This window comes from Syzygium oleosum, unplaced genomic scaffold (genome assembly GCF_021117445.2).
Source record: "Syzygium oleosum isolate NSW1041296 unplaced genomic scaffold, Sole_v2.1 Sole_v2.18, whole genome shotgun sequence".
Lineage (NCBI taxonomy): Eukaryota > Viridiplantae > Streptophyta > Magnoliopsida > Myrtales > Myrtaceae > Syzygium > Syzygium oleosum.
Window position 1 is genome coordinate 4,792,064 of NW_026607502.1, and position 72,089 is coordinate 4,864,152.

Here is a 72,089-nt window from a genome sequence, read left to right on the forward strand (position 1 = left end):
TAGACAACATCCTTTGTTGTCCCAATTTTTTTTCAACTTTAAATCGAACCCTCGCAATCGAACCCTAGTTTCAACCGAGGCTACTTCAATGGCGATTTGACAATGGCAGCTTTAGCAACATTTACAGTGTCAATCAAAGGAGGGCTAAGTAGTTGAAACCCTAGATTGCGATGGCCGTTTTAGAAACCCTAGGCAGGCAAGTCGCATGGCAATGTTAACTCGATTGCGACGAATGGAGGCTCAACCGAGATGGCCAACCAGGCTGGCCGACGATGGACGAGGCCAAATTGAGGCTCGGCAAAGATGGAAGAGTAGTCACAGGCCTATAATGAGATGGAGGAGCCGGTGAAAGCGAGTAAGTCATGACAATCATAGACTAGAGTTCCATCGACGGCAGCAGTTGCTCCAATTATCTCGAGGGGTTAGGGTTTTTCTATAGGTTATGATACCATGCTTAAGGAGATAATGATTTCTATTATTCTAAACAAAGAGATTACAAGAATATATATATATGAGCAAACCCTCTAAACATAAAATGAATATTCTACTCTCGCTAACCTATTTCCTAACATGTTGCCTCCAACCCACGCAACTGATTCAGGTTCATTTATCACAGTCGGTCCAATGTAAATGCAATTAATGAACTTATCTACATATTATGAATGCTCCTAAACTTATATGCTATGCAATTATACTATATTATTTTTGTTTAGTGGCTAAAGATTAGGCCCTAATTTTCAATGCAATTAAACCCTAATAATTAGTCAAAATTTAGGTGTCAAAAATCCAAAAATTGCAAACACGAAAAATATAACTTGGACCTTCCTCTACTACGACATTAATAATCTAACTGTAGTTTCCACTTGTGACATTTATCGCCTTCAAATTCCTACATATTATTAATTGATGTGGAAATTTCCGAATGTCATATTTCTTGTGTGGATTCTTGTGAATTCATGTTTAATCTGGAACTAGAAATACTTATGAGTGAGTTTGATTAAATGATTGTAATCTCATTTTTGCCGATTATGGTGGAACTATTGCATCAATCTTTGCCTGTAGAATAAGCACGTCGCCAAATCACATAAATCCGTTGTGTTCAAGTTTTAGTTCTGCAATTTATTTATTACTCAAATCATTTTATTTGTTTATGATTATGCGTCAAACCTAACAAACATTAACCGGGAAAAAAAGAAAAGAATCGACCACTCTGAACCTATTTACAATGATGGTCATCTCTATTGCTTTCGCTTGAGTGTCGTAGTGAAAAACCCGTCTGGTTGGGTGGATTCTTTGTGTGAAAGTGTATTTGAGAGAATCACGCATCCATAGCAAAAGAGTTTTGCACGTTATCTAACATTTTTCTCTACTATTTTCTCTCTTTTCCTTGCGTGAATGAAGGGAACTTTGGAAAAAATTTCCACAACATTGATGGTTTAGTTCATGGTTTCAAGGAATCCACAGGTTTCATGCATGAACCGGCCCTTAATTTTCCTTATTTATAAACTTCTTTTGCTTTTTTTCTCTGCGAAGAGATATGGACGAATCTTCTGTCTGAACTTTATACTCCAATATATACTTTAAAGAGGAGGAGAAAGAAGGAAAGAGAAGTAAAGAATTTGGCATGCTTCCTTCCTTTCAAAGCAATTTGGACAAAAAGTCAATGGTAAATCCTCCATTTGTTGCTTTCATGGCATTGTCGCGACACGTGACTATGCTCTTGGAAACCCTTTTCTTGTTTTATTAATAAAATGATCGTAGAAAGCCTGAAAAAGAGCAATGTCATCGGGACTTAATCAATTGCTAGATTCTTGGTAAAACAGAGGAAGTTTCAATCATATCACGACAACCGATCCATCGTGTTCATTTGGTGCATCAATTTTTAATTCAATCACCATATTAATTGGTCGCCCCTTGCTTTTTCAAAACTTTTCATGTCGGCCTTTGATTCTCAGTATGTATAGTGAGACAGGAACTGTAGGTCCACAATGTATAAATAAAAAAAAACAAGTGTATACAAGCACTTTTAGAAAGATGACAAGGAGTGAAAGCCAACGACAGAACTAACTCGACATGCTCTCCATTTCCGGGTGCTTGTGTAAAGTTTTCTATAATTACATTGATCATAGATCCTTGTGTAAAATTCAACCTTGTGTCTTAAATCACTATCCACGACATCAACCGCGCAAGGGCACAAAGCCTCTCTAAGACCCTATTGCATTGAATTCTCTAAGAGGAAGTTGGATTCTAATAGGGATATGATCAAAAGGCCGGACAGCAAGAAGAGCAAAGTAAATGAAACGGTTCAAGAAGACTCTAACTAGGAATCTTTCTTAATCAATATTTGTCGCAAGTCATCTTGTCTTAAGCTGTACATAAAGATTTGCTGCCTATAGTAAGGAGTTCTTGTCCAAAATAGACCCCATACCTAGTCAACTGCCCATCCGACACTTTAACAATCGAGACTCTTATGCTATTTCTGGGAAAGTGGGCATTTTCTTTTTTATTTTCTTCTCCCATATTGCTTCAAAGCATAGCATTCAAATTTCATTGTGCTCGCCTAATGATGTACCGCAACCATGGATATCGAATGCACTTGACAATATATCATTCTCAAGACGCAACATATGTGCACTAATGCCAACCCAAGAAAATCCTCTCTCTCTCTCTCTCTCTCTCTCTCTCTCTCTCTCTCTCTCTCTCTGCCCGAGGCCACATCTTATGGCGGCGTACACAATGTTTTAGTTTGAGGGGGCACGGGGTGTTCTATTTGCAGGCTGGCAAACCAGAGAGAGAAAGAGAGGACAAAGTGAGGACTATTTTCTTGATGTTTGCGTGTGATGCGACGCAAATCTAACAAGAAAATGAATAGTGACGTTAACTTAATCGAGGACCTTGGAGAATTTATATAACTCCGCACCCTAGATAGTTAATCCTAATTCTAATGCGCTTCGGTCTCTAAGCTGTTGCCCAACTTTTTTTATGCCAGAGGTAGGCTTTCTAAGTATTTGTAGTAGAGTAGTGTCGATGTATAAAGATAAAAGCACCAAAAACCCTAAATTGTACCCACTATGATACTATTACCTTAAATTTTCTTTATGTGACACGAAAAATCTCAAATTTGTACATGTGTGACACATTAACCCTCGTCAAAGTTCTCTCAATGAGAATAGTTAAACTCTGCCTATATGGACACCCACGTGACTAAAACGACGTTATTTTAGCTAAGAAATCATTTAACGAAATCTTGACGTAGGATAAATGTGTCACATAAGTACAAAGTTTCTTATGTCACAAGAATAAGTTTAGGGTAAATGTGTCAGTGAGCATAGTCTAGAGTTTCTTCTGTAAAAAAAAATTCAAATTAAATGTGTCACAATGATCATAATTTGGAGTTTTTTGTTGTTTTTTTTTTCATGTATAAAACACCATTCAACTTATCAATGATTGTCATCTGTAAAAACCTCAAGGGGTGCGCCAAGTACTGCATGGCCCATGCACGTTGCGTAAAAAACAAAAATGGGATCTTCATGTCTCTGAGCTACCACTATTATCACTGGCTATCCTCAAAACCCCTTTCCCTGGTTCCACTTGTGCTCTGTGGGTTTGGCAAGTTGGTCGTGAGACGGTGATGGATGCAGAGAGCGAGAGAGAGAGAGAGAGAGTGCGTGGAGGCAAGTGGGTCATGGTGGCGGTCAACTCCCCCAATCCACGTCAAAAAGCCTGCGAGAACCACTCAGTGTCGCCGCCCACTTGCACCGACGTGAAAAGGGCCGTGTCGTGTTCCCACATCATAGGACGACCACTCAAATCTCAGCCGCATCAACCTCATTTGACCCTTCCGGATTCAAGGGGTCACGGGGCCCCGCCGTCTACGGTGTCTTGCCGGAGAACTCGAAATAGTGACTCGGCGGCAGTAATTACCAGCCGGTCTTTTCTTCCGTCCCGATCGGAGGGAACTTTCTCCGGCCACACCTATGGTGAGTTGAGCTACGGATGTCATTTGAGTTTAATTTAACTAAGTTGGGATGTAAGTCCTGAACCAACCATCAAAAATATAGAAATGAGGACACTATTGCCCTAGTGATAACTCTTTTGCGGAGGTGTTCTAGTAAAAAAAAAAGACTCTTTTGTGGATGTGTATGTGTGTATGCATTAGGGGTAAGCGATTTCAGGTTCCTTATAAGTTCCACCTACCCGTCAAAATAAATTCCTCATTTTTTGAGGAAAATTATCTAAAAAGTTTTAAATCTATTGCACTTTTGTCAATTCAGTCCATAACCAATTGAGTCTTACACATTTTCACTTCTTGCCAATTAAGTATATCCGGCCAACTTTGGCCGGAAAGTACTGACGTGAACGCCGGCCGGCCTACGTAGCGCTGACGTGAACAATTTTTAAAGGAGGAAGGGAAAGAAAAACAAGGAAAAAAATAAAAATAATAGAAAAGAAAATTGTCCACATCAGCGCCATGTAGGTCGGTCAGCGTCCACGTCAGCGATTTCTTGCCAAAATTAGTCAAATGGACTCAATTGGCAAGAAGTGAAAAGGTTTAGGACTCAATTGGCAAAATTGGCAAAATTAAAAGATTTATGACTGAATTGGCAAAAATGCAATAAATCTAGGACTTTTTGGACAATTTTCTCTATTTTTTTGGAACCTTAAACCTACCCTGTCCCAGGTGCGCGCACAGTGTTGTTTGAGAGAGAGAGAGTTGTGTGTATGCACGCCTCCTATTAAATTTAGGATAAATATGGTGAGTAAATGGGCCAAGTCCATCCTATATAATCGAATCTAGTAATTTGGTAATGAGGGCAACAAGTTTGAGATTGACTGTATGAACTGAATCGAGCTCATACCAGTTCCTAAAATTGGGACAAAACAAATCCAGACAACCAAATTTTGAAGTCAAAATAAGATCGTCAAATGCTAGGCTGGGCTTATATGGCTGGACTTCAAATTGGGCCAGTTTGAGCAGCATTTTTTATGGGAAGCTCTCACATGGTTCAACGCACATTTAAAACATTTCCAAGTACATCAAGTTGATAGTGGTCCGACTCTTGGCCCAAAACGAAGTGATAATAATGGCCCGATTCTATAATCATGTTTTGTGCGTGAAAAAAAAATATTTAGAAATTGAATGTATCAAGATAAAGTTCATAAATATTTGGTCTAATTTTTTGGAATTACTTTAGTTTTTTTTGTGAAATGAAAAAATTTATCTTACCAAATATGTGAAATATTAAATTTTTTTTGGTCAAAAGAAATATTTAAATTGAAATTTGGAAATATTAGAGATTTTAGAAATCACGATTTGAAATTTCAGAGATATATTTAGCTCTCAAAATACGACTCTATCCCATATTTGATATTTACCATTACTGTTCACCATGGACTTTTCATGGAATTTATTAGGAAAGAATTCAAATTGAATTTTTTTTGTTTGAATTCAAATTGACTTGAAACCATCTTTTTTGGAGTCTGTTTTATGATGCAGGGAGATAATAGTGGATGACGAAAACTGAGCAGCCACAATAAATATAGAAGAAATGTTCATGAAAAAAAAAGATTTAACTGTTTTTTTTCAATTATTACTTTAGAATTGGTGAAATAGGGTCATAATTTCATTAGTTGTTTTTGGAATCATATTAGTGAGTTTCAGAAAGCTACTTCCGATTTCAGATGATATTTTTCGAGAATGATGTTTATTATTTTAAAATATTTAGGAAAAATCCTCCATTTTGTAAAAGTTACTCCTAGTTTTTCTAAGTACTTCTAATTGGCGCCGTCTATTATAGTATGTGACCGTTGAGGATTGCTTCAGCAAACAAGTTAAGCATTTGTGTCATGTATAGCATCAGCGAAAAGTTTAATTGCACGAGTAACTTTTTAGAATGAAGCTATTTGAAGTAATATTAATCAATATTCCTACGATAATGAAACTAACATAGATACTTGTAAGCTTTTATAATTGGGTTAATACCACAAAAAATCTTAAGATATACCCATTGTGATACAAATACCCCGAGCTTTTTTTTGTGTCACTAAAAACCCTGAAAACTTGCCAATTGTAATATAAATGCCCAAACTTTTTTTTGTGTCATAGAAAATGCCGAACTTATATCAATGTGACAAATATACCCGGGATGGAACTGAAATAAAGGAAATATGTGTCACACATGTATAAGTTTGGATTTTTTCATGACAAAAAAAAAAGTTGAGGGTATTTGTGTCACAGTGGGCAAGTTTAGGGTTTTTGTGACACAAAAAAAAGTTTGGGGTATTTACGTCATACTGGGCATAGTTTGGATTTTTTGTGGTATTTGCCCTTTATAATTTCGGTTGTGAAAATCGAAATTTCTTCTCACGATGATTTTTTATAAAAGCATATTTGATTATTGTTCTTCAATTACCACTTCCAAAATTATATCTACTACTAACGAGGATCTCTTTTGATTGATTTCGATAATCAATATTGTTTTCACCCAAAAATGACCAACTTTTAGCTATTATCGACAAGTGACAAATTTAGTTGATGGGAGTAGAGTCTGGTCATTTATGACAGAATTGTCGATAACTTGAAGGGACTTGACAATTTGCTAGTGAAGTCTCGACAACACAATGTGAAATTATTGACAAGAGCCTTGAAGTTTCTTGACAAAGTCATTTATATCGACGGCAAGCAATCGATACAATGATAACCGTTGGGTGGTTATGTCCATATCAGTTAATTTAGGATTTGTATAACTTCTTTTGGATAAGTGTTCGTGAAGTCACTTCCAGTGACCGTCAAAAGGATTAAGGAGTTATTTGTTCTTTCAAATTTAGTAGCCGTCATGTGTAACCGCCGTTTGTAGTGTCTGAAGAGGGTTATAAATACCATGAGTGGATTTTTTGTACAGGTCTCTCTGAATCAATCACAGAACTCAATGTTCTCGTAGATTTATCTTTATATTTATTTTTCCACAATTTAAATATCTTTCAATTCCCGTACTTTATTCCTAATTTCAGATATCTCGTCATCGTTTAAATTCCGGCGTATATGTTAGTTGTAGTTTACAGATGTTCGTCATCAATTAAATTCTAACATTGTATCTTTATCATCACACTTTGTCCTTGATGAAATTCCAACAAAGCATTTTATGTCATCAGGCTTAATTATTGATTAAATTCCGTTGAAGCGAATTTGTTTGTCTTCCATTGACAAGACTCATGTCCGAAATCGCTACAAAACCCGTATCAATCTAAAAAAAAGCTGAGGAATGAATTTTGGTGAAAGATACTTCATCGTCAATCCAATCTCGGCGAAACATCGTTTTGGCATGTCCGATGGGACGGCTTGTGGTTCGATTTGAGGAAATTCAATACCAAGAACCTGACAATGGCAATGACAGGGCTATGCACTCCGAAGCTTCAATCGTTAACCGAGTGGCAGAAGAAGTCAACGCGAGGGGGCAGACCTCCCCCGATGTCTCACTGAATGAAGAGATTGTTCGAAGAGCAACGGAATGATATAGCAAATTACATTGTGAGTCACATATCAGACGTGATCAAACGAATCCTCATAAGTGCCAGGAATTATGTTTTCTCGAGGCTAGGATCATTGAATCAACTACCACTATCTAATCGAGTGGTAACAGGGTACGTTCATACTGCTTCTTCATTGATTGATGCCAATAATGTTAGTCAGAGTAGTCAACCTCCTATAAGAATTATGCAAAGGCCTTAATCTTCTAATCAAGGTCACAATCACAGGAATAATCGGGTTGATGTTAGTCAAAATAACCAAATTGTTGATAATAATCTAGCAAATCAAACTAGTCAACAAGCCAGTCAATTGCCAAATGTTGAAGATGTAAGGCCAATTCCACCCAATGTGAATATTCTTATTAGGCATAACATGCTGATTAACGTTCATAATCTGGCATGACCAGTATTACTGCCTAGGGGGAAAAAAGGCCAACCGAATGCATATTTGAACCTAGCATAATTTGTCGAAGAAGTTTGACAGCTTGCTCGCACAAGGGCTGCAGGCCCTCAGCTATGGCCAGCGACCCTCTCTGGGCCTTGCCAAGTCCCCTACGAGTGTCACTGGTGTCATGACACTTCCTAGAATGAACTCAAGGAGTTTAATAGATCGCTAGGCATGGGTGTATAACCTTTTTGCAAATTGGCTCTTAGGCTTGGCATGAACTCTCTCAAGCCCAACAGATCGAGACCGCAACTTGGTTTCTCATTTAATACTAATTGAATAAGATTAGAGTCGTCACTAATTTATTTTAGGTCATTCATGAGCCAACAAGGCATGGGAGACCGCCTTACTTTGACGAACTTTGATTTCGGATTCGGGAACTTAGTTATGCTAATTTTACTTAACACCCATTTCCAGTACCATTTCTTCATGCAACTTTTCCTATTTTTATTCCTAAACATGCAAATATATATGATCATACATAAGTAGCATTAAAAATCACTCTATAATTATCATGTACTCAAAACAAATCTAAAAACAACCCGAATCTTATCAAGGAGAATTTATACAAGGTCTTATTGTTACGTCTCAGGACAAGACCCCGTGAACAATAAGATAAACACGTTTAAGTCTAACGTTATAAACATGTTTAAGTCCTAGGATGCCAAGTCAAATATGAAAATCACCTAAGCTTCTAATGCAAAATGGAATTTAATTGCTATATGGCAAAACTAGCTAAAAATGACAAACTCGATTATTCCATCGTTAAATGCAGGAGAAACTCCAAAATGAATCAAAATGAATTTGTTTGTTTTTCATGAAATGACATAATTCGTGACTGAATTTATGAGTTTTTTTATACTTTTTCCGGTGCAATGATATACCGAAAATCCACTCGGAAAGCTTTACAAAGACCTCCAGCGGGCTGGCTGCCCTTACTGTCTAGACCATAGAGTAGTCTGTACGGTGGACATTGAGCCGATTTCTGGGCCCCAAGTCGATCCCCCGAATCAAGGTACGATACTCCCTTTTGACCACTGTGATCTCCAATCAAGATACCAAGCAATTTCAACATGCAAAAAATAGAAATTATTCAAGGCAACCAACATTAGAAATACGATCACGAGAGATGGTGAACCGGCTACAACCTATAGGACTCTGAAGCCGGACTCCTTCGGCAAGATTAGGCTGTGCATGGCAACTTGCCAAATAGTATTTGATTCTGTTCTTTTGTTCTCAGAATCAGTTTGGGAATAGAAATCCGTTTGTTTAATTTTTTGATTCTGGGCACAAATTCTCTTAAATTTGTGCCAAGAATCAGTTTTGGAGCAGAATCAAGAATCAAAAAAAAGTAGCTTATTGATTCTGGGAACAAAAATGAGAATCAGTTTTTTTTTTCTTCTTCTTTTTCTTGGTTTTTAATATAGCTTCTAATGTCCGGCGCGAGGGCTGATGTAGCTAGCGAGGATCACCTAGAGGGGGGTGAATAGGTGATCTAGAAAAAAATTTTAATAATTTATGCGGAAACAGAGTAAATCACTGAAGAGTCTGAATAAAATTCAGATTCAAGACAGATTATATAGACGGTGCTCTTGATGTGCAGAATGTAAAGTAAGAGATAAGGGATAGAGAATCTGCACACAAGTTTATAGTGGTTCGGCTTATAGCAAGCCTACGTCCACTCTCCCACGCTTACAGCCTACCGGCTGGATTTCACTATGTAATCAAGAGGAATTACAACTTCTGAGTGTTAACACTCTTGTGTATGATAGGACTCTCTATCTCACACAATCACTCTTACAAAGTGTCCCTCAAGATCTTAATGTTTTGCTCAGAACGACAAGAGAAATGTTTGGAGTATACTCATACTTTGGACTTGAAGATTCTTGATTCTGTTCTTCCTTCTGCTGCTCGTTGATCTTCTTAAATACTCCTCTACTTCCAAACTAGCCGTTGGACAGCTTTCAGAGGATCATCTTCCAATCTTCACATTGGACAGATTTGTATAGAAAGGATTGAGTAGCCGTTGGATAACAGATTCTGAATCCCGCTGATTTTAGTCGCCCATACAATCAGAATCTTGGTTTCCATAAGTAGAGATTTGTCCGTTGTAATGCATTCCTGTCGTGATGTTTGATTGTCAATCAGTTTGATTAAGATTGAGACAATCAGAACATTCATTCTGTGAAATCCATGCCAGATCACTAGCTGTTGTGTTATGTTCTGAATTCTGCGTCTGAAGAAATTCTGCGTCTGTATCAGAAGAACTTTTGCATCTGCATCTGAATAATTTCTTCGTCTGTATCTGCTTCTGCATTTGAATAACTTCTGCGTCTGAATCTCAGAACTTCGATTATGTGGGTCTTCAAAAACATACTTGACAGTTTGTAAAGTCTGAATAACTTTCTTCTGAGTTTCCAGAATATACAGACCTGGAATAAAATTGTTCAGAATAAGTATCAGATTTACAATAACATAGAAGGTTTTGTCATCTTCAAAATTAATAGGAGTTTTCCTCAACAATCTCCCCATTTTTGATGGTGACAAAACTTTCTTGCAGTTTAAATTATTTTGAAAATGAATAAACATATTAAGCTCATAAAACACAGATTGAAAGAGCAAACTCTGTTGATATCTGTGTCTTTCTTCCTTTGAATATAACCTGCAAATCTGCACATAATTTCATTTCACATAATTTCTCCCCCTTTTTGTCATTAGCAAAAAGATAATAATAGAGATAATAAGGTATTGAGATTTAACTAATCAACCAGTCTAACAATAAGTATGAGATATATTACAGACCAATTGACAGAAAAATGTGGAGAGAAATGTTGGAAAAACAGGCTATTTTTTAGGAGTACGAATCAGTTGAAAATTTTCCAATATTGAGACAGCCTCCTCAATCTTTGAACTGCATTGACTGATGGCCTTATCCATGTTGGATGAGCACATAGTAATGGCTTCCTCTAATTCTGCTTTATCTGCTGCTGCCTGTAGTTGTTGAGCCTTGGTGTTTTCCTCAACAATGTTATGTAGATTCTGCAGATGTTGTTCTAGAACAGCTTGCTTTTCTTTAATCTCAAGCAGAATGGAGAGGATGTTCTGATTTTCGGATGGCTGACCTTGGACATGATCTTCCTCAGACTGATTATACTCTGTTGCTGATTCTGGAGGAATCTCCCCCTGAACAGGTGATGGATCTTCAGAAGCATGTTCTGCATGAGTTGATTCTGAAATCTTGGGATCTGGATCAGGAACATGTTCTGAGCCTCATGTTTCAAAGTGTTCAGCTTCTGCTTCATCATTTTCATCTTGCAGAAGAATTTTACGCTTTTTGCTGTACACTTTTATTGGGGTAGGAGAATCAGGCTGTTTGTTGGCTGAACTTGTTCTTTTTCTTTGCTCCTTTTCTTTCTGAACTTTCTTGCCAACAGATTTTGCTTCTGACTTTTCAGCCTCTTTTCCTTTTACTCTTTCCCTCATATCTTCAAATTTCTTCATTTTGGAGAGCATTCGTTCTCCAACAAACATACGATGAAGCATAGTTTCTTGCAACTCACCAGGAATAGATAGATTTAGAAACATGAAGATTCGAGAGATTAAAGCTCCATATGGCAAATGACCCTTATCCTTCTGTAATGCTCTGTACATATGGAATATGATAAGGTGAGGGAGAGAAAAGGAGTGACCTGTCAAGATAGCCCAGATGAGCTTGATCTCTGATTTCGATAGATCAGTTTTTGAGGCATCCTTAGGCTTCAAACAATTTATTATGATCTTATGTAAGATCACAGATCGTCTGGATAAATCAGAATAGGCAAGATGTCGCTTTGATCCTTGAGCAAAATTTGGATTTTCAGAAGCTACCTGAGAAGCCTCTTCAAGATTTACTGCCAATGGAGTAAAATTTGAGTGTGTGGCTCCAATTATCCTTGCCAACTCATGTGCCTTTAAATCAACCTTCTTGTCACCAACAGTAAACTGTATCCAATTTGGTGACAGAATTGAAAGATTGGAATAGAAGTAGGCAGTTAATTCAGCATAAGTATTGGCAGATTGAAGACAAAATTCATAAATCCCTAACTTCTCAAACAGGTGCTGTACAGAAATGCCAGCCTTCTCTAGGTATTCGAAATCCACAATTCTATTGTTCATTACTCCTCTAGCAAGTAACACCTTGTAGCACATATGATGCGCAGTGCTTCTGAACAAGCTTCCGGTTCAAGGCAAACCAGATGCTATTCCCACCTTTATCTCAAAAGTCTCAAAAAATCGTGCATCATCATCAGGAACAACAAATTTTGAAGCACTAGTGGATTTAGGGCTTACATGGACCGATTTCTTTTCAGAAGGAGTTGAAGCTTCTCCAACCTTTTCTTTGCCCTTTCTGGAGGAAGTATCTTGTGGGGTAGAACGGGTTGGAACTTGTCCAGATTTAGTGCAGTAATCAGAATGGGTTTTCACAAGGTGAGTTTCAGAACGAAGATCGTTGTCTTTCAGACAAGCACGAAGAGCCGACTCAGAGGCATTGAACCGTTTCAACCTTTGATAGTGTTCCCACACACGTTTAATGCTTTTGAACCGAAAATCAGTTTTACCAGATGATTTTGGAGGAGACGATCGCTGAGGTGTTGACGCTTCAGAAGGGTCTGCAGGATGATCGGATTCTGAGTCTGAAACTTCCAAATATTCCGGCGGTGCGGTTGATTTTGAGTCTTGATTAAGAATACGAGAAGATCTTCTATGGACCACCATCTTGACCGGCATTATGATCACCTTTGGAGACGAAAGTTTCGATCTTTGGATGAAGAAGAGGAGAGTCTCTGAATATCGAAAGGGTTTTGAGAGAGAAAGATCGTACCGATAGGGTTTTAAAAAGAGAAGGACGGGTTTAAAAGGAGGTGGATAATTTTTGGAAGGAAAAGTTACTTTTAGAAAATAAAAAGATATCCCAAGCAAGTAGAAAGAAAAGAAAAAATATAGTCTTTGAAGCTTAACCAAACAGGATGATTTGCTTCCATAAATAACGATTATATAAAGCACAATTTATCAGATAAATTAGAATACATACCTGATTTGCTTCCATAAATAACGATTATAAAAATATCCTGTCAAACATGCCAAAAATATACCCGCCAAAATTTGAATAAGGAACGTACCTTTCTTTTGTGAGTCTGAAAAAATGTTCAGACTAAGAATACTTGAGTCTGAAAAATTTCTGTCTATCAAACACTTCAAGAAAAAGAATAAATAATGCATAGTTTGTCTCTTATGAATTCAAATGAAGATTTATCAAGAGGTTTTGTAAATATATCAGCTAATTGATTCTTAGAATCAATGAATTGAATATTTACATCACCATTTTGAACATGATCTCGGATAAAGTGATGCTTGATTTCAATATGCTTAGCTCGAGAATGAAGAATTGGGTTCTTTGTCAAATTGATTGCACTTGTGTTGTCACATTTGATTGCAACACTTGATTCTTCAATATCAAAGTCTTGTAATTGCTGCTTCATCCACAGAATCTGTGCACAGCAACTTCCCAATGCTACATATTCTGCTTCTGCTGTAGAAAGTGCAACTGTACTCTGCTTCTTTGAGTACCAGGATACCAACATATTCCCAAGCAATTGACATGTACCTGAAGTACTTTTCCTATCCACTTTACATCCAACTAAATCAGCATCAGAATATCCAGTAAGAGTAAAATCTGAATCTTTGGAATACCAAAGACCTAACATTGGATATGTTCCAATGTATTTGATTATTCTCTTTTACGAGAAAAATGAGATTCCCTTGGGTCGATTGAAATCTCGCACACATACGAGACACTAAAAAGAATGTCGGTCGAGATGCGAGTTAGATACAATAGTGAACCTATCATGCTTCTATATACCTTCGATCAACCTTTTTACCATTTTCATCTTTGTCCGGTTTGGATGAATGAGACATGGGAATGTCTGTCTTCTTGCAATTCTGTAATCCAAATTTCTTGATAATCTCCTTTGCATACTTCTCTTGGCAAATGAATGTACCATTTTTGGTTTGTTTCACTTGAAGGCCAAGAAAGAATGATAATTCTCCCATCATACTCATCTCGAACTCGTTTTGCATATTCTTTGAGAATTCCTTGCAAAGCAATTCGTTAGAGGATCCAAAGATTATATCATCAACATAAATTTGAACAAGTAGGAAATCCTTACCCTTTTTCTTAACAAATAAAGTTGTATCAACCTTACCTTTGGTAAAACCATTTTGTAGAAGGAAGTTACTTAACCTTTCGTACCAAGCTCTGGGTGCTTGTTTCAGACCGTAAAGAGCCTTTTTGAGTCTGTAGACATAATCAGTCTTTCTAGGTTCTTCGAAACCTGGTGGTTGTTCCACATATACTTCTTCTTTGATATGTCCTTTCAGAAAAGCACTTTTCACGTCCATCTGAAACAATTTAAAGTTATGGAAACAAGCATAAGCTAATAGTAGCCGAATGGCCTCTAACCTTGCAACCGGTGCATATGTTTCATCATAATCTATGCCTTCTTCTTGAGAATAGCCTTTTGCAACCAGTCTTGCTTTGTTTCTTGTAACTTTCCCTTTGTCATCCAGTTTATTTCTGAATACCCATTTTGTTCCAATGACTGGATAATTTTTGGGTCTTGGCACTAGCTCCCAAACTTTATTGATTCTGAACTGCTGAAGTTCTTCCTGCATAGCATCGATCCAGCTTTCATCTGATAAAGCTTCACCAACTTCTTTTGGTTCTATTTCTGATATCAACGCCAAGTTGCTGATGTTTTCTTTGTGTTTGGATCTTGTCTTGATGCCATCTTCAATTTCTCCAATGATGAGGTTCTTCGAATGACTGGATTTATGTTTCCAGTTTTTGTCAAATCTTTCCTTCTGAAAATCTGCAGACTCTGAACTTTCCAGTTGAGTCTGTATTATATCTTCTTTTCCTTCTTTTCCTTCTGATACTGATTGTTGATGATCTTCTGATAGATCTTGAATGTTGGGAGATGGTTCAGATTCATCTCTGTGAGTCTGAATGTTTTCTTCAAACCTTACATTCATTGATTCTTCAACAGTCTGAGAGTTCTTGTTGAAGACTCTGTATGCTTTACTTGAAGTAGAATATCCAAGAAAAAATCCTTCATCTGCTTTCTCATCAAACTTACCAGTGCGGTCATTTGGATTTTTCAGAATAAAGCATTTACAACCAAACACTCGAAAATATGAAATGTTGGGCTTTCTACCTTTGTAAAGCTCATAGGGGGTTTTCTCAAGAATAGGTCTGAGAAAAGCTCTATTAATGATATAACATGCTGTAAAAACTACATCTGCCCAGAAATGAAAAGGAATTTTGCTTTCAATCAACAGAGTTCTTGCCATTTCTTGCAAAGAACGATTTTTCCTCTCCACAACACCATTTTGTTCTGGTGTATAAGGAGTAGAAAAATTGTGTTGAAAGCCATTTTCCTCACAAAAATCTGAAAAACTTTGATTTTCAAATTCTCCCCCATGATCAGTTTTAATGCAGGAAATGGAATAGCCCTTTTCATTCTGAACTCTTTTTGCAAATTTTGAAAAATATGAAAATGCTTCATTTTTATGAGCAAGAAAGAACACCCAAGTAAATCTTGTGATGTCATCAACAATAACTAAACAATATTTCTTACCACCAATACTCTGTGTTCTGGTTGGTCCAAATAGATCCATATGAAGAAGCTGCAAAGCACGATTAGTGGAAACATGATGTATAGACTTGAAAGAACTTCTTACTTGTTTTCCTAGAGTGCAGGCATTGCATAACTCTGTTTTCTTGTATTTCAATTCTGGTAGACCTCGAACCAGTTTATTGTTTGAGATCTTTGAGATTTGTTTCATGCTGATATGCCATAAATCTTCATCCTCTTTGATTGAGATCAAGCAATGAGTGGAGATTGGATTGACATCTAGAAGATAGATATTGCCATGTCTTCTTCCTGTAAATGTTTGAGAAGAATCTTTGCTTGTCCCTGAGCATGTATCTTCTTGAAAATTGATTCTGAAACCTGTATCACATAGTTGGCTTATGCTTATCAAGTTGTAGTTGAGTCCTTTCACCAAAGAGACATCATTGATTGTAAGTCCTCCAATTTCAACTGTTCCTTTGCCAACAATTTTTCCTTTGGTATTTCCTCCAAAGGAGACTTTTCCACCATTCAGACTGTGGAGATCAGCGAATATACTTGGATCTCCTGTCATATGTCTAGAGCATCCACTGTCTAGGTACCACTTCCTTTTTCTCTTTGTGGTAACCTGCAAAAATCACAACATCTCAAGTTTTCTTTGGTACCCAAATTTGTTTGGGTCCTTGAGTATTAGTATACGTTGTCTTAACAAAACCTCTTCTAACAGGTCTCCAGACCTTAGGACATTCATTCTCAAAATGTTGTGGATCTCCACATTTTGAGCACCTGAGTGCACTTCGGCCAACAGGTTTTACAAAATTTCTTTTGAAATGATTTTTATAAGCTTGTCGATGAGGTCTTTGTTTTAATCTCTCCTTGACCTTTGGAAAATCAATCAAGCTATCACTTTCCTTCACAAATCCGAGACCAGATTTGTTGTAGTAAGGAATTTGGATAGAAAGGATATGCTTCAAGGTTTCTGAACCCTTTGAAAACTTGGAAGTAATTTCTGAAACTTGCTTTTTCAAAATCGCATTTTCTTTGGAAAGAAAATCTCGACTTTCCTTGACTTGATGAAATTCTTTTTGAAGGAAATCGATTTTTTCTTTTTGTGAAACATCCTGTTGCCTCAGTGATGAATTTTCCTTTTTCAAAGAAGAGATGCATTTAAGAGCAGTCTTGAATTCAAAGCATAATTCATCAATGTAATTTGATACTTCAATAGGCATGTCAAAATGTTTTACCTCAATCTCCACTTTGGGATCAGAATCTGAATCTAAGTCTGAGTCTGACTTAGCCATGAGACAGAAATTTGAGATATCTTCATCACTGTCTTCACATTCTGTGTCACTCCAGGTTTCTGCTTTTAAGGCCTTCTTTGCTTTCTCAAACTTAGTCTTCTTTTTCAGAAGTGGACAATTTGGCTTGATATGTCCACGTTTCTTACAGTGAAAGCATATAACATCCTTCGATCTCTCGGTTTCATCGAAAGACTTCTTCTTCTCAAAAGGCTTCTTACCTCTGAGGTTTCTTCCTTTGATCTTCATTTTCTTATACTTCTTTATAAAGAGAGCTAGTTCTTCATCATCAACATCTTCATCTTCAGAATCTGCATCAGAATCAATGTTAGTCTTCAAAGCAATTGATTTATTACCTTTGGATTCAATCTCCTCATTTCGTTTCTCAGTCTCATATGATTGAAGAGTTCCAATTAACTCATTCACTGAAAGAGGCTTGATCCTTTGTGTTTCTCGAAGAGATGTTTTGATGTTATCCCACTGATTTGTCAGTCCTCTCAGAAGTTTGTTGACTTTCATTGCATCCGGAACTGGTTGTCCTTGATAAGCAAGACCGTTTACTATATCAGTAAACCTGTCATAGAAATCAGCAATTGATTCTCCAGGCTTCATTTTGAAGGATTCATATTGACCAAGCAAAAGATTGATTTGAGTTTCCTTGGCTCGATCTGTTCCTTCATAAGTGACAAGGAGAGTATCCCAGATTTCCTTAGCTGATTCACAAGCAGCAATTTTTTTATATTCAATAGGAGATAAAGCACAATAGAGAGAATAAATTGCTTTGGAATCTAAGGTTTCTCTTTTGGATATCTCAGTTTGAGATAATGGAGGATCTGTTGCTATGCTTGCTTCTGCCTTTTCTTTTGAATCAGAAAATCTTGGATTGACTCCTCTGATGATGACATCCCATTGCATGTGATCAATTGACTTTATGAATGCCTTCATCTTGTTCTTCCAGACACTATATTCCTTGCCATCGAAATATGGTGGTCTGTTGTTGCTCTGTCCTTCAATGAGCCCTGGAGCACCATAGCTAGCCATATAGATCGTTAGCTCAGAAGTAAGACACTTCAATAAATGAGCAACCTTGCTCTGATACCAATTGATGTAGCTAGCGAGGATCACCTAGAGGGAGGTGAATAGGTGATCTAGAACAATTTTTTAATAATTTATGCAGAAATAGAGTAAATCACTGAAGAGTCTGAATAAAATTCAGATTCAAGACAGATTATATAGACGGTGCTCTTGATGTGCAGAATGTAAAGTAAGAGATAAGGGATAGAGAATCTGCACACAAGTTTATAGTGGTTCGGCTTATAGCAAGCCTACGTCCACTCTCCCACGCTTACAGCCTACCGGCTGGATTTCACTATGTAATCAAGAGGAATTACAACTTCTGAGTGTTAACACTCTTGTGTATGATAGGACTCTCTATCTCACACAATCACTCTTACAAAGTGTCCCTCAAGATCTTAATGTTTTGCTCAGAACGACAAGAGAAATGTTTGGAGTATACTCAGACTTTGGACTTGAAGATTCTTGATTCTGTTCTTCCTTCTGCTGCTCGTTGATCTCCTTAAATACTCCTCTACTTCCAAACTAGCCGTTGGACAGCGTTCAGAGGATCATCTTCCAATCTTCACATTGGACAGATTTGTATAGAAAGGATTGAGTAGCCGTTGGATAACAGATTCTGAATCCCGCTGATTCTGGTCGCCCATACAATCAGAATCTTGGTTTCCATAAGTAGAGATTTGTCCGTTGTAATGCATTCATGTCGTGATGTTTGATTGTCAATCAGTTTGATTAAGATTCAGACAATCAGAACATTCCTTCTGTGAAATCCATGCCAGATCACTAGCTGTTGTGTTATGTTCTGAATTCTGCGTCTGAAGAAATTCTACGTCTGTATCAGAAGAACTTTTGCATCTGCGTCTGAAGAATTTCTGCGTCTGAATAATTTCTTCGTCTGTATCTGCATCTAAATAACTTCTGCTTCTGCATTTGAATAACTTCTGCGTCTGAATCTCAGAACTTCGATTATGTGGGTCTTCAAAAACATACTTGACAGTTTGTAAAGTCTGAATAACTTTCTTCTGAGTTTCCAGAATATACAGACCTGGAATAAAATTGTTCAGAATAAGTATCAGATTTACAATAACATAGAAGGTTTTGTCATCTTCAAAATTAATAGGAGTTTTCCTCAACAAGGGCCACCCTTGCCGTATCTGGAGAGATTAAAATATTTTAATAAAAAATTATTAATAAAAAAAATTATTAATAAAAAAAAAATTACCGGCCATGACCAGCGATCAGGCCACGGCGAAAAAAATAAAAAAAATATTATTAATAAAAAAAAAAATTACTGGCCATGGCCGGCGACCAGGCCATGGCGAAAAAAAATAAAAAAAATTTTACCAGTCATGGCCAGCGACCAAACCATGGCGAAAAAAATAAAAAAAATATTTTCAATAAAAATATTTTATTAAAATATTATTAATAAAAAAATTTATTAATAAAAAAATTATTTATAAAAAGATATTTTACCAGCCATGGCCAGCGACCAGGCCATGGCAAAAAAAAATAAAAAATATATTTTCAATAAAAATATTTGTTATTAAAAAATTATTAATAAAAAATTATTTATAAAAAAATATTTTACCGGCCATGGCCAGCAACCAAGCCATGGCAAAAAAAAATAAAAAAAATAATTTCAATAAAATAATAAAAAATTATTTTACCAGCCATGGCCAGCGACCAGGCCATGGCGAAAAAAAAAGAAAAAAATATTTTTAAAAAAAATTATTAATAAGAAAAATTTTTACCGGCCATGGCCAAGAAGGAGGAGAAGAAAAAAAGAAAAGAAAGAAATATTAAAATATTTAAAATGTTATTAAAATATTATCAATAAAAAGAAATTTGATGCCGTTACCAAACGAATTTCTGTTCTTTTACTATTTAAGGAATAGAAATTTTGGGCCGTTACCAAACGCCTTCAAATGCTCAGAATCAGTTCCCGGGCACAGAATCAAAAAGAATCATTTCTGACCAGAATCTGTTCCCGGGCACAGAATGGTTGCCATGCGCAGCCTTAAAGAACCACGCGACATGAAGACCTCCACAAAGCTCCCATGTTTTGATTGAGCGATTCGGCCCATTTGGTTTTTGTCTACTTACAAACGTTTTCTCATCATCTCTACCATGCAAACTAAGAATTGATGCTTTATTGTACTATCCCCAAAATTCCAACACAATCCAATAGTTAATCAATACACACTCGTCGATTTCATGAGTTTGCACGCTGGAGTGAGATTTTTTGCCTAAGGGTGGTCCTCTTTTTTCCTTTTCGCTGCTCTCTGTTTTTAATCACAAATTTCTCTCTCTCTCTCTCTCCCTTTTCCTTCGTGCCGTCTCTCCTCTCAACCTCTCTCCATATTTCCTCCGAGTGCCAGCTTAAAATGAGCAGGCTCCTTCTTGCCCTTGTTCTTGATCAACTTACCTTAGTATAGGATATCTTCTAATGTTGGTTTCGTACTTAGTTAAACCTAGGATCATGCCAAGAATGGCAAGTCTCCTTGCCGTTCGCGTAGATTCACAGATCATGTATTGCTTAGGGCCGAGCATTGATGTTGGGCAGCCCATGGGGCTCTCTCAAAAGTCTCTAGCTAGACCATATCTCATTTTGTTTGCTTTTTAGGCTAAGCTTAGTTAGGCCCGAGGGAGAAGATCGACGCGAGAAAGGTCCAATTTCAATAATTGAGAGATTCGATGTTCTCGTTGGCACTCATTCTCGATGTGGGGTCAATTATCCTAACGCTAAAATGCCTCTAACTTCTAATTGCAAGAAAATTCGGTAAGAAATGCAAATTTTGGAATGCGCGATATGAAAATTTGTTGTTCGGGGGTCGAATTCTGATGTCATGGGCGCATGCAATCCCTAATTTTCATGAAATCCAAATGAGACCTTTGGCACGAAAGCACGCACGCTCAGGGACAGAGTGTGCATGGTTCGAGTTGGGTCAGCTGACTCAAAAAAAAGTAATAACGCGATGGATTGTTTTATATGTATGCTGGCGTCGGAGCACGTGTATATAGGATTCTATGGGGGGGAGAAAATGAGTAGTTTCGTCCCGAGAAAGCGAACGATCGGAAAAATTACAAGAGATGTGCCAATTAAATATTATTTGCTGTACTATTTAATGCTTGTGCAATTTGGCAATAGATTCATTCTCTTTTATTTGTATTGTTGGGTCGATATTGGAAGAAATGGAAAAGTGAGACAAGCAATGGTTTTTTGACTTAAAGATGCAGGAGATTCAAACGTATTGTTTGCCTAACTTTATTGAGCCCACCAAAAAAATGTTGATGGGGTGGGCTATTCACGAAGGTGGAGTTGGTGAGAGCAGAGAGAGAAAGAGAAGGAGAATCCGATCAAGATTTTCTCTAATGGGTTAAGCGTGATCTCGTCCATAGAATACGAGAGCATTTTCATAAAAATCGGGGCATTCTCGATGACTTAGCATTAATCTTAATCGATTGCTCAAGCGACAACCGTTTTGACCGTGATATATTCAAGATGCGAATTCATCCGTGAATTTAGAGAATCCGGGAAAATTGTCCAAAAAGTTATAAATATATTGCACTTTTGCCAATTCAGTCATAAACCTTTCAAGTTTACCAATTGAGTCATAAACATTTTTCACTTCTTGTCAATTGAGTCCATCCGGCCAATTTTTGCCGAAAATCGATGACGTGGACGCTGGCCGGCCACGTGGCACTGACGGACATTTTAAAATAAATATTTTAATGATTTTATGAAATTTTTATGATTTTTTTCTTCTTTCTTTTTTCATTTTCTCTGTTTTATTATTTTTGTGTTGGAGTTAGGGCCTGCAAGGGTGGCCGACCGACCCTCACCTAGCCGGCTCTAGGCGAGGCCGCGATACCCTCGCCGACCAAAGTGATTTCCACGTCAATGCCACGTGGCCGGTTGACGTCCACGTCAGCGATTTCCTGTCAATTTTGACCGAATGAACTCGATTGGTAAGAAGAGAAAATGTCTAAGATTCGATTGGCAAACTTAAAAGATTTAAGACTGAATTGATAAAAGCACAATAAATTTATGACTTTTTGGATAATTCTCTCAAAATATCTCGATACCGTACTTTGTTCATCATACAGGGTGACGCCATAGATGTTAAACAAGTCTATGAAAATGCGTGAAATCAACACTTTTCTCATTCTATGCACATCGAACGGAGGACTCGGGAAGCACGTACAAGGAATCTGTACCTTTGGAAAGCCCCCCGAAAAAAGATTGAAGAATCCCGCACGTGTTTCATGCAATAATTCACCGTTCTAGAACTGCAGCCGCCACGGTGGGAACGTCGCGCCCCCACTTGCAAGCCAAGTGGCAGAGAAGGAGCGGTTCGATTCGGTCAAACGAGAAAACAAAAATTATCCAATAGACATATAGCTTAGCTTAGTGGCTTCACATCACATGGATTTATCCATCGAAACACACCAGCACCCGTTTAATCTTGACCCTACTTCGTAGATCAAGGGACCAAAGGAGAAGCAAGTCAACGGGCCGTTTTCGATTCGATGTGCATGGAGAAAAACGTGTTTACAGAGGTACAGATTGGATGAGGTGAGAACCCCGTGAAATCGCGACCGACTAAATTGATCCTCGTGAATATGTGTTAATCTTTCTGTATATGTGCATAAGGTAATTAGGGCGGATGTGATTTTGAAGATTACAAACACACTATGATCTGAACACGGACATACATGTACATTGGCCCTTGATCATTTAATCAACTCTTCCAGTGTTATGTTAGTCTATAAGAAGGAAACTTACATTAGAAATTTTGAGTGATAAATCTACATATCCTATTATTTTCTTTGCACTAATTGAGAAAATTTTGCGTACTGATTCATCGGATGTGTACAACTGGGACAAACATATATTTTGTGATGTGAGGGCTCTTGCCTCTACTCAGGTAATGTTAAATTATTTTGGCCTAATAAAAATACAACTAGGCCAATAACAAATGTTTCCATTTGAATTTGCCCGAACAAAATTGATAAAACTTAATAAACAATTCTAGAATCATAGAAATTGTAACTGTCATAGGCAAACAATGCCTCAATGATTATGTTAATTTTTGTTTTTTTTATCTTTTGTGTATAAGAGCATTACATTAATTACTAAAAGAATTGTTGATTAAATTTTAACCCCCATTAAGAAAATTTTTATAGATTCGTCCCGGTTACGAAATATACCGTAAAGAATCATTTAAATAAGTGAAAAACCCAATCTAAAAGATTAATTTGTATGTAGGAAATATATATACACACACTTCAATTTGCTACTCATTTGAGTATTTAAATGAACTTCAGTGCGCAATCGTTTATTGTAAGGGCGTGCGTAAATTGTTAGAGTATCATGCCTATTACATATAAAGAAGGGAGTTATAAATGGGTGAAAAGGGTGTGTGAAGAATCAAATAAAGACCCCTAACTCTAACTTTGGTTCTAGAATAAAAGTTGAGTGCACGATCATTTCCTCTAAAACGTTGAGTTGTTAGAATATGATGGGTCCAAAAAAAGAATATGATGGGTATCGTGATTCTTTGTATCCGGCGTTCGCTCCGGTACAAATAATCACATTGTATTTTATATCTTAATATATCCCAAAGCGTGGATCGCTTTGATACATGTAACGAAAAAGGGAACACAAAACGTGGTTTGTCAAAATATAGGTAACATAGGACAAGACATGAATTTTTAGTTGCAATAAACATAACATAGGTTGTATAATGAATTTCAAACATAGAGGTAGTTTGGACAAAACACGAATTTTCAGTTACAACAAAGATATCATAGGTAGTAATAATGAATTTCAAACATATTTAGGTCACTAAGTTTCAAAGTTCAAATAAGAATTACTATGTTTGATTATGTTTACTAATACAAAAGATTAGCACCAAATCGCTAGTATACAATAGAACGTGTGTACCAAAACGCAAATTGCTAGCCGAGTAATTTTTTCTGGTAACCTTAAAGTGAAAGATTCAAGTTTGATTCCTTAATTATACTCTTGCTACATCCATTTATGTGCTTTTTTTTTCTTTTTTGTTACGATCGAGATCCTCTAGATTTATGAAATGAGTATACATCTTAGAGTAAATTACCCTTCTAAAATGACGAACACATTAATAACCAAATCGAGGGCTCAGATTGACCAGATATCATCTCGTTTCTTCACGAAAATGCCCTCAAAGTTTGTCGAAAATCACACGCATGCCTCCGACCTCATTCCCATTTTCTCTCTCTCCACCCCCCTCACTGCCCAACAGCTCCTCCACCACGAAACGTCGCCATGGCCATTGTAGCCGTCTGAGTCTGCCGCGAGCCACCGCCGAGACGGCCACGACCACGGCAGCCCCACCGCCCGCTCCCCTCCTCTCTCTTCTGCGTCGGTGCACGCACCCACCTGCATGTATGGAATGGAATGCGGTGTACGGCCACGTGGAGGCCGAGACATCCACCAGATCGCTTTAGCTACCTCACGCCACCACAGATCTGGTTTTAGAGAGAGAGCGAGAGAGAGGGGTGGCGGTGGTGGCTGGAGTTGCGTTGGCGAAGGTTCATCACGGTCTGCTGTACCCTTCCCGCCAGCTAATGATTGACGGGCGCACCTTCCTCTTTCCCACAGAGGGAAGGAAGGAGTTCAAGAACGGAGGGGAAGGAAGAAGAAACCAAGAAGATGCTCAAGGCGCACGCAGCCTGACGGGATTTACGAAGATCGAGTCTGAAGACGAAGCTGGGTCAACGCGATCTTTTCCCGGACCCTTTCCTATTCGATCTTTTTCCCGATCCATGACACGTCACAAGCAAGCTCATCGAACCAGTCCACTTCTTCAGACCCACCTCTGCCTTTTTGCTTTCTTTTTCTCGATGAATTTTCTGAATTGATATCTTTAATATAATAAATAATTTGATCGAGATCAACGTGGGAGGCTCCCACGAGATATTCTTTGCATTTTGCTATAGTATCTGTATACACCCGGGGCACATGTTCCCTAGAATATACTCAAATGGGTCTCGAAATGGTATATTGAATTTCCCTCACCAAGCATATGGATAGGAATGTGTTAAGAAGACTAATGTTTATAAATTTAGTCATGCAAGTGCAAGTTAAGCGTGGTCGTTGAAGCCTATTGTCATTTGTTTTTTTTTTGTTTTTCTCTTGTTGCTCTTGTAGTTCCTTTTTGGTTTTCTATGGAGGTTGGTGTAATCTAGGCCCGCTTTCGCTTATCAAGCTAAGTACGTCTTTTCGATATGGTCAAAGATAAACTGTACAAGTCCGGAATATGATGAGAATTGCAAGGAAATTACGTCTTCGTCATCGCACCAAGTGACTATGCGAGCATGTTTGGAACTTGAGATCGTTTGCTTTTTTAGGCACAAGAATGCCAATCGCTTTATCACCCAACCAACCTTGCAAATCGACATATTGGCGATTTTATTATTAAAAAAATGAAGAAAAGAGAATTAACTAAAAATTTAATTAAAATTAAATATCACAAGTGATACTGAAAAAATATAAATGTTTAAATTTGATGAATATGTTAATAGAAACTAATAAGATATTTTTGGGAAAAAAAACAGTTAAGTAATGGAGAAAGTCTCAATTAAAAAGGTCAAAATACGAAAGTTGGATATTCGTTGCGTGTTTTTAAATGGTTAATTAATGAAAAGCACCGACTGATCAATCATAAATATTTAAAAATATATGCTTGGATTTCGATTACATTTCCTTTTATGAATTGAATACATCATTTCCTTCTTATAATATTTTTTTACATGTTTTTACTAATCAATAGTTTCTGCATTAATTAAGCCTTTTAAATATGCATAATGCATAATCATTTTTTGTCGCTTCAAATTTTTGTCATTGATGCCTTTGACCTTTTTATGTAATTTGTGTTGTTCTTTTCTTGAATTTTCGTTTTTAGTTCCATTAAAATGGACATGGTCATCAAATGTTAACAATTTTTATTTTGCAGTAAATATTATTGATATCTACTTTTTCCTATTATCATTGTTTTAGTTAATTTAGTTTTCTCCCGTTTTCTATATATGTCATTTCTTGCAACAATTAAGAGTAAAAGGGAGATTTCTTCTATAAAATGATATGAAAATATACATTTACCCCTAAAAAGTCATGCCCATTGCACATGTTAACGGAAAAAAATAAAGAAGAGCTACTTGTCGTAACAACATGAAACTTGAGAAAAGTATCGTGTAGGGGTTGAAATTTCAGGGGCGAACGTGTACTACTCCAAAGTTCTTCGAGAAAAGATTTTCTATTGAATCTCCCTTCTCATCTTTCTTCATTTTTCCTGTTTCCTGCTTCATGGACTTGAGCTCCGGAAACAATAAGCCTCCACGACGGCCAACCCGGCCAACCAATAGAGTGCCCGGCGGCTGCTCTTGTCTAGGTCAATGATATTGAATAAGTTAGGGTTTTTCCATGAAGAATAGTCACCGCTTAAAAAGGGACCGCTGTTTGGTATCGAGCTGCCAAACTCAATTTCACTGAAATTGCCATAAAGAATTGCTAGAGAGATAGAGAGAGAGAGAGAGAGAGAGAGGGGGACCGATTCAAGTACGAACATGTTTCGATCCTAAGTTCATAGATAAAACGTGTTAACTGTGGCGCCCATAGAATCTTCTCCTCGTGTTTTGATAATGAGATTCCGTTTATTTCACAAAAAAGAAATGATTTGGAAAATATATTCCCAAAAAGATCGCTCATATCGCTCGAAATGATTAGCCGGTAAAAAATATTTTTATTTGCAATATTTTCATTTGCGACGACAACTTATATAAAAATATTTCGTGGTCGACGAAATTTTTTTCCATTTATTCATTTTTATAAGCGACATAAACAATCATTTTTAGAAAAAATATTTTCTAAATTATTTATTTTTCGAAAAATAAACGGAGCCTAAATTCACATAAGCAAATGAATTTACTATTTATTACAAGTTATAAAGAATCAAGAAACCTAGAAGAGGGTTTAATGACTCTGATTGACAAGATGTGATATGCTCCTTATCTGATATATTCTTTTGTTCGTGCAAATTACTGCTGGAAAATCCATCTTCTTCTGCTTTCGTCTTGCAAATGGCACAAAAGTTCATGTTAAAAAATGAGGATAGATCCCGTCGGAAAGAAGGACACTTTTTTTATAGAAAAACAAAGAGTACTCGATCTACTATCGTAAACGTACGCCATATTTTACCTTAGATCCGCCTCCGTGAGCTCTCAAAAGTGGGATGGAGAAGAGCTCTCCACATGAATTTCAAGCAATGGAAACGTGATGGCTTTAGGACCTGGCTTAAAACAAACCAAAAAGCATGGGTGAGCAAAAAGAACCTGGGAACCGTCTAGACCAATCGGTTCCGAGTGGCTCCCGGAAGCACCGATCCGATTCCCTGCTCTATAAAATTTGAATCGGTGAATTTCGGTCCAGTTCCCGATTTCAAGGACCAGATCGATTTTTTAAAATTTTTTAATTTATCAATTTCTTAAAAATCTGTTAAAAAACCTAATCTCTCCTATTTCAGAAAAGAAGGCCATTCAAGACTGGAGCGATTACGTTTAATTATGCACGTAAATAAGATGACAAGGACTAATCAAAACACAACAGTAGTTGCTCATTCCAACCAAATTTTGCCAAAAGTTGGAAAAATATCAATGAAACCTATAATATTACACGTAACTCACGGACTATAGATACGCCTTAATTATCAAGAACAACTAAAGACAAATAAAAAAATGGAAATTTTATCGGTATCATTCATCCACCCAAGAACCGAATCGGACCGGTCCGATCTGATTTCAGGAGGCATCAATCCAGTTCTTGGGCGGGAACTGGATCACCCATGAACCGGTCACCCACAAACTGTCATGACTTGGTTTGACCTTCACATTTCAAAACTTTTCAGTGTCATACCATAAATAGAATTTGAATTGGAGAATCGCTAAGTTTAAAAGAAATAAAGGATATACAAAGTTCATCAAAACAAAACTCTAACTGATCGAGACAAACTATTTAATTATATCAAGGTACGAAACAGTTTGTCTAAACCCCTTATTTTCCTAATCTTGTAATTTTAGGAAGAAAAATAAATTCTCTCTCTCTCTCTCTCTCTCTCTCTCTCTCTCTCTCTCTCTCTCTCTCTCTCTCTCTCTCTCTCTCTCTCTCTCTCTCGAGGCCAATTGGAGGTGATCAACCTCATATCTACCATTAATTGTTAGCGCGGCACGCCATCACATGACGCATTTATCGCGATTCTTACTGTCACGGTCCTTATATAAAGATTTCCATCCCTTCCCCCACCCCCACCCCCACCACCCTCAACTCGGGGCTTATTTTACATACGAATCACAACAACTCCTAATCAATATTGCAAGGCTCGACATCATAACTATAACTAAATATGGACCATCGAAAAATAGGGGTTCGTGTAATTAAAGACCGGTCGAACTGAAAAACTGAACACCAGTTACAAAAAAAAAGAAAAAGGGAATCCTGAAAATTATTACGAAGGGGGGCTGAAAGGAGATTTTTCCCAAACATCAAATTGATCACGCCGCCCTATGATGGATCTTTTATCATTCCGACAAAGGATGAAAAGTGTGCCAAGGGGGCTGCCTGTCGACTCTCGGAAAGTACAGCACAGCACAGCACGAACACGGTCATCGCAAGATACTTAAAACAAAACATAGAAAAAACGACAAAAAGAAAAAGCGGAAAGGTGGGCGTAACCTGCGAAAAACACGTTGCGCACGTGCTGAATCGAACCCTAGGTCTCGTCTCACCGCCTTCGATCCAACTGGCGTGTCCCTCTCTCTCTCTCTCTCTCTCTCTCTCTCTCTCGTTTTCCTTTCCTTGCTTTCTTGTGTGCTGTCCGTGGGAAATGCGTTTCTTCGTATATGGTGACAGAAAGAGAGAGAGAGAGGCGACTGAAACTCGTGACGAATAAAAGGGACAGCAGAAGAGACCGGTTTGTATTTAAACCCAAACCCATCATTAAAACCCAAGAATAAGAGCAGAAGACTCGTCTGAATTACAGCAGCAAATCTCCATCTCCAAAACCTTTCGAGCTCTCGATCAGTTTCTTGCGCCGACGTACTCGATCCGGGCGTGTTCCGAATACCATTGTCACCGTCGTCATGAAGAGGAGCTTCGATCTCGAGCTCCGGCTCCAGCCGTATTCCGTCTCTGATTTCCTGGCTTCGTCGTCGTCGGTGTCGTCGGCGGAGTCTGCCGAGTGCTCACGCGAAGAGCAGCGGAAGCTGACCGTATTCTACGATGGCAAAGTCTCTGCCTCCACCGTTACTGAACTGCAGGTAAGCTCTTTGCTTCTTTCCTTCTTAAGATCATGTTCCCTTTTCTTTGTTCCTCGTTTCTCTAAGGGACAGAATAGTTTGATGTGTCTGAATCCTTTCTTGATGGAGAGAGTTTCCAATAATCATATTGCAATCTAGAGTAGACATAAGAGAGAGTTGCTGAGTTGCTTACAGAAGCATACGATCTCATTCATTTTCGAAGCTTCAATTCGCTTGAAAGTGCTTCGCTTCCATCTCCACCTTTGGTGACGGGTAAACACGAGAAACAAAATTAGGTTTTGGGTCTGATTGTCTACAATCTTTTCTCGCTTTTTCACCTTCCCTTCAAAAGATTTGAAGCATGTGGAAATTTCGAAAACTATGAAATATTACAAAAAATCTTCCAATTCAATATTCACGTATTTAAAAATATTTTTTAGTTTTTTCGTTAAATTAAATTAAATTGCGCGAGCTGCAAGATTAAAACAAGAATCGCTCCAAGTGGGCATTTATATTTTGTGCTCAACAAGTATTATTAGGACAATCAGAACTAAAATTCTTGTATTAGATTGGGTTTTCGGGAAAATTGGAGGAGATTTTCTTTTAATTTTGTTCTCTTTTTTTGGTTAATTACTTAATGTCAATGAGTTAGGAGGTGGGCAGGAAACCAGGAGGAAGTAGCGTGTACTTTGACTCCTGATTCTAACAAAAGACTCGTGGCTTCTGCTGTAGCAGTCATCAACGTTGACTTGCATCTTCATCGGACTTTCTCCCTAACATTTTTTAATGTAATTAGCCACGTGATCCCATCCCAACACCTCCCCCACATCGTTTCCTCGCAAGTTTGGTGGGTCTTAAAGTATCTTTCAATCGACAACATTTATAGAACGATTGATCGTTGTTAGAAATGGAAAATTCTAATTTATAAGATTCACTCATTTGAAAAATGACCCGACAAGATTTTAATTATAGAATATTAGGTATACCCGTCCCGGTTGCGAAAACACGCCCATCTTCCCATTTTCACATTACTTTGCAAATCATTCAAAAAAATTAAACTCCAATTCCTCTAAAATTACGAAATAAATCTGCATCTGAGATGACCGAATTAGGGGAACTCGATCAAAATTATTCTCTTGAATTCTTTACCATGCATTTTCTTATTCTTATGGCATGAACTGTCATTTCACTCAATTATTTTCATCAATTGTTTAAGTTTTCACCTTAGCTGATATGTTTCGTTAATCCTCTGATTTTCTCAGGCCAAAGCAATAATTCTGCTTGCCAATAGAGAGATGGAGGAGAGAAGCAGCAAGACTCCAACAGGGTCGGAGCCCTCGACGCCGAGCTTGCGGTCTCAGCCCTCAACGCCAAGCTTGCGATCTCAGCCCTCGACACCGAGTCCGCAGGCTCAGGTCTACAATTCCACAGGCCTCTCCATGAAGAGGTCTCTGCAGAGATTCCTCCAGAAGCGGCAGCATCGGATCCAAGCCACTTCTCCTTATCATCATCAGTATTAGTTTTTAATTTGATTAGTTCAGTTTTTTTGAGAGATTTCGTGCCATTCGGATGTTGTTGGGGCTTCTTGGAAAAGATATGTTCTTGATTGACTGACTTGAATATGGTGTAAAAAGGTTGCAATTCAGATGTGTCATGTGGCTCATGATTGAAGTTCCTTGTTGGCTCCTGATGATCCGGACGGATACTTTCGTTTGGTTTTTGGGATTTTATTATGGATCGGTAAGAGCTATAGCTGCAGATTTGGATGTAAACCAATTTCGAGAAACTAAGATTTCGTGCATTAGCTAAATTTTTGCCACGATTTTATCGTATTATGGATATGGTCATTTGTCAAGAATCCAACATTACTTGTAAAAAGGAAAAAGGGACACTAGAAGTGCCATAACTTATGTACGCGCTCACTTCGATGGTAAAACTTTTCGAGTGATTACTTAAATGCCAATTTTGTAAATAAATAAAAAAAAAAGAAAGATCACTTCAGTACCATCGTCAACTGGATAAACACAAGAAACAAAATTAGGTTTTGTTTCAATTGGATTAATAACGTTGTAGTGCGCGAAGGATTCAAAATGTATTTTTCGTGTCCGTACTTTTCGGAAAGTGATTCCATTAGGGTTAAATTAACGAATATTTGCTCTAGGGCTGATTATTTAGAGCGTCAATGAAACATATATCGCCACATTGTTTGTTAATGGAGATTAATTTGCTCTGAGTTTGCGTATCGCATAGGCAATAGGTTAAAAATTTGCTGAGTTGAGTTTCGCGTGGCATTTGATAACTTTACGGAACATTTTAGTCGGTTCAAACTATTTTTCAGACTTGTCCATGCTTAGAACGGACATTAATTTCCTCGTTTATATACTGGTTTACCGGATATCTTGGTATTTTATCAAAATATCAACTTTAGAACAATAAAGTTAGGACATTTGTCACCTTCTAATTCGATCACCTCTCATTCAACTTCAACCTAGTGATTTTAACCTAATATTATCATTGCTTTTAATCTTGGTTAAACATTCTTATCCCCTGTAATTCAAGGAGGTCTTCTAAATACATTCCCCTGGGTCATGTAACTCCATGAAAAAATGTTTCAAAGTCTTCAACTTCTCTATCTCGATTTTTACTGACCGATCTTCCAAGAAAAAACAAGGGTCTCACGTTGGTATTTCTAAAGCTTATAGTTTGATGGACTTCCTCTTCATCTTATCAAACTAGCTATGTTGCTTAAAAAGATTGAGAGTTGTTAATTTATGTTTTTGATTATTTTGCTTTGAAGTTAATTAAAGCTTTAATTTGCTCAAATCTTTTTTAGGTAAGTGAAAACTCTAGGGGTTAAGTTAGATTGATCTATTTGGTACTCTTGACTAGGTTGTTTGATGGTTGAAGATTTTAGTTTGAATTTTGATGTTTAGTGTGAGAAAGTTTGATAGATTGTATGTGGAATCGTTGGGTTCATTGGACTTGAATCGAGGAGCCTCTCTCTCCATGCCGAGTTTGTGATTAATCGATGGAAGAACTACATTTGGCAAATCATCAAAAGATTTAAGACCAAATTGGTATAATTAAAAATTTTAGGACTAAATCGGTATAATTGAAAGGTTTATGACTAAATTGGCATAATTTAAAGGTTTATGATTAAATTGCCGTCCGTATGATAGATTTAGGACTTTTTGGAAAAATTTCCTAATCCTTGAGTGTTTTCTAACCCTGTAATAAACCCAAAATAAACACACAAATATTATCTCATAATTTCTCGTAGAGAACTCACTCAAAAAACTTGCAGAGAGACACTTTTTTTGTTTTGCTCTAGTGTGTAATCACCAACTAGAATTCCATCCCCTATGTGTACATAATACTTGTATCCAAAATAGGATACAGTTTTAGGAAACTTGCTCAAACTAGAAACCACGGAAAGTACGAAACTTACTTAAATTAGAAAATCTATTTTGATCGGGTGTTCCTTACGGCTCAATTACCCATAAAAAAAAATTAAAAGTTTGCAAGAAACTAATAAGTTAGAAGTTCGACACCAGAATCTCAATGTTCAAAGAGTGTATCGTTAAGGACGATTTCAGACGATCGAACATGAAAAGTATACTAGAATGATAGAATCCCTTAAACAATTCATAATACACTTCAACCAAGGAAAGAGATTGCCTTATTTGAATGCTATTAATAGTAAGAAGTTGGGCGCAATTGTTTGGTTAACTTTAGTACGTACATGACACATTTATTCTTTTGATTGGTTATTATTCCGAGTCCGTAGAAGGATATAAATAAGGGTTAATACCACAAAAAACCCCAAATGGGTATACCTATTACAAATTTACTCCAAACTAATTTTTTAACCAACAAAAATCCCAAATAGGTACATCTATAATAAATTTACCCTCCGTTAATTTCCGTTAAATTTTACCGTCAAATTGCTGAGTTGGATGATACGTGGCAATTGATGGGTGTATCAATTTAGGGTTTTATCCCTCTATTTATCACATATTTACCAATTAATAATTTTTTGTGGTATTAATCTAATTTAATAGAGGGTAAATTTGTCACAACTGTACCAGTTTGGAGATTTTTGTGGTAAAAAATTAATTTTGGGTAAATTTATCACAAGTGTATCAATTTGAAATTTTTTGTGGTCAAAAAACTAGTTTTTAGTAAATTTGTCACAGGTGTACCGGTTTGGGGTTTTCTGTGGTATTAACCCTATAACTAATGCATTTTATTACTGATGGAATTAAGAAAATCAACTTACCCATGAATTAAGACATATAAACTCTCTTGATTATGTTGAACCTCATAAGATCTTAAATGCTAAGAGGTGAATTAAATAATTAGCTAAGAAGAATCAATTTTCAAAGATTTGGTCCAATTAGGGAGGCATGAATCCAAATTTCCGTAAAACAAGAATAATTGTCTCTCATTTAATAAAATGTACCATTATGATTCACAATGGGCTCTATCGAAATAAATGTGAGTATGAAATTATATTTTAAAATTGTTTATCATATAGATAAATGGGTAACAAGAGGCCACGCGTGTACTATGTAGTGGTCCACGAAAAGACAAGCAAATGAGAATTGCATGTCCATCGAGGAGGAATATCGTTCATATACAAAAGCTGGCCGACTACAAAAACAATATGAATGCGCATCACGTTGGTACATAACCATTTATTTAATTTTGACTATGGTGTTGCTAATAAATTTGATATTGTTTGCTTTTTCGTTTATTTCTCTTAGGATTCTCCCTCTAACGCAGAAGTTGAGATGTCGACCTAAGGTATGAAATGTGCGAATTGATTGAAGTGGAGAGATATAGCCCAGATCTTTTATCAACAATAATTGCGATATTATGTCAGGTAACCTATTATAACAAGAATCTAATCCTAATGGATCCATAATGTGTATCAAACATTTTTATTTGTTTCGATATTATAATTTAAGGGCGTGAGCGTAGAGATCCGATTACCTAGAAGCCTATGAAAGATGTTAGCCCCGTGGGTTGATTAAGTCTATGCTAGAGATAGGCAGGACACGAGCAATCCGTGTCCCGCGGTGCCTGGTCCCTAGAATGGGGCAATTTTTCTCTTTAAAAATGTCCCGTTTCTATATTTTTTAAAAAATATATTTACTATGCATATTTAGTTAATTTAATATAGATGATCAATTAAAAACGATATATTCAAACATACATTATTAGTTAAATAATTAGATTGTAATTAGACATAAAATCTTAAAATATGGATATTGGGATATATATAGATTTAATCTATATATATATATATATATATATATATATATATATATATATCACTCATGATTTATCCATTTAAAATATAAATATATTGTTAACTTTATATTGTGAGTGGTAGACATCTAGACATTTGCAAGTTTTTTTTTTCGTGATTTATTACTTAAATATATGGCAAAAAGAGGAATATACATGCACCGATTTCAAAATTTTGCTTAAAGTTTGACCTCTCGCTAGGCGACGCCCTGCGAGCAGCGTTGCCCAACGCAAGATGCCTCACCCAACCAGCCTCCCTCGCGGCAGGGTGGGGATAAGGATCACCAATTCCTAGTTAGATCCATTTAACATGTGCAGATGATCTTGATCATGAGCAGTTTGCACATCGGTTAACCTCCTGTTTTTTGCACTGCAAATCCCCCCGACATCTCCCACCAACGACACCAGTCCTCAAGGTTATCTAGAACATCAATCGATGGATCTCAATGTGAAACTTTTAGTTGTGTTGTTCCTTATGAATGAGTGTGAAAAAGACAGAATTAGGACTTTCTTGGCAGCCCCACTCAAAAGTTCCACTAAATGTACTGCCACATGCCAAAGCTGAACGTCCAAAATAGTGAAGAAATCGTGCCACAATATGTCAGACGTCACAATTTGAAATGGAAACTTCAACATGGACTTTTTCAAATGGGAAACTTCGAGCATGGTTCCAGCCACCCAACCCCCCCATCGATCTTGAACGATGTGGAGAAAGAAAGAAATCCTTACAATCTCATTCCATGTGTTTTAAATGTTGGCTGATAATGTAAACATCAAGAATCGAGTCTCTTCCGATGATGTGACTTGGTTTTTAAACATTGGTCCATTTGCAAATGACTAGCCAAAGCTTAGTCAATGTGGCTTTTCACACTTGCTTTTTTCATTTTCGTCTTAGCTTTTAATGTTGAGCACCTCAAAGTATGTAGCATCCCGATATCTTTTCATAAGCACTCTCTTGAAAATAAAAGCGATCACATAACATGTTAGAAAGTCCAATTCAAAAATTTAAACTGATAGGTGAATGGAGATCACATAAATATAAAAAGCATATAATACCCGTTGTGAAGCGATGTTGGACAATATTTCAACAGGCACAAAGTGAAGGACAAGAAGGATGATCCGTGTTGATGGACAAGTCTAAGTGAACAAAATGAGGGAGTACGCTTTTAAAATAATTTTTATTTGTCGAATTTGTTGAGGTGATCGAAGTTTGGTCCAAACACCATCTAACGCCTATACCAAAAAAAAATTATCACTCTCTCATGCCATGTGGCAAATTTAGAATGGACCACGTATTTGGCTTTGTCCTTCTAAAGATGCCACCTCAACACATACACACGTAGAGACAAAAAGGGGAAAAACCGTATTATGTTTGTTTATTAACTTCAACTATAGTAACTTGAAAATTAATTAGAAAAGGATTTAACCATGAGAATACGCATATTTAGACAAAAGGAAAGTAGAAAAAAGAAACACATAAAAGAACACTCCAATGTGAGTATTAATTTCCTCTATACTACTAAACAATTCCGGAAAATCCACATGAAGTTCAAATTTAAGAAAATCTAGAGAAATGCATCTTTGGAAAAAATTAGATCGATTGTATCATTGTGATTGTAAAAAAAAAATATAGAGAAAAAACATGCTAAAACCACCCTAATTAGATATTAGTTTCAATTATACTAACTAAAAAGTTCTGAAAAAAATTATATGAATAATAGCAAATAAGAGAGAAAATTATTCGAGAATGACACAATGATACCCATGCAGAGACTAAAGAAAAAAAAATTCAAAAAAGTATGGTATTACTTTATTTAAGCCTACTTATAGCAGGAAAATATATATTTTTTTGGGTCAAACAGGAAAAATAGTTGAGCTAGTATGGATTAAGCCCTAAAGTAGGTTTAAATACATTTAGATGCGTTCAATTAGTTTAGTTATGATGGTTATTCAAGTAAAAATTTATGTAAGACGAATGTGTAAATGTGCTATATAAGTGATCACTTCTAATTAACCTAATCATGTTGGATTAAGTAGAAAAAGTAATTATCTTGATTTGATGCAACACAATTATGAAAAAAGAAACATGAATTACCAGACCTTAGTATATTTCACAGAGCCTGGACCAAATTTATGCTTAAGGACACTGATATAAAACCTTGTTTATGGGCTTGGATTAGTGCCCAATAATGGGAAAAATGTTGAGTTTCTCAATTGACAGTGTAGATCAAAAGCACTGAGTTGCCAAAGAGACAACAAATGCATCTGTCAAATTCCCAACAACTGCAACACAACATTGCCTCAGAGCAGCAACTTGAGATGCTGATCTTTGTGCCCAGTCCAATCCGGCTACAAGACCCCGAGCATCGCCGTTTTACAATCTTGGAGTGATGCGCGGAGCGTCCCAATCTGTGACGATGTGGTCTCGCGCGATCTCCTTCAACGAGCGGCACCCGCTTAGCGCCATGGTCAGCTCGAACTCATCGCGAAGCATTTGAAGCACTTTCCTCACGCCCGCTTCGCCTTCGGCCGCGAGCGAGAAAAGTACTGGCCTTCCGATCTGGAGATCAAATCGAGGATCGCATTACTAAGATAAGGCAGGCACATCCGCGTTGGAAAAGTAACGTTTAGACATATAGGAAACCAAAACTATGGATTTACTTTCAGGACAATTTCCTAAATCAAGTTCCAATGAGTAGTGTAGTCACTGTGCCATAGAGTATAAATGCTCCAGAGTCGCTTTACGATTCAGTACTTACAAATATGCCGGATGCTCCGAAAGCCAGTGCTTTGAAAACATCCGTTCCGCGACGGACACCACCATCCAGGAATACAGGAACCCTGCCTTGAGCGGCTCTCACAACCTGTAAATGCAGACTTGATTAAGGGTAATAAAAATAACCCTTAAGAGACTTGAAATGTACAAGCAATCCACGGATAGAGGAGTTGAACATAAGGACTATGCTTGAGATTTGTGTCAAAACTGCAGGATTCAAAAATCTAATACGAAATCTTCAGAAGAAAGGACAATATTTTCATATCGATAGCTCAGCGACCAGCGGTGGTATAGATATTAGGAAAGGCTTAAAAGTTGTGTGGAGTACTCTAGGAATTACAGTACTGAAAATGATCAAACAGAGAGGTAGAGAGAAGCCGATACCTCTTCCAGAGCCATGATTGTTGCAGGGACGTAATCGAGTTGTCGGGCTCCGTGATTAGAAACTATGATCCCGGCAGCTCCGCATTCTATAGCTAGCCTAGCTGTGATTGAAACCAAAGGGCAATTTCAGAGACAAGTACAAGAATATATAATGCTTAATCCACACAACATGTAGAATTGGCAACTTGGTGATTTAAAATTCGCTGTCCACTTACTATCTTCCGCTGTTAGCACACCCTTGACTAGAATTGGCAACTTGGTGATTGTTTGCAGCCACTTGACATCCTGCACCAGCAAAATCAGTACTAGTTCAGCTAAATATTAGTCAGCTGACAGTCTGATACAAAAAGTTAGTGGTGCGACCTTCCAGCTGAGAGACCGGTCAATTTGTCCGGCAACATAAGACGCCAATCCAGAGTCGTTGGTCTGAAAAGTAAGCAAAACAACGAACTCAGTCATACTCTCACATGGACAAAAACGAAACCAACACTAAGCTGAGAAAAGCAAAGGCAATCAACCCAAAGACCCAAGCGTAACTCAAAGGCAGAGTGAAGATATGTAAAACAAATGGCAAATTTGCACACCCGGTGTATAGATGAGTTAAAACAAAGATCTAATCCCCACCTTATCCATCTTGCCAAGATCCAATCCCTCAAAGTTCTTCAATGTCAGGAAAGGTGGCAGTGTGAACCTGCAGAGCATAGTATGTCGATCAAAGCCATTGTATACGATTATTGGAATAGATAATGATTGCACATCTAAATCTTTTTCCCTTACTCAGCTAAGTAACCCTTTTGCACAACTGATCATCTTCTAACAGATGCTCACCTATTCTTGATATCGGCTTCCCTGCGCCCCAGCCTTGGAGTATCGACAGTCAGGACAATAGCTGTAAAACCAGCCCTTTCAGCTCTTCTTACAAGCTGTGCAACGATGTTCCTGTCCTTGTACACCTACTTATATGCAATCATTGAAGAAAAGGAAACCAGCAAGTTCCATTAATCGTGATATCATTATATTAATTATTATTGCATTCTCACACTTCACTAGTAGCTAGAAATATTTTGAAAATATGGAAATTATTGGAAATTCATTCTTCACAAAGTTCATACACTTATAGGTAACTTCATACTAAGTGCTTGAAGAATGAATGGTGAAAAAAGACAATCAAGAAATACATGTACATGCATCTTAAGAAAAAAGTGAATAAGGTGACCGATTAAACTACTGGAACAACATGCACTAGTATGATTAGGCATTTTGCAGATCAGTAGATAATGAATGATTCGCCTGAAAATAAGCAGATTATCAGGAGGATAAGAGCAAGAGCAGCTACTTATACGGAAGCTCAAAATCAAGGATGCAAATACAATTATTAGAAAATCAGTCGTTCAAACTCACATAGAGCTGGAAAAATCGGATGCCTGGCCCCGTTGAGGCAACCTCTTCAACACTTGAAGTAGCCAAAGAGGACAAAGTCTGAAACCATGAAAATGATTATGTGAGGGGCAGACCATTGAAGTTGAATTTTATGGAGAAAAATTCATCGGCCAGGAGCCAACACCGTGTATCTATTGTGTTCTTGGCGTTAAAACGGATGCATCTAAGAGAACAAACAAGAAGCATTTCCTTTTTCTGAAGAAATACTAACCATAATTGTTCCTGCTGCTGAGGCTGCTCTTGCTGTTGCATACTCTCCTGCAAAAAATATCGGTTTCTTATAGCAAAACAGAAGTGCATTTTCTTTCACTGAGTCTACAAATAATCAACTAGAAAAACTTATGCCAATTTAACGTCACGGCATATATTTTCTGTCAAGTTAAATTGCGGAAGGCAACTGGCTTGATATCCAGGAAGCTGAGAAGAAGAGTCCTTTTTACATAGAATTCCACCAGAATAACAAACTTTGCATTAAGGCTACTAGAATAACACATACAAAGTTCTCTACAATGCAGATTTTAGCTCCTCTTGGAGGGCAATTAGATGCAATGACAGAGTAGTTAACTTTAGAGCACTTCGAATGACCTCTATGGGTGTAAAAGTGATCATAGATATCTCCTAAACTCACCGAAATGCGTTTAGTCATCATCAATTGAAAATCCAGTGGGAACAACAGCATACCCCAGAGTGAAGTAGTTGGACACCAATTTTTCTGTATTACGACTGATTTCATTTGCCAAGTCCGCAAATAAAGTGAGTAATAATTTTCTAATTAACCGGGATCCAGAGTCAAATTCGTGTTGCCAATATTTATGTAAAGAGGCAAGTAGAACAACATGTATTGAAGCACAAGTCAATCTTTGAAAAGTAATGAGGTCATGAAAGGATACATTACCTTCAGGATGAGCCATTTTCTGCATGGCTGTTGGTGCAATCATGATCGGCATCGAAATCTTGAAACCCAGCACAGTTGTTGCCATGTCTATCTTGCTCACGTCAATGAGAATGCGAGGTCGGAACCTAACTCCAGTAAAAGAAAAATATGTTTATCGAAGAACCCCCAGAACTTATTACAAAAGCATAAAGCAAGCTAAAAATTTGATCCAGAGGAGCAAACAGTTTCTCAAAGCAGTGAGAGCAAATGAGAACACAAGGGCTCACAAGATCCTGGAAAATGCATTTCGGTTTTCCTGAAGAGTCCACTGGTCTTCTGCGCCCGACGCATAGTAGTCAAACACCATCTTTGGCAATTTCTGCCTCGCGATCTCCTCATATTCCATAACATTAGTGATCTCCATCTCGCTGAATTCAACTTATTGTATCTGCTTGCCCAGGAAGAGCCTCGGAATTAGTATATCTGTATCTTCCCTCTTTTTGCAAAATTATCATGCGCTTATGGTCAGCACTCAGTAGATCCGTAATCTTAAAAGGTTGAGTCTTACTCCACAAATATCTGCAGGATTGAGAGGGTGGAAAACAGGGTAATTGACATAAAATTTTCAAGAAGCTAGGACTATAGACTAAATCCTTACCGTCATTGTCCGGAATCATATTCACACAAGAATTTTCCGGGTGTGGTAAATAACTATCAATGATCACCAGGTACTAACGAAAGAGCACTAGCACAACTATGCAATACTCCTTTTTTATCTTTTCCACACAAAACTCACGAACAAGCACCGTTCTTGAATTTGATCATTTCAGGCAGATAGCCACCGCTTTCGGGTTTTGCCCAATTGAAAAAGCGACGATTGAACATGAACTCTAAGTTCTCCTGACATACCCATGTACTACAGACATAAAAGCAAACACCAAACTCAACTCATTCACAGAACACTTCACGTCATCAGAGACAACCCGGGACCAGGAACACAACCAAGCCAACGAGCGAAGCTAGGGTTGACGGCCCAAGAACACAAAATTTGAAACGATCTTGATTGAAAAAAGGAGCAACCGAAAGAAGCTGTCGCTTCCGGTGAAGCACCAGCACGCACCAAAGTGAAAGATTTGAACGAAGGAAAAATTTATCGTGGTCTAAAGAGCGAACCTTTAGCTTTGGTACTGCCTGAAATGGCCCTTGGAGGATTCAGCAATGATCAATCTCCCAGGACACACCGAGAGAGAGAGAGAGAGAGAGAGAGAGAGAAGAGAGAGTTCTAAGCTCTTACGTAGGCGGAGGGCGGAACAAGAAGAGTATGACAGAAACAAACAAGAAAGAAAGGACTAAAATAATAAAAAGACAAACGACAGACAAAACGTAGAGAGAGAGAGAGAGAGAGGAATGGATTGGCGCTATTCAAAGCCAAATCTGCTTCATGGAAGCGCGAGCCTCCCCCGTGACCTCTCTCTCATGTTTCACTTATCTTGAACTAATTATTTAAACGAATTAATACCGCGAAAAATCTGAATACATCTGTGATAATTTTACCTCGAATTAATTTTTTGATCATCAAAAACCCCAAACGGGTACATCTGTGACAAATTTATCCCGAACTATTTTTTTTACTACCAAAAACCTCATATTAGTACATTTGTGATAATTTTACCCCGAACTAATTTTTTAATCACCAAAAACTCGAAACTAGTACACATGTGATAATTTTACCCCGAACTAATTTTTTGACCACTAAAAACCCCAAACTGGTGCGTTTGTGATAAATTTACCTCCCGTTAATATCCGTTAAATTGGATTAATATCACGAAAAATCATAAATTGGTAAACTTGTGACAAACAGAGTGGTAAAATCCCAAATTGGTACACCCGTTAACTATCACATGTCATTAAACTTAGCAATTTGACAATAAAATTTAACGGAAACTAACATAAGGTAAATTTTTCACAAGTATACCAGTTTGGGGTTTTTTATGGTCAAAAAATTAGTTCGGGATAAAATTGTCACAGGTGTACTAGTTTGGGGTTTTCGGTAGTCAAAAAATTAGTTCGGGGTAAAATTATCACAGATGTACCAATTTGAGATTTTTTTTTTGTCAAAAAAATAGTTCACGGTAAATTTGTCACAGGTGTATCAATTTGGGATTTTTCGTAGTATTAACCCTTATTTAAACTAGAACAATCATGTCACAAATGATTTTTTTTTTTTTGAAAAAGCACAAAAAAGCATCAAAAACACATTTATCCAGAACTTTTTTATGATATCAAAAACCTCAAATTATATCTACAGTAACACGTTTAGCCTAATTTTTTTCATATGACATAAAAAATCAAAACTTGTACATATGTAACACATTTACCTTCCATCAATATTCTGTTTTTACATATTATTTGCATTTTGACATTCATATAGGCAGATTTTTAACGATTCTCATTGACAGAACTTTAAGAGAGGTAAATGCGTCACACAGGTACAAATTTAGGATTTTTGGTGTCACAGAAAAAAATTTTGTGATAAATGTGTCACAATGGACATGGTTTAGGATTTCTAGTGGCTCTTGCTTCTTCTTTTTTCCAAAATTTGAGGTTAATATGTAACAAATTGGATCTTTTTGTAATAGTTTTCATTATCAATCGCAAATTTGTCCCTTTTATAAGATGATGCGACCAAATGCAAAGTGAACATTTAAATAAATGAATCGTATGCAGTGTTTATACCTATCGATTTCTTAACTAATATTTGGTAGGCAGTGTTATAATATGGATTATTTATATTGAGTAAATGGATTTAGAATGGTAAAATCCAAAGTAATATAGATGTTGAATGGATTCACAACTTTCTTAGACTCAACCTGCCTCTCTGACTCTTTCTTCACTTTCTTGACCTCACTCGATCTCATGCTTACTTACTCTGCGCTCTCAACTTTGTCTATGAGTTTTCCTAGATTGAGTTAAATATAGAAGTGCTTTAGCAAGTCGGGTAGAGGTTGGGTAGGGTATGAGTTACTAGATTTGTATTGCATGTAAATTGATCAAAACGGGGTAAATGAGTCAATTTGAGTCGGATCATTTTCAACCTAACCAAGCCGTTTGACGGATCTAGCGCCAGTGCTCAATAACAATATATCACATTACTTGTTTTGACACACACACAAAAAATGCGAACTCTTAGGTTATTATGGACGAGTGGTAAAGCACAGCCGATATGAACAAAGTTTGGTCAAAACAGAAGTCATCAGTACACAAGACAATCAACTAAATATGAGCTTATCGATAGTGAAGAAATCAACAACACACAATGTGCGATTATTGACAAGAAACCAAAACTTAAGAAAAGCTCATCAATAGAGTCATCGACAGCAAACTATCTCATATGTTGGTTAAGTATTAAGACAATGTTATTCGTGGATAGAGTAGAGGCATGCCAACACACCAGTCGAAGATAGAGATAATGAACTGACACGAGCACATACATAACTATTGAGTGGTTATGTCAATATTATCAAAATCTATGACTTCTTTTTAGATAATATTTGCTAGATAATATGAGGTCGTATCTCGAATTTATAACCGTTTATCAATGATTGCATATAAGATTAGGAGGTTATTTATGAATTCTAAATATGCGTTTGGTTGTTTGGATTCTTAGTTTGGATAAAACTTGATAGGATAGGATATGAAATATAAGGGATTTGTTATATCCTATTTACTGTTTGGTGAATCGCAGTAATAAAATTAGATATTTTCATATCATACCATGTCCATTATTTGCTATGAACGTTATGTCAGTGTAAATGAAGTTAAGAATTGCACAAACGAAGATGACACAAATCTCTCACAACATTCTTACCTACTTCATTTTTATTTGCTTGTTTTTTTATTATTTTTCCCTCTCTTTTTTAATTATTTTCTTTTTTATTTATTTTTTCCCTTCCATCATTCTCTAACAAAATTTTATTAAATAGTAAAATATATTAATATACCTAAAATATGTAATAAATATAAATACTAAATGTATATATATATATATATGAAATTTATATCATAAGATAGAAACAAATTTGAATATATAAATAAAAATAAGAAGAAATAAAAAAATAAATTATAATTTCATATATATATATAAAAATATAACAATAAATAAAAACGAAATTATTGTTTTTTTTTGTTATTTTGAAATTTTTATATTAAAAATCAACTATTGTTTATATTCAAATATTATTTTAATTTTATTAATCTAACAAGTTTGTTATTAGAGAAAAATAACTTTTATATTATGGATATTAGAAATCCTATCCACATTTATCACACCTCTTCTATGGAATAATTTTATTCGGGCTATATCCCTCACATATATGACTTTATCCTGTCTTGGGCAAGCACCAAGTACAGGATAGGATAAATTTTGTCATATCTTAAATTTTATTCCGACCACCAAACATAGTCTAACTGTTTGTAGTAATCCTTGTAACTGTCTCTCACACAATCAAAAATAGCACCCGTGTTTATGTATTTTATCTTTAATTTCCTCATAATTTCACAGTACTAGCAACACTTTAATTACCCGCACTCATTTAAAATTTTTGCAACCTTTCGGTACCTCCATTTGTAATTGCCTTTACTTTCAAAGTCATTTATTTTCTTGTCCAAAATTAGCAAATGTCCCTTTCATAACCTTTGTTATTCAATTTGATCCATCCTTTTTAAAAGATATTTCGATTTTTTCGGTGAATAAACTTGATTACTCAAATTTTATAATCGGTCTCAATTTGCTCGGTTTTTCTCCATGAATAATTTGATCCTCCCATTTTAACTTCTTTTTAACACTCAAATTCCCTTAGATTTATATAACGGTGCAAATAAGTCCTTCCATTCACCACAATCCTAACACGGTAAAATTGCTAATCTTCGACAAAAAGACGCCATGAGGTGCTCTCGATTAAAAATAGGACGGTTGCTATATTACCTAAACAAATAGTAAGTTGTTTATAATTTTCTCAACAAAAGTAAGGTGTGCCGAAAAAATATTCTCCATATCAGTGTTTTGCCATATCGTGATATGCGATTTTAATTTCTAATGCTTGTATAAGCAATCCATCATGCATAATGAAATTTCAAATGAGCTTTTTATAGAGAAATTTCCAAATGAAAGACAAAGAATAAAAAAAGCTAGGATGCCTTTTCTTCCAAAAGAGATTTTCGTTTTTCTTTTTCACGATCTGGCCTTGTCGATGTTAGAGTTAATTATAAGCACCAAATCAGTAAAAACAAAATAGAAAAATTAATTACACAAAATAGGTAAGGATGGAAATCTAAACATGCTCTAGAAGGGAAAGATGAATTTACCGGCGGTTGAGTAAAGAACTTGATTACGCTAATCAAATAAGTAAGTCGACTTAATTATTCGGAAAAAAAAAGCAACGAATCAAAATTCGATATCTATTTACTTAGGTTTATCTAGCCCCATCAATTTTGCCCTACGAGTTCGAGCCTATTGAACCTCAGAGACCGCTCACTCGCTACCCCGTTGATCAGGTGAGATTGATCTACGGTTAGGGCTAATATTCTTCGGGAAGGTGCATTAGTTCTTCAGTTTAATATTAAATATTGTCGTTACCCGAAAAATAAAATTATTCACAACTAGAAGCTTACTTTATTCATTCGTTTTGTCAAATATTGCCCGGGCGAATTGCACCGTTGGATGAGATGGATCGCACATAGGACCCGCCCATTTTAACGGCGGATCTCAGGTCGTTCAGGTGCACCCAATCCTTCCTCTAGCGGGAATGGGCTTTTGTTTTGGCGCTAGTCAACTGAATCACGCCGTCTCTTACTCCACTTCTTCGTCTCGCCGCCTCCAAGGAAACGATGTTTTCATGGACCATTTAGTCCCTCGGTATTTTAGGAAGGCTTTCTAATATATGACCATAAAGGAATATTAAGGTTCCGTCTATTTTGCGAAAAATAAATAATTTAAGAAATATTTTTCTGAAAATAATCACTTGTATTGCTTGATATAATTAGTCAATGAAAAATATTTCATTATCAACAATAAATTATGTTCAAACATTTTTGTAGACGGTGAAATTTTTTTTTGTTCATTCATTTTCGTAAGCGATAATACAAGCGATTATTTTTAGGATAATGTTTTCGTAATTATTTATTTTCCGTGAAATAAGAGCACCCTAAAAGTAAGCTTCTATTTATAGTTAACAATCTTTACTGCTAATTTTATATTAGCAAATGCTGGGATTGTTTTATTTTTTGTCAGTTATGTGCATATCGGTTTTCGAGTGATTAATTAGTAGATTATTGCGACCCGGGGCTATCAATTTGGTGCTTAGAGATTGAGATTTTCAAAACGGGTTTTAAGCTAGTTCTGGACTCCATTTGCTAGGCTTGTCGTCGATTGAGTAATCTGATAACGACCCCAGAGGGCGAATATTTACTCTTTTAATATCTAATCATTGTATGTACATCATGAAGAAGATTACGTTGAGAATTCTTATCTAAGCTTTGTATCTTTTGTTGATACCATATGAATCGCTAGAAACATGCTCAACATTTTACTTTCATATTTTGCTATAAACATGTTCAATACGAGAAGCGGCATCTATTGATGAATGGTTATACTGTGTGATGGTCCTTATAAACTCACATTATTTGATCTATTTGATCATATCATTCGTAAGGTTTGTAAAAACAAGTGCATTCAAGACAATATATAAGATTCAAATATATGTAGTAAGCACTCTTATAGCTTTTGCAATTAAACTATCAAATTACGACCTTAAATTAGAAAGAGAATCAATAGTGAACTTCATTAAAAATCAATTAGGGTGTGTTTGCTTGAGTGAAAGAATTTTCGCGAATTAGTATTATGGACTATCACCCGTTTAATTTGCTGAAAATGATCGGTTAGCGGAAAATCATTTACGAACAAAGAAATTATACATGCTTAAAGTTATGAAATTTAATTCTCTAACCTAAAAAGAAGAAAATACTTTTTCGAAAAATATTTCTCGGAAAACATTTCTCTCTTACATGAAATATTTTTCCGAAATTAACACACCCTCAGGCTGCGTTTGGTCGTCCGGATTTCTAACTATGATAGGATTGGATAGGATATGATATAAAATCTAAGGATTTTGCCATATCCTATCCACTGTTTGGTGAATCGCAGTAATAAAACCGGATAATTTCATATTTTATCACGTCCATTGTTTGTTATTTACGATATATCAATATAAATGAATATGAAAATGCACAAATGAATATTGTAAAAATCTCTCATAATTCCCTGCCAAATCTAGGAAAAGTATAAAAATATGATCATTCACTTTTGGGATTATGAAAAGTATAGTATTTGGACTCCCACACTACTTTTGTGAAACTTTGACATGAACCGCAAAATTATAGAGGAGTTTCTACTCTCTTTTTTTTTGTTTGCTAAAAGGAGTTTTGACTTTGTTGCTACTTTTGTGGACTTTTGACATGAACGGAGAGCTACAAATGAGAAGAAGCTTAGACTCTCTCGCCATTTTCATGGAACTTTGACGTGAACTAAAAAACTATGGAGGAATTGTGAAGCTTCAACGTGAACTAGAGATACATAAGAGTAGGAGACGGGAGAGGGTAGATTTTTTAGAAATTTCATTGCCCCTCTTTTTTCAAGAATTAGAAAGATTCTTTTCAAATTTGAATTTGTTTATTAAAATCTGGACCTCATTTTTATTTACTCGATTTTTTTTAATTTTTCCATCTCTTTTTTAATTTTTTTTATTCCCTTCCATCAGTCCTTTATAAAATTTTATCAACTTATAAACTATACTATTATACCTAAAATATGTAATAATATAGATATTAAATATATGTTATAGAGTAGAAAGAAATTCAATTATATAAATAATATAGGAATATATAAAAATGAAAATTATTTTTTTGTTATTCTAAATTATCTTTTTAATATTATAACTGAAATATTATTTTATATTTAAATATTAATTTATTTTTATTATTTAAAAATTTTGTTTTGAGAAAAATAGCTTTTATATCATAAATATGAGAAATCCTATCTACCTTTATTCCACCTCCCCTGGGATAATTTTATCCAGGCTATATCTCCCTTATATCCGGTTTTATCCCATCTTGAGCAGGAACCAAACACAGGATAGAATAAATATTATCATATCCTGAATTTTATCCTGACTACCAAACGCAGCCTTAATTTCATTACTATGACTATTTTGTTTCCAACTAAACCAATGAGAAGAGGAAAAATAGCTTTTTCATCTACAACAACAGATGATCAAGTTGGTTTAGATTTCTACTTCCTTGTTTATGTTGTGCTGTAGCATTAGTTCTCATGAATTTGCATGCAATATTAAGGAAAAAAATCTTCTTGCCAGAGATTTAATAAGATTTTATTAATGAAGTGCCATAGGGACAATTTCTTAAGTAATTAAAAAAATAAATATTACCGTTTTCATTGTAGTAATTTATCTTGAACAGTGTGTAATAAATGTGCTGAAACACGAGAGTTCCGGTGTAAATTATGCTTGATAAGTGTCTGGAAGTTATTAAAATTAACCCTCGTGAGTTAATTGACTGATTGCTCGTGTAGATCCTTGGTGTGGTGTTACCTCACCACAGAAGGGGAGCAAGCTCCCTGCGAGGGCCTCGTGGCGGCATGCTCCACTGATGCGTTCCTTATTTTAACGTATTCGTGCTCGCACACCTCTCACCCATAATTTCCTATGTATCTTTATCTTCCCCAGAAGAAGAGAATACTCTGTGATGTTTAACGTCCAAGGGATGCCGAGATTCATATGAAGCCTCCGACGAAGCAGTTTAAGGTCTTACTCAGGATTCGGACATACAGATTTTGGGTTCAAAATAATTTTGACACCATGCCTGCCACTCCAAGAGTAGAGGCTTATCTAATACAGGTGAACAAGACGGTTTGCCTCTTCCTTTGGACATTAATCAAGTCTTAAATGGAGAAGTCGGCTTCGTTTGTTTCGCAAGACATTTCTGAAAAACGTTTTCCAAGAAGTCAATTTTCAATAAAATGATAATATTTTTCGATATTTGACTGAAATCTTATAACAAATTGGAAATTATTATCTGTCGTTTGGGAAGGAAAACGTACAAACATACACTATTAGAGCCTTAGTCACTTTGGCACGACAGCCAGGGAATCAGGCATGGGCGCTATGGTCTCGAGCCCGGCCTCAATAGACCCAGGACCCAACCCTAGGAATCTAGGCGCAAACATTAGGGTCTCGGGTCCACATAAATCATGCCCGAGACCTAAGCGTTAGGGACTCAAGCACGGACACTGTTGCCCCGTGACCGGCCTCAATGGATCCGAGCCTAGGCGCTAGGGACCCAAGCACGGGCATTGGGGTCTCGGGCTTCGTCTCTATAAACCCAAGCCTAGCCTTGATCGACCCGAGCCCATGCACTAAGGTCTCGAGCCCGGCCTCTGTGAATCAGGGCCCATACTCTGTGGACCCGGGCCCGTTCTTTGTGTATACAAAATGTGTTTTCGGGTGTGTGAGATCAAGGCTCCATTTGTTCCGCGGAAAATGAACGACATGGAAAATATCTTCCGAAAAAACAACCGTATTGCTTGGACAAAATATTTTTCGCTGAAAATGTTCAAACATGAATTGCCGCCAATCATTTTTCTTATATTTCCCGCGAAACGAACCGGGCCCTAAAATGAGATTATCCAAAAACCTCGTGTCCAAATCGGTAAATGGAAGTGTGCAGCGGCGTGTGGGGGCCAGACTTTGTCCGTTTCGGTTCGATTTTGCTTTGGCAAGTGTTTCTCTGACTCAGATGAACACCAACATCCTCTTCATCCTAGAGAGAGAGAGAGAGAGAGAGAGAGAGAGACGTATCATCATCATCTTCTTCTCCGGAGCCTCTCCTGTCTCGAAACCAGAGTCGCGGAAAGCTTCGAATCCCATCCCAAATGGCGGCGGCGGCGCGGCGGCCGCTGCGGTGCTTGTTGAGCAGCGGGAGGAGGACCTTCGGGGGCGGCGGCGGCGGCGGCGGGGGGAGGGGCTTCGGGGCTCTTCCCGAAGGCACCAACCCCTCCTCTTCGCAGGACCTCATCGACCTGGAGTACCAGTACAGCGCCCACAAGTGGGTCCTCTCTCTGCCCCTCTCCCTCTCTAATTTCGTCTTCGTTATGGTTGGTCGTTCCTGGTTTTTTGCTTGCTCGGTTTCGTTGCTCTCGCGCGATTTCAGTAGCGATTCTTGCGCCTCCGGTGCTTGGAGCGTTCGGGGAGTGATCGGGTTTTCGTTGAAGGGTTCATTCGTTGGCCGACTTCCGGCATTGCTCCGGTGCTCTGCCGCGTCTGCAGAATTCTTAGCGTTCGGAGGGTTCGTTTCCTCGCGGAGAATCGGATGCCGTCGGCATATTTATTTCTTTATTTTACGAGAAACCGAATTCGTTCCTTTTTTGTATTTTTATGTTTGGCTGGTATTGTCGAGTGAGTATAAACTATCTTCCTCACCATAAACGTTGTGATTAAAAATGGGACCTTGGAGAGGCGCCGCCTCTGAAACCCGGTGCTGAAATTGATGGCTAGGTTTTTGCAGATCATGAGAACATTTTCTTAAGTTCCTTAGTTTTCGTAATTGATGCCTAACAATGGAAGATTGAAAGTCTCTTCTGGAAAGCTGGTTTTTGGCAAAAATGGGCGGGCCTAGTTTTGCGCGATATGCACCCATAAGCGTGCCACAGAGTCGATTCTTTAATTACTCATTCGAAGAAAAGAAGTTGATTCTTTGATCTATATAGATGATCCTACCATTTGAAGTGGATGGTGGTTTTTTTTTTCTCAGACTAGTTCTGGCTGCTAGAGTCTGGCAATGTGTCTGTGAAGACTGAACTCATTCGTGGAAAACTAGTCTTGCATAGACTTTTACTTGAATGGGGAGCTTGCCATAGACTTTTACTTTATAGCTGCAACATGTTCTCTTTCTTTTGCATGTGGTCCCAAAGATAATAGTTTTGCTTAAATCATCAATTGTTGGGTAGCTTTTTGGTTCTAGAATCTAGATACATGCTATGCATAGAGACTCCTTCATCCAATTTATGACTTTAAGTTTGACTTTACTATTGTGGCATAGTAGTGATGGATTCTTGTAGAACTGTGCTAGAATTTCTTGAATGTGAAATTACTTTTCTGATATAACTCATTAACAATTAAAGGAATCAACAGTGGCAGACTATGATGTGGCACTTCGGGGTTAAGTTCTTTTGGATTTTGCTAGAAGTTCAGAAGTGCATGTACCCGTTTTATTGCTACAATTTTTTGTAGAGTGTCAAGTGAATTATCATTCAGTATGATTTATCAATTTGGATGAATGATGCTAGTGGAGTCCTTTTTTGAGTTCATAAATGAATGGGTCTCTCTTATTCAGACAACTCATACATTGTTCTAACTTCTTACCTAATCATTTTGTTGGCTCAAATGCAGTTATCACCCAGTTCCTGTGGTGTTTTCCCAAGCTAGGGGGTCATCTGTATGGGATCCAGAGGGTAACAAGTACCTGGATTTTCTGTCTGCTTACTCTGCTGTAAATCAGGTAATAACTTGCATGTGAATCTTTATGCCTTATGAATGAATCAATAGTATTTGCCTTATCTGGTTATGCTGGATTGGATGAATTCTCAAAAAGAGATAAATGGCTAAGAAGCTGCTTATTAGTGGATAGACATAACCAATCTGAATTACTGAAGTGGCTAATGCTTTTTAAACTTTCATATGCATCGAATTGACTTGACTTATGTGTTCAGTAATGTGACCTTCTTCTCTAGGGACATTGTCATCCAAAGATCATGACAGCATTAAAAGAACAGGCAGGAAAGCTTACCCTTAGCTCCAGAGCCTTCTACAATGATAAGTTTCCACTTTTTGCTGCGGACTTAACCAGCATTTTTTGCTATGATATGGTGCTACCAATGAATACCGGCGCCGAAGGTGTGGAAACAGCTTTGAAATTAGCGAGAAAATGGGGTTATGAAAAGAAAAAGATACCAAAAGATCAGGTAATGCGCACATGGTTATGCTAGTATTATGATATTCAGATTGATTATTACATTTATCTACATTGGGAGATGCCTCCTTTGTTTGTTAGATGCTTGTTGAGCACCAGACAAATCTCTTTTTCCATCCCTTATCTTAGAGTGGACTAGTCACAACAGACCAAGTACTAAACCATCTCCATGCATGGAGATTGCCGTTATTTTTCAGAGATATATAATGTATCTTTGTGCACGTGGGTTCTGCTTTTCCGTTTTTAACATACAGGACTCGCTAGCTATGACACTATGTAAGGCAACAAACCTCAGGATTGCCTTCACTCTCTCAATGAAAGCAAAACCATTACATCTTATTATTTATAGTTTCTCGATAAAAAAAGTTGGAATGATATATCATGTCATAGAAGGAGTATACACTGAGATTGAATGAATAGTTATGTTTCTGTTAGACTGTTAAGTACAAACAATCACGATTCATTTGGTATGTCATGAGTGATTGGATGTGCCTCATTCCTGCAATGTGCTAAAGGAATGATCAGATCTGTATCCATCAGGTTCGTGGTCGGTATCTTGAGGCATTTTCATAAGTTTTCTAGGCGACAGGAGAACAATTCTGTCAGTTTTAGGCCTTTAGAAGTATAATTACAGCAGGTAAGGCGAAAACAAGGAATTCTTGTATGCCTGATATATAGCTCTTTGATCTTGAAAGATCATTTGTGGGAACAAGAATATACAATCCTTCAGAGGCTGAAAAGCATTTGAATTCACATTGCTGCCTGAATGTGTAGCATTTTAGCAACTTTCTTTCTTATGCCTGATCCGGCTTGTATCGATATGCTTTGTCTGGCTCTTTCTAACCCAACTAATTTCCTCAATGAAGCTACTTGTCCGTATATATATGAATCTCCAACTAACTAAGCTGTCTAATGTCCTGAACTTTACAATCATCTGTACCTGTGGGTTCCCCTTCAACACCTTTCAATTGCCATTTGGAGGAGACCCTTGCCAACGGCTTGATCCAATTGGATCAGCAGATGTCTTTTCTGGGTGCTACTTGTGGATCTTCACCCTTGATCTGCTTCTCCTTGATCTAAGCTAAAATCCATTTAGTACAAAGAATCCATAAGTTTCTCAAATTAGTGAAGAAGCAAGAAACAAAACAGGTGAACCTATATCTGGTATTGGGAAGCCAAAAGGACACAAATGGTTTTGGAATTTAGGCCCAATGTGCAATATCGTCCCTGAACTATTAATTTGTTCAATGTGATCTGTGAACTTTTAGTAAATATTTAATCTAGTCCGTAGACTATATGAAAATATCCAATGTTAGTCTTCCATTAATTCAAGTTAATGGATATGACTTCCAATGCGGTACATTTGAACGATAGACAAAAAAACATTACGTGGATTACGCACGGAAGATATTCAACTCAAATTAGTATATAATAATCCTGGTAATTTGTTTAATTTGTTCAATTTGGAAAAATGGTTATCAATGTTATTTGATGACATGGATCATTATATCTTGATTGGAGTTGAATATCTTACATGGATAATCCACGTGGACGTTATTTTAATTTTTTGTCCACTATTCGAACTTACCGAATTGGAAGCTAAATTAGCAAATTCCGTTAATTTGAATAAGTGGAAGGATACCGTTGGATATTTTCATATAGTCTAAGGACTAGATTGAATATTCACCAAAAGTTCAAGGACCACATTAAACAAATTAAAAGTTCTGGGACGATATTGCACATTAAGCTGAAGTTCAGGGATCGTATTAAACAAATGAAAAGTTTAGGGACGATATTGCATATTGGGTCAAAGTTCAAGGATCATTTGTGTAATTATCCCTATTGGGAATATAGAACTCTAAAAGTCTACTACTATAATAAGTTTCCGTCCATTCTTCTTATTGCCATTTTGGATGTCCTTGTCTTGTCTCTGCCTATGATGCTTATCTATCTAGTTCGATATATACTCTGAAGAACTATGAGCGAGTTATGCATATGCAAGGATGTGTTACTTGAGCTTGAGTGTTGCATTTCTGTCTCAAGAAAGTTTTTGCTTCCGCTTTCTGATCCAAGGCCCTATGCCAAGAGATCATAAATGATACTTGTTTGCCACAAATATGAGAGCCTGCCAGAGGGTGGTTATATTTTCTATTGTTTCGTTTGTTTTGTACCTAATGTGGATGACACCAAGCCATTTGATCAGCTGTCTCCTTAGTGGTGTTGGTTGTTTATTTATGTGCCATGCTTCATCATTTGAACAACTTCCAAAAGACTAATTGAGTTTTTTGGTCCAAATATCGCTCTTGCACTAATGGAGTCATGTGCAGGCTATCATAGTCTCATGTTGCGGCTGCTTCCATGGTCGTACATTGGCTGTTATTTCTATGAGCTGTGACAATGAGGCTACCCGTGGTTTTGGGCCATTGTTGCCGGGCCATCTTAAAGTTGACTTTGGAGATCAGGTTGCACTGGAGAGAATTTTTAAAGGTCTAAACCAATTCACAGTCTCTTTTGTTTACTTAGTCTATGGTTTCATAGTATGCTGATCAAGCTTCATAATGTTTTTCTTCTGACTGACCTAAGAATTCAAATATGAGCTTCAGAATGAGTATTATCAGTGATATTAACCTTTAATCTATTGAAACAGCTATGTTGTGACATTATTGATCTAAGACTTATCATTCTTCTGTCTACGAGGTCAGAAAATGGAGATCGAATTGCTGGATTCCTTTTTGAACCTATTCAAGGAGAAGCTGGGGTATGTATGACTAACGGTCTTGACCAATTATAAGAATGTTATCTTTTTCAGGGGATGGGACTGTTTTAGATTGAAATGTTGAGGACTTATCTTGGCCTTGTTTGGTGCAATACCATCTTCCTCTGTTGCTAGGGGTATCAATATGGATGAAGATTTATGTTGTGCACATATATTTGTTGCAGCGCTATGCCAACCTTTTGTAACTGTTGAGCCTGACAAACGTCTCTAGGAGCATTTGTGATTTAAATATCTCAAATGGAGAACTTTCTTTGATTCGCATTCTCGATTTTAAGAACTCTCTGTCTGTTTTCTTTTTTTTGGTCGGACTCTGTCTGTCTTCTTAAACCAGTCAGTTTTCAGACTCGACTCCTGTTTCACAAGGAATTCTGGTCAACTTTAATCTAACATGACCTAAACTGTTTGGGCTCTGGATTGAGTTCTCTCTTTGTTCCTTCTTCCCCTCACTTGAAGTTTTATATTATTTCTGCCACATTATTTGCAGGTTATACTTCCTCCAGATGGTTATTTGAGGGCTGTCAGAGATCTTTGCTCGAAGTATAATATTCTAATGATTGCTGATGAGATACAAACTGGCTTAGCAAGGACAGGAAAACTGCTGGCATGTGACTGGGAAGAAGTTCGCCCTGACGTAGTGGTAAGGCATTGAATTACTCAGATCAATGACCATGTTTATCATTTTGACATACATATATAATAATTCTGTATTTCAGTTCATTGTTATTACTTTCGGTGTTGATCTTCCTCCTCATATTTTGCCTTTTGACCAACGGATGATATGTTTTCATTGCAGTTATTACTCAAGAATTGTTCAATTGAATTATATTTGGTTAGGTCCTCCGGGTTTATTTGGTTTAAGGAGAAATTTTGTTAACCTCTATGCCCTTAGAGAAGAATGTGCATCTCTGCCTATTTCCTATGAAGCTCCTTTGAAGCCGAACGAACTGAAATCTTACAATTGTCCTCCTCTGTTTTCTTACTGGTTGACCACAGATATAGTGTTGATGTGTGGTCGAGAATGAGAGAATTACTCTATTCCTCAGATATACAGCTAAGGCTAGAGGAATACACTTTTTAATCTTTAACATGCATAGAATCTGTCCAAAATTCTAAAAGTCTAAGTACACTTTGGAGGTTATCAAATCAAACCACTTCAAGCAGAATATTTACTAGTTTTGTCAAGAATTCAATCAACACCGTATATTCATTTGATGTGTGATAAAGTACGTTTCTTCAGAATCGTAATGGCACTATATCCATGAGCTGTCCTGAATTTAATGTGAATGATTGGGGTCAGTCCACAAATTTGTGCTTGGTCATATTGGCCTCCATGCATCTTTATTTGATCCTTTTGTTTTTGAACAGATTTTGGGCAAAGCACTGGGTGGTGGAGTGATACCTGTAAGTGCAGTGCTTGCAGATAAAGATGTAATGCTCTGCATTCGACCTGGAGAGCATGGAAGGTTTGAAAATTGTGCCTTTTGTGAATATTATTTCGTCCCTTTTGTGAATAAAATTCTCCTGAAAGTTATATTTGCAATCTTACTTAGTAAACGGTTGCAGGGAGTTTTGGCTGCAGACACCTATTAAATCCCATATGACTTTCAAGATCTATATCATTTTTGTGATTAACCAAAGAGTGATTGGTTGCCAGCTTCAAAGGAAAATTCTCGCTTATTTCAAATGTAGCCAAAGAAATTTTATCGGTTTTGTTGGTCCAACTTTTGACATGCTATAGCATTATTAATCTATCCCATGCAGAATTTTAGATCCACCTGACCAGACAAACATGTTGTAGTTGGTTGATATATTAGTTTTTCTGCCCTTAAGATTAGGTTTGAGGTTCTCTAGGATGGAGATTCAGTCAGTATATCTAGAACTTATACACTGAATGAAATGAGGAGTTGACGATGTGGAGGTAAAATGGGCTCCTCCCACAGAAACAGTCAAAAAGTATATTGTATGGGGAAGCCTATGACCATGGTCATGTATCAGAACCTCTCACATTATGCTCTTACCTGTTATAGAGTTTAGGTACTCATAAGCAAGCTGCTTAACACTATTTTGCTTTTGTGGTTCTTCAGGTCATTGTCACTTACTTATTTTTCGGTTCTTTTCTTAAGTCTTTGATTTTTTTTTAATTTTTGGTAAGGCTGTCTGGTATTTTTTTCTCACAACCCTTTCTCCATTTCGTTGTTGTGTGCAGCACCTTTGGAGGAAATCCTCTGGCCAGTGCAGTAGCAGTTGCTGCTCTAGATGTAATCAGGAGTGAGGGGCTTGTTAAGAGGTGTGTGCTTTTTCACCGGCTCTTATGTTAAATCATCCTTAGGGACAACCTAACCAGTCAACACCATAGCATGTCTCAATCCAAAAGTATGCCATGTAATATTTGTCAGTGCCTTCTTGTCATCTCGGCATATTGGCTGTACTGATGGGTGACCACCAAGAAAATGGGCCAAACAATTCAAATCATCTGCATTTCATTGGCTCATCAACTTTTGAAAATGGTTTATTCTGATGTCATTTTAGCTGTTCTCCAAGCACAGACCACCTTTGCATGAAGGATTTATGAGTTAAATTTGGTTCTCCTGTCGGGAGTATTTTGCATACCTTCCAGTTCTATGCTAGTCTCTTTACCTTAGTTATATTTCTAATTCATGTCTGCTACTCTTCTACAGATCAGCCCAATTAGGAGAGGAGTTAAGGTTTCTGTTAATTAAAGTTCAGAAGAAATTTCCAGAATATATAAAAGAAGTGAGGGGGAGAGGATTGTTTAATGCTGTGGAGCTGAACAGTTCCAATTTGTTCCCCATCTCCGCATATGACATCTGTCTGAAGTTAAAGGAGAGGGGGATTCTTGCCAAGCCAACACATGATACTATCATCAGATTGACCCCTCCACTGTCAATAAGGTAACGTACATGCTTACAGTTAGTAAATGTGATTGATCAACAATGCATCGCATTTGAATAAGAAATCACGAAGTCACAAAAAGAAGTACTTTTAAGATGTATCTATCAATATAACCTCAGCCAGAGAGATAAATACAAATCGCGACACTCTGATTTTTTGGTTTTGATGGTTGTAACATTAAGATTTATATTATCAATAAAGCCTCTGCCAGAGATAAAGTACGATTGCGATGCTCCGATTTTCTGGTTATGATGGTCTTCTTCAAAGAGTTCTGGGCGCAACATTACCTGTTATTCTTGGAACTTCTCTTCTTTTTACAAACAGAAGATCATACCAGTAGATGGATATAGACGGCTCTTATATTTGCAGAATGAGGACAAAATGGTAACCAAATTCTTTATTAACATACCATAAATGAAAATGCCAGCAAATGAGATCCACGTACACGCTGCCAAAAAATTTATGAATTGCATCTTAAACTATCAGCTAAAGCAATGGTTTGTTCCTTTTTATGTTGAAACTTACGACCACCCAATCTGTTAGGGCTTAATTGAGGTGTATAGGTGGAGATCCTATGTCCTTTTAAAATGTATGTTTTCAATATTTGTCTCTTGTTACAGATTCAGCTTTATCAAGAAGTGATAATTTCAATGAACACTTGTCTCAGATTTACTATTTCCGATTGCTTAGTTTTGGCTTTTGAATGTGCGTCTTACTTTACATACTTTAAGTAGTTCCATCAGCTGATACCCCCACTATCTTTGACGTTTGCTTGCTATTTTTTAGTGCGGAGGAGCTCCAGCAAGCTTCGAAAGCACTTCATGATGTTCTGGAACTGGACCTTCCAAAGATGCCAAAGGTGAAACCAGAGAATTCATCTCCCACTTCCAGTGCATGTGATCGTTGTGGCCGGAAAATGTATTGACTCTTCGAAATACATCTCAGTCAAATGTGTAAATGTTCTCTTGTGTTTCTAGACAAATAAGGCTCCACCTCATTTTCTGAAATAAGGCTCCATGGCACTCTGCGCTAATATTGTCTCTTCTCTCACTTGCCTTTCCTTTAATCTTTAGACAGAAAAGAAAAACTGATTCTTTAAAATGGTATCTGGATATTTATGGGACTGTGTTTCTGTTAACATAAGTAATAGAAGTATAATGTCGGATGAAGCTCAGTTATATATCGGGTACGGGCAGATGAGTTCTCATTTCAGTCACTCTTTGGTCTTTAATACATCGTTGGCAATTGGAATTGCTCGCATTTTAGTAAAACGAAAGTTGTGCATGTGATAGAAGCAACAGACATTAGCATGATCAGCTACAACTTAGTTAATAAGTACTGTGTCTTAGCTTCAAGATAGGTCTATTCGGCATATTTCTTTCCCCAAAACAGGTCCTTTGGCGTATCAAGCGGCGCAATCATTTGTATATTCTCTGATAATGTGCTGATGATGCATGCGTTTTGTAATTTGGTAAAAGAGATCTACTTTATTATTGAGATAAATCAAGTATATATAGGCTTAGGGTTAAGCCTTGATACAAAGACCTAAATACCCTTTCCTAAAATAAACCCAACTTGCTAATTATCTAATAATAAAACTAACACTCCCCCTCAAGTTGGGGCATACATATCAAAAAGACCTAACTTGCTGCAAATATATGAAACTCGTCCACGCCGTAGAGGTTTCGTGAAAATGTCTGCTAATTGCTCCTCAGACCGTGTATGTACCAAGCTGTATATCACCACAATTCACCTTTTCCCGAACAAAGTGACAATCAATCTCTATATGCTTAGTTCGCTCATGAAACACTGGATTACTAGCAATATGAATGGCAGATTGATTGTCACAATGGAGAGTAGACGATCCTGCCATATGTAATCCAATCTCAGTCAACAACATACGAATCCACTTAAGCTCACTTGTAACGTTAGCCATAGCACGATATTCTGCTTCTGCACTAGATCGAGAAACAACTGATTGTTTCTTACTCTTCCACGACACAAGATTACCTCCAAGGAATACACAGTACCCTGATATAGACCGGCGATCTACAGGACAACCAGCCCAATCTGCATCAGAGTATCCTGTCACCTCCAAAGAGTCTGGCTCAGAATAACCAGCTACATTAAGATGACCCCGATTATGGAATACAAGCCCTTGACCTGGGGCTCCCTTCAAATATCGTATAATATGTAAGACAGCTTGCCAGTGAGTAGTACGAGGAGAGCTCATGAACTGACTCACCACACTAACAGCAAATGAGATATCTGGACGAGTAATGGTAAGATAATTCAACTTGCCTACCAACCGACGATATTTTTCTGGATCATGAAGAAGCTCCCCGTGTTCGTTATCAAGCTTCACCCCAGGGTCCATAGGTGTATCACCAGGCTTAGCATCGTGCAAGCCCACCTCCTTAAGAATATCAATGGCGTACTTTCTCTGAGAAAGAGCAATACTATCACCAGTATATGCAACTTCGATACCGAGAAAATATCGAAGTAGACCTAAGTCTTTAGTATTAAACTCCTTTTGTAGAAACTGCTTGAGTCGTTTTATGCCTTCAACATCACTCCCAGTAACAATGATATCATCAACATAAACAACCAGAATAACATACCCCTTCAAAGATGACATACTAAATACGGAATGATCCACATTGCATCGATGCATACCAAAACTGGTAACAGCATCACTAAAACGACCGAAACAAGCACGAGGAGACTGCTTTAGTCCATATAGAGCTTTACGCAATCGGCATACCTTCTCCCCCTGAGCAACAAACCTGGGTGGTTGCTCCATATAGACCTCTTCTTGAAGATCCCCATGAAGGAACGCATTTTTAACATCAAGCTGATGAAGAGTCCACTTAAAACGAGCAGCCAAAGAAATAATGACACGAACAGAAGGAATTTTAGCCACTGGAGAAAAAGTCTCGTCATAGTCAATGCCATAATTTTGAGCATAGCCCTTCGCAACAAGACGCGCCTTTAAGCGCTCAACAGAACCATCAGGATGATATTTAACAACAAATACCCACCGACAACCTACCAATTGCTTGTCAGGAGGTAAAGAGACAAGTTCCCAAGTCTTGTTGTGTTGTAGTGCAGCCATTTCTTCCTCCATAGCACGAGCCCAACCTGGATGAGCTAAAGCTTCCTGCACACTATTGGGCACAGACACAGATGTGAGAGACGACACAAATGATGACATTTGAGGAGATAAATTATGATAAGACACAAAATGAGCAAGAGGATACCGAGATCGAGTACGGTGTGCAACAGGAGAGTCAACTGGAGGTGATGGAAGAGGATCAGAAGCCGGGGCCGGAGATAGTGGTGAGGCGTCTGCTGATGGAGAGTCATGATTCCAAGCACGGCGAGGACCACGTGTATAGACCTGTAGTGGCTGAGATGAACTTGGATTTGATGGAACAACAGTAGAAGAGACATATGGTGATTCTGCTGGAGATATAGGTAGGGGAACTAACAATGTTTGAGAAGGTGAGGAAGACGGTGCAGGACAAGAAACATTACCAAAAAATGTCCGATCCTCGAAGAAGGTAACATCAGCAGAGACGTACTCTCGACGAGAAGTAGGATTATCACAAACATAACCCTTTTGGGTACGAGAGTAACCAACGAAGACACATTTTTCAGCACGGGGAGATAATTTGTCTAGGCCAGGAGACAACTGATGGACAAAACAGACACAACCAAAAATACGAGGACGAATAGACCATAAAGTTTGATTAGGATGAAGAAGAGTAAAAGGAACAGCTCCCTTTAACACAGAAGATGGAAGACGATTAATAAGATGACATGATGTACGAATAGCATAGCTCCAGTAAGATTTAGGTACATGTGTATGAAGAAGAAGACACCGGGCAACATCGAGTAAATGACGATTCTTACGTTCAGCAACTCCATTTTGTTGTGGAGTGTGAGCGCAAGAACTCTGATGTAAAATACCACGAGATTCAAGGAAAGGAAGAAAGGTGGAAGAAGAAAAATACTCACGAGCATTATCTGTACGTAAGCATTTAACAGGATATCCATACTGAGTAGTAACTTCATTGTAAAATTGACGAAAGGAGTGAAATACCTCAGTACGATCTTTTATTAAATATAACCAAGTGGTACGAGTACAATCATCAATGAAAGTGACAAAATAACGAAAACCAAATGAAGACTCTCGACTAGGACCCCAAACATCAGAATGGACTAACTCAAATGGTTGAGAAGCACGACTCAAAACACGGGGTGAAAAAGACACACGATGATGCTTTCCCAACTGACACGTTTCACAATCAAACTTAAGACTCGATCTAGACACAAAAGGAAAATGACCAAGTGTATCTGTTGACGGATGACCCAGACGACAATGCAACCGATAAGAGTCATCCACAGCCTTCTTCTGAATAGTAGCAGTAGCAGCAACAATCACGGGGTCTAGAAGATACAATCCACCAGCCTCACGCCCACCACCTATCCGGCGTCCAGTCTTCCGATCCTGGAGGACACATGAAGATGGAGAAAAGGTGATATTGCAATCAAGATCACGAGTAATGGAACTGACAGATAACAAACTATAAGGGAATCGAGGAATATGGTAAACAAAAGGCAAAGATATGGAGGAATTCAATGACACACAACCTGTGCCAGCTACTTGAGATTTTGAACCATCTGCTAAGGTGACTGAAGTGGAAGGAGTAGAAGAAGATGAAGTAAGAAGACGCGAATCACCAGTCATATGATGAGTGGCACCTGAATCAATAATCCAAGGACTGAGTGTATCTGTAGTGGCTAAGAGACAAGTACCATCATTATGTTGTGCCAAAGTAGCAACAGGAGCTGAAGAACCACCAGGTTGTCGCGCTCTAATCAGCTCATCATATTCTGCACGAGTCAACTGCACAGTACTTTGTTCGGAAGCTGATCCAGATGAAGAAGACCGAGTCAACTGCACAGTACTTTGTTCGGAAGCTGATCCAGATGAAGAAGACCGAGGCTCTGATACCATGTAATTTGGTAAAAGAGATCTACTTTATTATTGAGATAAACCAAGTATATATAGGCTTAGGGTTAAGCCTTGATACAAAGACCTAAATACCCTTTCCTAAAATAAACCCAACTTGCTAATTATCTAATAATAAAACTAACACGTTTTGTATTTTGCAACTTGGTCAGCGCTGGGAATTACCTACTGCCGGTCTAGTATTCTTTCTGTTGCCATTTGGTCACTTTTGCCACGATCAACTCTCGCTTTAATGATATGTTCGCTAGCGAATGCTATTTTTGGTTTTGGATCTTCCAATCCAGTCCGAGGTGACGGGAGGAGACTGGCGCGGTTGTGCTACATTCGGACTTGGTTGCTTTCGACTCGAAAGCAAGTCCTCCCTCTGGAATAAGCTAATCACCTTGTTTATATGGATGAGATTAAGCTGAAGCTTATGTTTATCCTTGCTGATCACATGACTCCCCTCTTGACTTCTGAAAGTGTGCTTACTCGTTTATGCAAACAGTGTAATGCAATCTTCAGGTGCAACGGAAATAGTAGACCCGACACTCGGTATAAATGATGTTTTTGTCAAACAAAAACAAGACGGATGTCGGGACTTGGAACTGGCTTTAGAAATGTGCAAATGATGCATGCTTGTCCATAGATATCATCTCCTAGTTCAGTATAAAAGCATTCGTGTTGGCTCGACTTGGTCGCCGGAATCGAACTGGCATATGAGTTATCGTCCAGCTCAATTTTGCAGTACTTCTTCCGGCACTTGTGTGTTGATTCTATCCTATCGCTGGCCGCTTAACAAGAACAAAGAAGGGCTTATGATGAGAAGAGAACAAATAGCTCTTTTGACAGCTTGTGGTACAAAATCTAAGTACATTAGAAGGATGAATCTTGGGAAATGGGTGCAATGCGCTTGAACGATATCAAAATGCAGAAGGGTCATCACACATTTTCTTAGTCCAAGGCTGCTCAGGCAAGATGTAAACTATGAGTTTTTATGCAAATATCCATACTTTGTAACAACTTATAGCATAAAAAAGGCACTCGAAGTGTTCTATTTTTACTAAAAAATTCGTTTGTTTGAAGGTAAACTGTTTTCGGAAAATTGTTTTCTAACTTTCCGATGTTTGGATGATAGAAAACTAATCAACGTACGGAAAATATTTTTTATTGACTGAAAACAACAGACTTAGATTAGGGAAAAATGACTTCCCCTTCTGATCAGAAGGAAATTATTTTTACTAAACCACAAAACAAATGAAAATCAACCATTTTCCTTTATGAAGTTTTCAGTGAAACAAATGCACTCTAAAGTTCAACTTCTCGCATGAGTAAATGCCGATGGAAATGCGAACGCAAATCAAAAGGCGGTTATGGCAAAGATTGGACCGCCCTTGTAATCTCACACACGATACCACAAGAGCTGTCGACTCCTAGTGAAGTGACCGGGCACAAAACATAGCAGTTCAAAGTAACTAAATGTGTCCAAGCTTTAGAAAGATTAAACTCAACAAGACACTAAGGTTAAATGACCAAATGGCATAGAGCAACCACACCGGACTAGAAGCAACCCATGTTCTAAAGATTTTCATGTCCTCCCGAAGGATCGCGCATCAGTACTCCCGGACAGACGAGCCTTCCGATTATCGCAGTATCCGCATAAACGGTCATTCCGTAATAGCGAAAGCATTGCACGTGTGGCCCCAGATAAAGCCACTCAAATAAAGAAATCGAACGCCCGTTGGCATTGTGATTCTGCGAAGCAATCTACACGCCTTTCCGATTCTGGCCATATTCTCCAGCCCCCACAAGCTGAAATTATTCTTGGGATTGGCCTTTCCCGGCACTCAAAAGGAGGACAAATCGACAGTTCGGACCCCCGTCAACTACTTTTGATTCTAACACGACACCCCCTCTTTCATGATGCTGTCGTTGTCGCTTTCCAAAGATGAGAGAATCGGACAGCAAAAGTTGGTGACAGCATCAATAATGCAGGGCGGGGTTTTGCTGATCCATCGCGTTGGTTAGAATAATAGACTCTCAATCAATAAGAGGGACATTGTAGAAAGGTACATGGCGTCGAAGCCGACGTACTCGAAGATTACGGTAGCCCGAGATCTGAGAAGCTTCTCAAGGTTTGTTCACATTAGATCGAAATTCGTGGCAATGCAAGCTAAGAAACCTGGTGTACATGAACAAAGGAGCGAGCACGGACAGCTCAGTGATCTACATCAGTCCAATTATTGAAAGGCCATATAGTATAGACCCCCCCTCTCTCTCTCTCCTCAAGAAAAAAGGAAAAAGATGAGAAAAAAGGTGAGATCTTCAATGACATGGGACTAGAAGACTCGATACCCAGTTCGCCTATCATTCAATACCAACTCTGTCGCAACTGCTCTGAAAGTGGTTCGAGTGACAGAACAGACATCCAAAAAGCAGTGCACTCTTTAACATCTTGCGTGCTCTTAAAGAGGAGAAAGCGCAGAGGTACTTCTCAAGACAGCATCATTTTTCCAACATCAATGAGCGAGGCTTCGACTTCAAAATTCGATACAACCACCACCTGGACTACTATTCTCGAGGAAGAATGCTAGTCGGTGAATCTGACGGTGGCATCTCTCGGACCCACTTAGACAATACAGCTCATTCTCAGTAGATATTCAATGAATCCAACAAATACTTTTTGGCCCGAAGCAGCCAAAATCATTTGTTTACCATGCACTTCATCACTTTCAGGGCATTTTCCACCGCCCGTATTATACAGCAAAATGGCTGCTAGTGACAAGGGAACCATTTTCAAACAATTCTTGAATAAAACATGTAGTATCGCACTCTGGTCTAGGAGTATCCTTCAGCATGAACAACACTAATAACAATTAGGGTGACGGAAAACAATAGAAGAGTCACACCCTGCGAATCATCTGAAAGTGCACCCCTGCGTCATTAGGATATGTGAAAAGAAGTAGCCACTTCACCTTATTAGGTATACAAGATCAGTTATCAACGAGTCACACGTGAAACAGTATTGTAAGAGAAGGAAAAGAAAGGGAGAAGAAAAGCCAATGTAAGCATTACAGATCACAATGTCTGCTCGATCCTTACAAGCATCATAGCTTTCCTACAAGTTTTGAAAGAAGCATGAAGTTGCCAAACATGATATCATACACCTCTGTCCCGTATAACTGGGGCCAAAACTCCCATGTAACATGCTACGATAACTTCACAACAGAGAACTTGTCATTTTTTTATCATGACTCTTCATAAGCTTGGAATTCCACCTTCATCATCCTTTATTATAATTCACCTCAGCCGACTGTGCTGGCACAAGCATCCGGATTTCAAAGCCCCACGAAGAGTACACTGGTTCGTGAATTTCTAGAGTATATGTTCTTCACTACAATATTCACATAGTATAAGATTACAAGTTGAGAAGACTACAAACTCAGGAATCTAACATCATTTCTATAGTTGTTGTGCTCATTGCAAGCACATGCCTTGGGAAATTGACCGGCAGATGCATCTCAAATATCAGAGCTTAGTACAGAATTAAGAGACTTGCCCCCAAAGAAGTACTTCGCATAGACAGCACACTTTGGCTCACTTGAAGCTGCATTTGGCTGCTCCTAGCACTGACAAAATCGTGGTCTCATCCAGCCCCACCGGAAGGGTGCAAACTTGTTTTCCCTTTTAGCAATCAGCTTACCCTGAAAATAATAGGTATACCCCCACATGAAACAACATTACTTTCTTTTTCATTTAGGATAGCATGACGCTGTCAGTACATATATTCCGACCTTAAAAGGTTGGTAATGAAACAATTGAAGATGGGTAGAAGGTCATGCAATCAAATCACAGTGCAAGTGTTAGAATAATCCCCATGTCGTCTCCAAAACAAAAAAGAAATTAAGACAACATACCAAGTTCTAGTGGTAGAGAATCTACAGGTCCCAAAAACATTAAGCAGGTTGGTAGAGCTTCCTAAGGCAGTAGCTTATTTAAAAAAGGTACAGTAACTCTAGCAAAGCATTTGGACAGAAAGGTTGACATGGAAACAAGTACAGGCTGCGCAAAACAACCCCCACAAGAAGAAGAAGAAGCAGCGGCAGCTAATATGATGAACTTATAAAATTTGCACAGGAATGCCTTTTGCATTTTTCACTCGCACTTTCACATGTAAAAGTCGCTTCTCCAACTAATAGCTGAATAATGTCTCCAGAGGAAGTTTATTTTCACTGCCAAAGAGATTAACTAACTCTTTAACCATACAAGAGACAATATTCGCTTCCTACAGACCATTACACTGAAAATCATTTTCTTAGCAGTTGCAATCAAACCTTAAAAGAGTGCTTCACAATTCTAATTAGATGATTGGTAAAACTTCATAGCAAAGGAAGGTGGAATCAATGGCAGTCCACATTTGATCTTAGAAAGCAGACAAAGCTTGCTTTAGTAGTTTCTGCATCTTCTCATATTACAATCAAGACATCTTCTACCTCAATAATTTTTTCAAACAATAGTATGTGGGGAAAATCCATTGAAAGCAATTAACGCATAATTCAGGCAAAAATATTCTACAGAACACTAGTTATTACTACAATATATCATTTCCAATACCTATTGTAGCTGTAATTACAAGAGCGAATGTGATACCAAAAGATGCAGTAAAGAAAAACAGGTACCCAAGGAAGACTTTGAAATTATGGCGCGGGGAATCATGTGACCACATTAATATACAAGTACTTAGAAAGATCCACCTTAGAGAATAAAGTTTATGCTTAGAACAAGAGACAAACTTCCTTGTGGAGCTCAAAACTAGAGTTTCATACCGAAATCCATCTGAAAACATCAAAACCTACTGGAAGACTACCAAAGGTTTACTTGAGTCGAAAGGTCACATCAGAATTAAATAAGTAGAAGAGCCATCAAAGAAAGTAACTAGAGACTCGCCATCGAATATAAAATCAAGACATACAGAGGATCAGTCTGCTAGTGATGGCCCTATGGGAGAAGCCAAGACTCAATCCACACCCCAAAAGAATACCAAGCCACGAAATAGAAAAAATGAAGCAACATTCCTTGCACCTGAACAAACTAGCGAAGCCACGACAAGACTATACCAATCTAGAAACAATACTACCTCAAATTGCACGAAACTGAAAATATGAAGCAAACAAACCATCAAAGATGTACCTAGCAATCCATACAATTTACAAACTAATCCAGCAATCATTTCAATAATTAATGTACAAGCTAGTTAAGGCACGAGCAGACTATACGAATCAGCAACAGTACGTAAAGGGATAATGCATCTTCGTAACAAACAGAAAATGTGAAGCAAACAAAATATCAGAGATGTACCTGAACTTCCAGGGGGATATCAAAATGAGTTCATCTCCAAGCAGTAGGTCCTCCTTTTGACCAGCATTCTAGCCGCAGTTCCATAAGGCTCCTCAAATGCAGTCGAAATCCAGGACCCATCAGCCATGTCCTTCTTCGACCCAGACTGCTCACTAGGTCTTATGGCAACCAAAGTTGCCCCTTTCAGTACAATTCCATCGGGCAATTCCAGGTGCGGCGCATACCAGAGCCTCATATTGAGCGCAGGCACCAATGTCCTCTTCGAAGATGAAGAAGCTGATAATGGTTTCACCCTCAGCTCCTCGAGCTGCTCTCTGTTCATACACAGCACTCCTTGCCCATCACCATCCGTCAAAACCAAGCAATCGAGAGTCTTATGCTCTGCAATTATGGGCTGCAATAAGTAGTGCCTTGCAGATGCAGCAATCAAAGAGCTTATAGTCCAAACAACCCTCAATTTGAGGCCTCCATTTGTGTAGAAGGACTCGGGAATACTTCCGCTATCGTCGTTGGCGCAACCCGCATCTGTTCCATTCTCAAAACCCACGAAATTCTTGAATGGCCCAGGCCGTACAACCGAAGAAGCACCCAAAATGACGCAATTGTCAAGCGTAGACCCAAAATCCGCCCTCCACTTCAACAGAATCCCACCATCAATCCCCAACTCTCCACTCGGCAATTCAATGCGAAGGAACCGAATCTCATTGAAATTCTTCAAGACCTGAGTAGGAGAGTGGTGAGTGACGCCACCCTGGTCCATTTCGCCATCGCATTCACTCCCGACAGCGAGCGAAGACGAAGAGGAAGGGCCCGACTGGGCCCCCCTCTTCGCTCCGGAGAACAAGCCGAGCGCCTGAAGAGGCTTCACTATGTTGCCCAGGACCACGCGGAAGAAGCTCGCGAGCGGGTTCCGCCCCTTGTCGGAGAGGGCAGGGGAGGCGGACTCGTCTTCGGAGATGACGCAATCGACGCGGACGAGGACGGTGTCGACCTGGGGGACCAGGCAGCGGAACCGGCGGGACACGACGCCGCAGCGGCCGAGGGCCTTGACGTCGGCGACCCGGTTGAAGATGAGGAGGAGGAGGGAGTCCGGGAGGCGGTCGAAGTGGTCGGCCGGGACGACGGGCTCGGGGTGCACGCGGGAGGAGCTCGGATCTGACCTCAAAGACGACATCTTTCGACACGAATTCGGAGGCTGTGAAGTCGTACAGCGCTCATCCGAAGGAACCGCGAGATGGGTCGGGCTCTTTCTCGCAGCAGATCTACCACACAACGAAAGAAACACCCCCACACGCACACACACACACACGCACGCACACACACAGGGAATGCTTACAGGTGATGAAGAAGAGGAGAGAGAGAAAGAGACAGAGACAGAGACAGGGACAGGGACAGGAACTTCAGCACAGAGGAGAGAGAGAGAGAGAGGAGGAGGGGGAGGAAGATGATGCCCTGTTGTGGCTAATGCCTGTCTGGACATGGCAAAGACTTCATCTTTGTAGAGAAGAAGAAGGAGAGAGAGAGAGAGAGAGAGTGAGCTGTTTGGTCCAGTAGGGAAGGAAAGCGTGAAGTGAACCAGCAACGATTTGCAGGTTACCCCTATAGAGTTTTTTTTTCTTTTTATATTTTTACTTTTAGTCTTTATTCTATTTTATTTTTTGGTTAGTGTTTTATAATTAAAAAGGGATTTTTTTTTATAAAAAAAGCTAAAGATTGTGGAAAATAAAAAAATTGGATTTCGGAATGGTTTATCGGATCGTTAGGTGTGCGCCAACCACCCTAAACTTCGCACGGATTCTCTCGAACCCTATTGACCGTAATTTGGTGTCTTATTCGTTACGAGGTAAGTGAGATTAGACCCGCCGCTAGCTTAACTTAGGCCGGTTAGGAACCGAGTGAACTGCAGGAGCCCGCTTACTTTTGCGAACCAGCAATTTTCTTTTTTTTGGTAAAAGAGTTTAGGAACTTGGTTGTGCTAGTTTTGCCCGGCGTTTGTTATCGATACCATTTTTACTTTTCAGAAAAAAACCGTTGTTCCGTGCAATCTTTTTTTTATTTTTATTCTGAAATATATAATTCTAGATGGCCACTTAGAAGTTCGCGACAATAAAATTAACAATCAAGCAGCAATAAATAAACAAATAGAGTAAATGTAAAAATAAACTGAGCAATATCCGGCAAAATTAGTGCAATGCCTTTTCATAATGTCCCGGGATAGGATCCCTTCGAGTTATGTACAAAGATAATCATATTTAAGTTTAAAGATCCAAATTTAAATACGAAAATCACCCTCGATTTCGATTTCGAATTCGATGTAAAATGAAACGTGAATTCTATACGAAAAAACTAGCAAAAAATGATAAAACCTGGCTATTTCTATTGGTAAATTGCATGCGATTGCGAATCCTAAATTTCTTTTAAATGAATTTATTTAATTTTTTTTATGAAATGACATGGTTTAGATATGGTAAATGCTGAATCTTAATGATGGGAAAAAAAAATCCTGCCAAAAAAAATGATGGAAAAATAAAACATGCAATGAGACGTTGGAATCGACTAACCTCCACGCGGCAAAACAATATCAGAGAAAAATCGACATTTGTTCAATCTCGACTTTTCTATAACCTGCAAAATAGAGGTCAGGACCCGTCCGGATGCATGTTACCATAAGGGAGAACAATGCACGTGGTGTCTTAACTTTAATTCAATATACAATGTCGTCTCTCGATTTTTAATTTGTGCAATACGGCGCATAACTTTTTTTAATTTATTCAATGCGGTCCATGAATTATTGGTAAATATTCAATGCAGCCCTTCCATCTGCGTCATTTTTATATAGTCTATGAACTAAATTAAACATTTACCAACAATTTGGAGACTGCATTGAATAAAAAATGGGTTAATACCACGAAAAACCTTAAACTAATATACTTGTGACAAACTTACCCTAAACTAATATTTTGACCACCAAAAACTATAAATAGGTACACCCGTGATAAATTTACCACAAACTAATTTTTTTATCACAATAACCTCGAACTGATACATTTATGAAAAATTTGCCCTCCGTTAAATTGGATTAATACTACGAAAAATCACAAATTGTTACACATGTGACAAATAGATAGTAAAACCCCAAACTGGTACACCCGTTTACGTGACGTATCATCACGTCGGTGACTTCCGGCGAAAATCAACCAGAATGGCAAAACTGGAATTTCGCACAATGGTTTAGGACTAAGTTGGCGAGATTGAAAAATTTAAGACCGAATTGACATCTATACAATAAGTTTAAGACTAATTAGATAATTTCACTCTAATAGAGATGAATGGCAAAAAAGTCCAGCTTAATTTTGACCACCACGATCCAAGCACAAATAAACTAGCCACCTCCTATCTGAGAGCAAATCGCCGAGGTCACCCCGCCATAGAAGCCCCGCTCCTCAACAACTTCCGGTTCCGGCGCACTTGAGGTCGAAAGCCGGCCGGCGATCCGATCTCACACTCCGGCACCCGACCCTACAAAGTTGTCTTCCTCGACCGGGTGGGCGGCTCTCCGACGATCGTACGGACACCACGGCACCGTCAACTTTTCCGGCCATTTTTCTCGAGAAAATGTCGGGGGTTTCCATAACACGGACACATGCCTCAACGTGCCGGGGTTTCCCTCTTCGCGTTCCGCCATGAGAACGAGGGGGAAACATACATTATAAAAACACACTGCTCAGATCCAACCTCCGCTCGGATCACATGTCGCCTGATGCTCGCAGCTTTTTAAGGTTTTGAAGAAAGCT

The 72,089-nt window shown here is 37.9% G+C and overlaps 4 protein-coding genes across 6 annotated transcripts; 2 read left to right on the forward strand and 2 right to left on the reverse strand.

Annotated features, from left to right (window-relative positions):
• Window positions 1-28,992: 28,992 nt before the first annotated feature.
• LOC115693861 (protein TIFY 5A-like) lies at window positions 28,993-31,158 on the forward strand. Its single transcript, XM_030620922.2, has 2 exons — window positions 28,993-29,369; window positions 30,611-31,158. The coding sequence occupies exons 1-2, from the start codon at window positions 29,193-29,195 to the stop codon at window positions 30,866-30,868; spliced, it is 435 nt and encodes a 144-aa protein (XP_030476782.1). The 5' UTR covers window positions 28,993-29,192; the 3' UTR covers window positions 30,869-31,158.
• Window positions 31,159-36,737: 5,579 nt separating this feature from the next.
• On the reverse strand, window positions 36,738-41,471 carry LOC115693866 (glycolate oxidase 1). 3 transcript variants are annotated; one of them, XM_030620931.2, is made up of 12 exons: window positions 41,309-41,471; window positions 40,423-40,583; window positions 40,157-40,281; window positions 39,473-39,519; window positions 39,223-39,300; window positions 38,650-38,774; window positions 38,446-38,512; window positions 38,185-38,247; window positions 38,037-38,106; window positions 37,822-37,922; window positions 37,421-37,525; window positions 36,738-37,221 (listed from the first exon to the last, which is right to left on the reverse strand). In XM_030620931.2, exons 2-12 carry the CDS (start codon window positions 40,557-40,559, stop codon window positions 37,036-37,038), a joined length of 1,104 nt encoding a protein of 367 aa, XP_030476791.1. In that variant the 5' UTR covers window positions 40,560-40,583; window positions 41,309-41,471; the 3' UTR covers window positions 36,738-37,035. The 3 variants fall into 3 exon arrangements, with proteins under 3 accessions (XP_030476791.1, XP_056175546.1, XP_030476793.1); XM_056319571.1 differs by lacking the exon at window positions 41,309-41,471 and adding an exon at window positions 40,794-41,107; XM_030620933.2 differs by lacking the exon at window positions 41,309-41,471 and having other exon boundaries at window positions 40,419-40,534.
• An 8,534-nt stretch (window positions 41,472-50,005) lies between these two features.
• On the forward strand, window positions 50,006-58,953 carry LOC115693864 (ornithine aminotransferase, mitochondrial). The gene is made up of 10 exons (XM_030620927.2): window positions 50,006-50,308; window positions 51,652-51,760; window positions 51,993-52,223; window positions 54,559-54,718; window positions 54,934-54,989; window positions 55,492-55,644; window positions 56,373-56,470; window positions 57,214-57,294; window positions 57,686-57,919; window positions 58,707-58,953. Exons 1-10 carry the CDS (start codon window positions 50,136-50,138, stop codon window positions 58,843-58,845), a joined length of 1,434 nt encoding a protein of 477 aa, XP_030476787.1. The 5' UTR covers window positions 50,006-50,135; the 3' UTR covers window positions 58,846-58,953.
• A 7,031-nt stretch (window positions 58,954-65,984) lies between these two features.
• On the reverse strand, window positions 65,985-69,740 carry LOC115665214 (F-box protein At5g46170-like). The gene is made up of 2 exons (XM_030587099.2): window positions 68,296-69,740; window positions 65,985-66,641 (listed from the first exon to the last, which is right to left on the reverse strand). Exon 1 carries the CDS (start codon window positions 69,467-69,469, stop codon window positions 68,315-68,317), a length of 1,155 nt encoding a protein of 384 aa, XP_030442959.2. The 5' UTR covers window positions 69,470-69,740; the 3' UTR covers window positions 65,985-66,641; window positions 68,296-68,314.
• Window positions 69,741-72,089: the final 2,349 nt, after the last annotated feature.

What these genes read in the sequence shown, in the direction of transcription:
- LOC115693864 (XM_030620927.2), top strand. Translation starts at nt 50,136, where the DNA reads ATGGCGGCGGCGGCGCGGCGGCCGCTGCGGTGCTTGTTGAGCAGCGGG. An exon ending in CTATTCAAGGAGAAGCTGGG is followed by an intron (nt 54,990 to 55,491) that starts GTATGTATGACT and finishes CATTATTTGCAG; the next exon opens with GTTATACTTCCTCCAGATGG. An exon ending in AGTGAGGGGCTTGTTAAGAG is followed by an intron (nt 57,295 to 57,685) that starts GTGTGTGCTTTT and finishes ACTCTTCTACAG; the next exon opens with ATCAGCCCAATTAGGAGAGG.
- LOC115693866 (XM_030620931.2), bottom strand. Translation starts at nt 40,559, where the DNA reads ATGGAGATCACTAATGTTATGGAATATGAGGAGATCGCGAGGCAGAAA. An exon ending in TCCGATTTTTCCAGCTCTAT is followed by an intron (nt 38,775 to 39,222) that starts GTGAGTTTGAAC and finishes GCATATAAGTAG; the next exon opens with GTGTACAAGGACAGGAACAT. An exon ending in ATCTTGGCAAGATGGATAAG is followed by an intron (nt 38,248 to 38,445) that starts GTGGGGATTAGA and finishes CTTACTTTTCAG; the next exon opens with ACCAACGACTCTGGATTGGC.
- LOC115693861 (XM_030620922.2), top strand. Translation starts at nt 29,193, where the DNA reads ATGAAGAGGAGCTTCGATCTCGAGCTCCGGCTCCAGCCGTATTCCGTC. An exon ending in CCACCGTTACTGAACTGCAG is followed by an intron (nt 29,370 to 30,610) that starts GTAAGCTCTTTG and finishes TGATTTTCTCAG; the next exon opens with GCCAAAGCAATAATTCTGCT.
- LOC115665214 (XM_030587099.2), bottom strand. Translation starts at nt 69,469, where the DNA reads ATGTCGTCTTTGAGGTCAGATCCGAGCTCCTCCCGCGTGCACCCCGAG.